This window comes from Silurus aristotelis (assembly GCF_946808225.1).
Source record: "Silurus aristotelis genome assembly, chromosome: 1".
Lineage (NCBI taxonomy): Eukaryota > Metazoa > Chordata > Actinopteri > Siluriformes > Siluridae > Silurus > Silurus aristotelis.
This window is the reverse complement of record NC_139574.1, coordinates 25,085,058-25,157,146: the sequence shown is the minus strand read 5'-3', so window position 1 is coordinate 25,157,146 and position 72,089 is coordinate 25,085,058. Positions and strand designations below refer to the sequence as shown.

At 37.4% G+C, this 72,089-nt stretch overlaps 3 protein-coding genes across 5 annotated transcripts; all 3 read left to right on the top strand.

Annotated features, from left to right (window-relative positions):
* The first annotated feature begins 28,803 nt into the window (after nt 1-28,803).
* Nucleotides 28,804-39,429, top strand: dgat1b (diacylglycerol O-acyltransferase 1b). Its single transcript, XM_083554869.1, has 17 exons — nt 28,804-29,422; nt 29,817-29,904; nt 31,588-31,628; nt 32,171-32,256; nt 33,484-33,536; nt 33,667-33,772; nt 34,553-34,681; nt 35,811-35,876; nt 36,124-36,227; nt 36,318-36,356; nt 36,454-36,495; nt 36,580-36,624; nt 36,783-36,895; nt 37,092-37,157; nt 37,495-37,582; nt 38,943-39,005; nt 39,181-39,429. The coding sequence occupies exons 1-17, from the start codon at nt 29,208-29,210 to the stop codon at nt 39,343-39,345; spliced, it is 1,509 nt and encodes a 502-aa protein (XP_083410995.1). The 5' UTR covers nt 28,804-29,207; the 3' UTR covers nt 39,346-39,429.
* Nucleotides 39,430-46,800: 7,371 nt separating this feature from the next.
* On the top strand, nt 46,801-47,902 carry gpr20 (G protein-coupled receptor 20). Its single transcript, XM_083536321.1, is given in 2 exon segments — nt 46,801-47,297; nt 47,300-47,902. Coding segments are annotated over 2 exon segments (1,074 nt in total). The 5' UTR covers nt 46,801-46,807; the 3' UTR covers nt 47,884-47,902.
* Nucleotides 47,903-55,219: 7,317 nt separating this feature from the next.
* On the top strand, nt 55,220-65,890 carry slc45a4b (solute carrier family 45 member 4b). 3 transcript variants are annotated; one of them, XM_083554835.1, is made up of 9 exons: nt 55,220-55,333; nt 56,216-56,264; nt 57,615-58,236; nt 61,341-61,529; nt 61,820-61,999; nt 62,273-63,345; nt 63,443-63,542; nt 64,331-64,542; nt 64,786-65,890. In XM_083554835.1, the coding sequence occupies exons 3-9, from the start codon at nt 57,990-57,992 to the stop codon at nt 65,047-65,049; spliced, it is 2,265 nt and encodes a 754-aa protein (XP_083410961.1). In that variant the 5' UTR covers nt 55,220-55,333; nt 56,216-56,264; nt 57,615-57,989; the 3' UTR covers nt 65,050-65,890. The 3 variants fall into 3 exon arrangements, with proteins under 3 accessions (XP_083410961.1, XP_083410962.1, XP_083410960.1); XM_083554834.1 differs by having other exon boundaries at nt 55,249-55,469; XM_083554836.1 differs by lacking the exon at nt 56,216-56,264.
* The last annotated feature ends 6,199 nt before the right edge of the window (nt 65,891-72,089 follow it).

Here is a 72,089-nt window from a genome sequence, read left to right as displayed (position 1 = left end):
AGGAACCACCCTTATGGCCCCTTTCCTTAGGAGGTTGCGCACTTCCTGTTCCAGGACCAGAGCCTGCTTGTGTCCCACCATCTCCGCATACAGGGTGAGCCACAGAAGCCCTTTTGTAGCTACTAGGGCTGACATTGACCAACCTACGGCCGTGCCGTACCTTGGCAGCCCTGATGGTTAGGTCGCAGCGTGGCATAACTCCTAAATCGTCAGCCCCAGAGCTGAATCCCTCGTCCATCTCTGATAGCAGGCCAGCCTGGTATGCCTGCAACACACTCATCGTGTGGAGGCAACCCCCAGCCTGACCTGCCGCATAGCCCTACCTACTAGAGACGAAGTGGCTTTTGTAGGCAATACCGGAGCCATCAGCAATGCCGGCGTCTCTTCAACCCTGGGACTCTCTCCATAGCCGCATTCCCTGTACCCTACTATATCCGCATACAGGGAATGCGGGGCAAAGGTACAGGCCACGTATGGCGTCTCACAGGACCTAGACACCTCAGTGTGTAGGTCAGGAAAGAGTCGTGGGCTCGCTAGCATATGACAATTCTACCCTCGCGAAGGAAATAGAAATACGGAGCACCGCGTTACACGGGAGCTCTCCCCAGCAAGAGAGGCTGAAGAGGACTCATATGTCTTCAAGCCATGTGCTAGGCCAGGCTGTGAGCCTTGCGACCGCCAAACGAGTGCTATCCCTGGGGAACAGGAGCTCGGTCAGCAGCCGGGAGCACATAGCCAGACAGCTAAAAATGCTAACAGTTGACTCCCTCGAGAGCCAACTAAGCATGTTCCTAAACTAAGCAAACAACACATCGGCTGCGTGTTTCCCCTTGATGTCAGAACAGCTGTCTCTAGCAGTCTTCAGATGACAAAGACGTACCTCTTTAAGAGGTACTTAAATTACCCTTTTAAAAAACTCACATCCTGATGATTTTTTTTGTCCTTATTAGTTTCATAGACTAATGGTATTCTTAGTTTGTTTCCTAATTAACCATCATTAGAATGTATTGATTAATGGAGACTTTAAACCACTTTGGATAAGGGCTAACGGCAAATGCCATAAATGGAAATGTACATGGGTAAGTGACAAAATCTAAATAAAGCAATGTGTTAAAATGTTACGCTGAATTATGAAAGTCATATACAAAAACAAGACTGGATAATCTTCAGATTTTCCTTAAGGGGGGTGGAGTATAGATCACATTGTTCAGAAAAAGATTGACATAAGGGAAACTGCGAGAAGAGATCAAAGACTCTGGTTGATGAGGCTGAGGCAGCCTTTGTGGGTGAAGACATCTGTAGTAGAAAAGTGTCTTTTGTCTAGACAGGCAAACTGTTGCCTAAGCACACTGTCACAAGGACATCATGATTAAAATAGAATAGGTGACTAATGCTATGGTGATCATGCAGCTAGCACCCACAGCATAATAGAAATGTACAATCTTCATGCATAATCAATACGTGAGCTTTATTTTCTGAAGGACCGTAAATCGATAAACACGGTGTAAATGACCATCTTATGGTTATGCTCTAACACATAGTCTTGCTCTGTCAGACCCTTGTGGTCTTGCTAGCTGTTGTTTCTGCAGAAGATGATGAACTATGCCTCAGTTAACTCTTACTCCTCCAGTATCCTGGCTTTAGCAAAATATTGTTTAATCATGCCAACCAAAGAAGATTAAAATTCTACATACTTAAAACAAAGAATCACTGTTTTTTAGTGCGAAGAGAAACAAGTCCAGCATAGCAACACTTTTGGTTTGATGCCTTGCCAAAAGCTACATGCCTTATCTCAGTCAAAGTGAAGAAGTGCAAGGATCTCTCCCTGACAAGAGTGTTGAAGATAATATTATCATATTTCACACTTGTGTCTCTCACAATCTGGAAAGCAGGGAGCAGGTGGTTTGCTCTCAGGGGAATCGATGCCTGACGCTCAACACTAGATCACGCGGCCTCATCTATCAAACTGCTCCTCGCCCGGAGATAAATGTTACAAGTGCACAATTGCAGTCGGGTTTTATGAGTCTTGCCTAAATCAACTTGTCATAATGTGTTGGCAGACTCTTAAGAAATCAACAACAATGAACCGTGGAAGAGTTTTCATTGAATTGACTACTGTCATTTGAATCAAGTAAAGGTCAGGTAAACAGTCTGTCATAAGTCTTGTGAGTATACTATGGTATTAAACTGTAAAGAACTACTAGCCAATTTATTTCATTATCCACTGGAATTGATGGATGTATATTTATCTGTTCATCTCCCAAAAACACGTCATGTGTTCTCAGATGCAGGACATTATCCCTTCTGGCAGCTGTCCAGAGTTTCACTGGGGTCTCAATCGTCCTGGATTTATCTTCCAGTTTTCTTACAAAATCCAATTTATAAAACATGAAATGGTTAATGAAAATGACACTATTGTTTTTTCTGTCCCTTTTAATCTTTGATTTACTTGTCTCTTTCCTTTCATAATGTGTGAATTAATTTTTTTTACTGTATTGTTGCAGTTTATTTATAACAAGTCTAGCCTGAGTCTGATCGAGATGATGGCTTTGGCGATTAGTGTAACTCAAGGCACGTTTTTATCTACAACTAAAAAGCTCCAGTGCTACATTAACACCCGCAATGCTGAATTGACTCTTACGGTAGTCATCTGTGTCCAGCTGGACTTACGTATACAAACACTAGAAGAGGTGTTAATTCAGCACTGGGAGAAAATTGACAGCTTGTTGAGTAAATGTAAATCCTTCCTATTTATAGATGGTCTTTGTTCAGCTGTTCATTTCATTTCTTTCTTTTTGTAGTGTGGATAAGAAAGTTTTTAGTATAGTAACACAGCCGTTTAAATGTAAATATTTGTTACACTACAATTTTTCTTCATATTTTGCATTAGCGTAAATGTGCAAAGCTGGACAAAGAGGTTATGGAGGGGTTTTTTTTGCAAGCTATTGTAATATGCTTTTGATTGAAAGGTAACGATAAGGAGATGGTAGCCCAGTGATTAAGTCATTGGATTGTAAGGTCATGAATTCAAATGCCACAAAGCTACCACTCCTGGGTCCTTGAGCAAGGCCCTTAACCATTACTACTCAGTTGTAAGTCGCTCTGGATAAGGGTGTCTGCCAAATGCCATAAATGTTAATGCAACTATTATTTGACAAACATAAAAAGGTTACAGCAGAACCCGCTAAGGATTTTGTCAATACCACTAGTAAGACTGTAGGCTATAAGCCTCTGTCATTAGTGAAATTTGAAATATTGAGAGGTGATTTTGTGTGTCATCAGCACAGTCCCGTAATTTGACTACGGCTTAGAAGTTTGACAGGCAGAACGGAATCTTATCTAAATAGACACAGGCAACACAAAGAGATTGCCTTGTGAGGAAATAGAATTTTTCACAGAATTTTTCACCTACTCTTCAGCTCTGCTTGACAACTGACATCCATCACTTGTGCATCAGTGCAGCGTAGACCAAAACCGCTGCAATTACTGCTCAGACCAATGCACAAAATAATTATGGAGAAATGTGTTATTCCCTGACATCATTTTACTTCATTCCCTTATTAAGCATCATCCATCACTAGAAGTCAGGTCTGGCTGCTCTTCACCCAACACCCACAAAGGTCTTGCACACACACTCTCTCACACACACACACACACACACACACACACACACACACACACACACACACACACACACACACACACACACACCAGGAACGGCAGCCAGCATTGTTCCAGAGGAAATAGTCCAGCACAATGAATCAAAAGTGAATGTTTCAGCAACAGGCTAGTAGCAACTATGAGTGTGCAGTCGGAGAGAATTAATTAGTTGCATTTGAATGACAATGGGCCTGTGACATCTGGTCTAGTTATGGCTGTAAGTGTTAATAAGGTGTGGTTCATCAGGCACAAAGTGTGGAATTTATCTGTGACAGTAGAGACAAAAGCAGCTCATAGTCCTGATTATGTGTCTTAGGAAAGTGTGTGAGATCTGGCATAATGCTTTCCGTATGATGTATGGCAGTGTGCGCTACACAATGAGAAGGCTGTTTGGCAATTTTCATGAGGTGGTTTACACATATAGAAGACACTGCAGATGTTCACTGCCAATTAAAAACTCTTAAAACTGTACAACTTTATTTATTTACTCTCTGGCAAAATAATGTATTAGTACAAGGTGTTGTTTACTTCAATGCGCCACATAACTGTAGCATAATCGATAGATCCAAGTCTAGCTCTCAGAGGAAGGGGGGACACAAAGACTGATTGTTTATTTTCAAGAGAAGATGGCCTTGGCTTGGAGGAAAACGCTTTCAGGAAGTAACACTAATCATCAAAGTTTTCCTGACGAGCACACACACACCTATAAATAATACACTTGCAGCTAAGTGCTTTAAATTTACCAGACGTCAAACTGAATTATTATCTTGCGAACCTTTGCAGTAAAGAAATGCATAATGTACATAAAGGGCTGTTTTCTAAGTTGAGTTATCCAGGACTTAGGACCCAATTGTGCACATCTGTATACAGTCCTCAAACATAACTACAGATTTAACCGTTGTTCAAACATTACATAAGAATTAAGCAAACAGGATGGAAAGATGTGTTTCAGGTACATAAGACTTAAACAAATAATTCTACATGATTACATATTTCTGGATAAAGTTGTGAATAAGACATACTAAATGTGAGCTGGAAGCATAGCACATGAGTGCTTATCTCTCAAATCAGTCTCAAGGGTTTTTTTTTTTTATAAGGGCACATCAAATGTACAAAAAAAGCTCCAATTTGCAAATTAAATGCATGATAAAATAGCCTTTGCCCTGCTTGCATATTACGATTTCATGACCACAATTTAGCATGTTGTAGCTTCATTAAATTATGCACACTCTGCACAGTAAAAAAAATGCAACACACCGTGTGCTGGATCAAGTGTTAGAGTATTTCAAAGGCTTCTAAATAATGGGGGTTGATGCCAGGTCGTAAATCAAACCAAAATTTGTGCATTTTGCAATTAGATTGCTTAATGCAGCAAAATACTGGTGACACACTATAGGCTCCAATTTAATGTTTACCTTAATGTCATCTTCTTATTAATAAATAATTGAATAAATTGTTTTATTTGTTTATTTGTAAGTATATTTTTGGAATAGTCTTTATTCTTATTGCATTGTGTTGTTTTTGACAGCAAAGATAAGTATAGTTCCTTCTTTGGCCAACCCAGTATTAATTGATAGAGGATTAATCTAAATAGAGCATTCAATACATAATCTGTAACAATCAGATTTCTGAATGTTAATATACAGAAAAGATCAAGCCAGCCACCAAATAAAAAAACCCCAGCTGTTTCTTTGTTCAAACTGATCATTAAAAATATAATAAAGGATCTTGCATTAGATATTTAATAACAGTAAAGATCTATCTAACCTCATCTTCCAGATAGGTTTATTACATGTGCAAATAACAGCGCTGCAGCAGAGTCTAGGGAAACGAGCTGCTTTATATACAAATCAGTCATTTCATCCTAATGAAGCAAATATTTGCAGGAATGTAACAAGGTGGTATTTATTGCCTTCTCATGTGGTTCTTGTAAGAAATCCAACTCACTCCACTCAATTTCACACTGAAATTACATCATATCCAGATATTATTGTGAAACTCAAGATAACTGCACAAGCAGAAATAAAAATAAAAAAAAAGCTAACTTATAATGAAAATTGTAAAATTAAACATGGCTCCAGAAAAGAAATTTAAAATACCAATTAAAAACTTTTCTTTGACAATATTTTCACAATTATAAGTGTCTAATTATGTGAGTAGAGTACATTTCAAAAAATCGACTAAGGAGATGTACAATTAGTGTCATGGTGTGAAAACAAATGAACGCAAAAAAATAAAAACTTTTACAGAAACGAGAGACAACGCTGATTGGTCTGTTTGTCTCGGTGAATGCTTACCAGACAGTAAATCCTAAGGATTTGCTATAATTTTATCTATTTTAGTTTATAGACAATTATATGAAACCTAAACACATGGGCAATTTTTATACACGCAAGAATCGGTGAAGGTATAAACACTGAGTGTCTGTGGTTGTTGGATATAAATCAGTCTACAGTAACAGTAGAGCTATAATTGTAATTAGCCGGTCTGATCTGTAGTGCAATGTGTACCTTTGATTTCTGTCTAGTTTTTGCTTTTTTTTTTACTTGTGTATGTTTTTATGTTCCACCATCAAAGCTGGTTATTGGGATGTTTCCCGCTGTCTCCTGTCTGAGAGCGTAATTAGTGCAAGTTGCTTTTACATACTGTTTTGCTTCTGTAGCTTTTGCACATTTTCCCGAAGACATTATGGGTCGTTGTTATGATCCTTGCAATTGTTCTCCAAGGTCTCCTTGGTCTGGAAAACATGTCATTTTCCTGTCCTTTAACAAACAAAACAGTGAAAATCACCACAAATCAAGTCAAAACCATACTAAGAGGGCAAAGAGGAGATGTGCATTCTTGATTACAATTCATGGTGATTATTGCTTGTTTTTGTGGAGCTGTAGCAGTTTGTTACAACATTCAGGTAGTATATTCAAAGGGTGACATTGTAAAGACTGAAAAGTTGATTCACTCAAATAGCCCTGGTGCCAGTTTTTGTCAGAAACAACAGGCTGAAAGTGACCCCAGGGTGGACTTTGGAGCAACACTGGGATATTGCAAACAAGACACAACTGCCCTGCTCTGAATATGCCAGTCTGTGCCAGTATGATGCGCCCACAGCATGGCAACAATACCAAGGTGAGGCTGCATTGGCGTGGCGCTGGTGCCAATGTGCAGGAGAAGCAGAGAAGTGAGTCAACAGCTCCCGGCTGCCTGGCAGAGGCATGCGGGGCAGTGAGGCTGAGGTCAGCCAGCATGGATGAATCTGACAGCAGGCTTTGCCAGCTTGGCATCTCAGGGGCTCTGCACTCACTGCCAACAGTCCCCACAGAGGTATAGTGAGACTTCTCTTCTCTGGGGGTGAGAGAGAATGAATGAGTCAGGGGGAGAAGGAGAGAGAGAGAATAAGAGGAATGAAGAGGTGTAGCATGCAATAGAAAAAGTGAGAGATCGAGCGGGGGAGGACAGGAAGAGAATTGAGGCCAACTCTGTTGCCCCAGAGTTTACTACCACAGGCACCGGAATACAAGAAAAGCAAAGAACAAACAAGAGCAGAACGCTGACATTTAACTGGACTCGATCTGCCGTGTTTTCAGACTGATAATGCGCTGACTCGCTATCCGAATGCTCAGCTCCATAACACCAGTACACTGGAGTACAAGCCTGAGAGAACAGAGTCGGCATGACACTTTTCAGCATGAACTTTCTCTTTATAATAACTAATTTACTAAAAATGGTCCAGATTGTTATGTTGAAATGGCATAGTCCAATTATGGTGCTGGTGTGATATAGGGAAACTGTTAGTAAAAGAATTTAAAAAGCATATAATATTGTACATCTGCAGTCTCTGTTACCACAAGCCTATTCAAATAACAGAATATGGAAAGTTGCCCATGCTTAAAGATGGTCATGTTTACAGATAAAGATATAGATATTTGAAAAACAGGTAAGCTATAATAAGACCTTATTATGAAACACCTAGTCATTCATATAAACCCCTGGTCTTTTTTCAATCTTAAACTTGAAATCCATTTCCAATGAGTCTGAGCCTGCTGTAGTCCTAAATTCCTGTTGTTGGATGGCTGAAGTGGAATACAATGTGATTTTATTATCTGCTGCTGTAGATGTATCTGCTTCAAGGTGAGCGAGTCATGAATCCTGAAATGCTTTTCTGCTCACCACAGTTATGAAATGTGGGTATTAAAAGTTAGCATAGCTCTTTTGTCAGCTTGACAAAGCCTGCACATTGTCCTTTCCCCTGTCTTATCAGCAAGAAGTTTCCACCCGCATAACTGGAGTCTGTGTGAATTTCAGAGACTGCTGTGTATGAAAATCTACGGATTTTCTGAAATACTTCAACCTGCCCATCTGGCACCAACAACAATGCCAAATTTACTGAGTTTGCATTCTAATGTTTAATTGTGAACCTCGAGCTATATTGTAATCTGTAGATTAGAATCTGTAGGCACTGTCTAATTAGAGAGCAATTTTCAATTTACCAAACAACTGTGCAGTCTGCATCATGATTTGCTCCACTGTGCACACTTTCTCCTATAGCATAGGCAAGCCATCCTAAAGTTTTACTTTGCATCTTGCATCAGTACAGTTGCAGCAGAAGTACAGTGCATTGAAAGCCCAGGGGAGAGTGAGGGAGGTACGAGACAGTGATTACCTGACAAAAAAAAACCCTTTAAGGAAGTTCAGTGCGGAGCCAGAAAATCTGGAGCTCAGCCAACTAAACTGTACTTTCATTCATCTAGTTGGGCCACTGTACCACTCCTGTTGTCTATCTACCTTTGTGTCCTCTCTTCTCCTGCCCCCCATCAACATCCTCCCTCACTCTATCCTACTTCCTCTGCAAGCCTATTCAGCAGACCTTTTTTTTGTTCAGCAGAGCTATTTTGTGTCTTGTACACTGCTTTATTAAACTCAGAGGAGTACAGGCTCTATACTCAGCTCTCTGTCAGGTTCTTCCCTGCCCTGGCACTTTCTGTAAAACATGGCGAGAGAGGCTGGGTTCACTCCTAATTAGTTTCACAGCCAGAAATGGTGACTCTCACTTCTCCTCAAAAACTGACCTTAATAACAAAATGAGCCACTATGTGTGCTCTCTCTCTTGCCCACTTTTTTCTTTGTCTTTCACAAGAGAAAAAAGTTGCCTCAGCATTTTTATTTTTATTTTTTATTTTTTTGCGTAATTGCGATGATTAGCTTAGCTGAGGTATGGATGAGAGGAAAAGAAAAATGTTGCAAGATCCTTTGGAAAATTCTATACACTTAGTGTCTTAAAGTTGGCATATAGCCATGATGTTCAGAAGTTCCTGAATCATCATTCTTTAGACCATCACACGCGAACGCAAAATCAGCCTTTCAGAGAACTTAGCACTCCTCGAAAGGAGAAAAATGGAAGTCAGCCACATGTTCTCCTACACTAGTGATAATGAGAGCTTAATGATGCAGTGGAAAGGAAATTGGCCACCAGTTAAAGGCAAACGATAAAGGTTTAGTTTGATGTTAAGTTTCAACATTGCTTTTGCTGATTAACTGGTGTCTGGTTTTGCACTCCATTTGTTAAAAGTGCATGTCATTTGTAACTTGTTCTCTATAATCAGTCTCCCAATCGAAAGTATCCTATAGGCAGAGATTTTCAGTGCTTCAACTGTAAATTTGCATCTCAAACATTATGTACAGTACAAAATACTATATCAGGTTATAACACCACCCTGCCATTATTATTTTGACCTCTCTAATTAGTATGTTAATGTGCAGACTGAGACACAGTCTGCGATCAGGCATATAGGTAATGTTAGGCTTTGTTACTCTACAATAAATAGGTACGTGAATCACTTATTTCTAATACACAGACTTAAAAAAAAAAAAAAGCAACTACATATACATATGCACATTCATCTGTTTAATGCATCGCTTTGGCAGAAGGCAGAGGGAATAAATAGGTTGTTGCTTTATATGTGTTAAACAATGAACAGCAGGCTTGAAAAAAAACGTGCATTAAAGAAAATATAAAGAAAAATGCAAAAGCAAATAATATACTTAGTAACAAAGATCAAACTGTTTTGAAGCAAACACACAAAATAGATAATGGAGCTGTGTATCAACATGATAAAGAGGGCATGTTTTTACTATCTACCATATAGCCAGGCATAAATGAAAGATTGGATGCTTACTTAACACCTCTCTAACACCCCATCCCCCTCCCCTTGTTGTTCTTAATTGTAATCCATTTCAGTTTCAGTCCCTTTCTAACCTCTATTCTGTTTTCTGTCTGTCAAAGCTTCCTTTTAAGTGGCAGCACAGAAGACATGATGCTTTTATAAGCAGTTAATTTGTAAATATTTTTAATTAAAAAAAAGAAAAAGAAAAAAGAAAAATATTTATATATACAGTATATGATTATTACTAATTCCAGTCACTTTAGAACTTTTTCCAGCCTTACGTGAAATAAATATTACTACTCATTTTTCAGGTGATGTTTTTATTATATTGCTGAATCAATCTATTTTGGTTCTTGTAATTCATTAAACCTGTCTCATGAAATGCAGCTTCTGCAAGTGGTCTTTCTGATGTTTGGATGATATATATTTTTATGTTGGTATATTGGTAATTATTAATCTTTCCCTTGAAAAGCTGTCCCAGCTGAAAGCAGGTTGGAAATGGCAGTGTGTGCATTAATTTTTTGTGTCACATACCGAGCCTGGCACAGCAGACGGCAGTTTGCCCGGTGCTCGGCTGCCCAGATCTGTGCCCTGGCTCTGCTCAGTGCTCACTGACATTTCAGTTAGGGACTATAGAGGACAGAAATCCTCCATTCTGTTTATACTTGTCTGAAATTGTCCTATTAGATTTTCTTCTATATTTCTCTCTATAGCCTGGTCAGCAAAGTTTCTCATCTTTGTTGTCTTTTTTTCAATCTTTAAGGTTGTTCCACAAGTGGCCCCAGGCTTCCACATATGCTGCCTTCTCTTCAGCTGTTGTAACAAATTAATGCACTTGTCACCAAAGATTACTCCGTCAAACTGCTGTTTCTTCCACAGCAGGAGTGTGAGGTGCAGCAAGGAGAGAAAATGCAGAAATGCCGACTCTTTTGGCAATCAATAGCGTGCGTGAGCTCTGAAGCAGACAACAGCAATAAGCTTGTGAGTAAATACTTATGCCAGGAAAGAGACATGCAGGCTTCTAAAAGACCGGAACTGCTATTAGTATAAATGCATTGTGCAAGACTTTTTGAAAACATTTTTTCTTTGAATTGGTTAAGCGTTCTGAGCTGTTCTTTGAGGCACAACCTATGTGTAGAGTTCAACATAGACTTTAAAGGTTCTCCTTTTTGACTATGGGAATTAAGTTATACCTGTCACATTTTAAAGAATCCCTGTGTTATTTTAGTATAATGTATTTTCATTCTCTCAAGAATGTCTTAATAAACAATATCTTCCAAGCTGACACCATTTACCGTGGCATACATTATGTTACTTCTTTACTCTGTATTCTATGATTGTTACTCATCAGTAAAAAATAAAGTAATCTCTGTATTATCTGAGCTTGGCCTTGTTTGTGTAATTGCTTCCACCAAGACATCTTTAGTGTTATTGATGCTAAGACCTGCTCCCAGGCACAAGAGCTAAACACTCAGGCTCACCACACACACAACCCCGTGAGCTACTGTGACATTGGTCCAAATCTCTCTTTGAAAAACCCTGACCAATATCACATGATTCAATTTCACACTCATGTGGACTGCTGACGTCCATAATTGCCATGCTGAGGATAAGCCATGCGTTTGCACTTGAACAGAGTGTTAACCTGCACTCGCTCTTTTTCTCACACACGCAAACACACACACACACACACACACACACACACACACACACACACACACACACACACAGGCACACACATACTGTGTCATTCTATAGATTTATAAGAGTGTGAACAAGGATTTAAGAGGCAAAAATAGAATTTTAAAGATACTCTTGACTTGTGAAACTGATTATGAAAACTGTGTGTGTGTGTGTGTGTGTGTGTGTGTGTGTGTGTGTGTGTGTGTGTGTGTGTGTGTGTGTGTATGTGTGTGTGTGTGTGTGTGTGTGTGTAGAAGGTTGGAATAACAGGCTTTATCCACAAGTGTATACTTTTACTTGCTTCCTCTAAGTCAGTGTAATTAACACTGCCCTATAAATGCCTTAAGTCTGATACTGTTTGCCTGTACATTATCAAGGGAAAGAGCCTATAACCTTCACTTGATGATCTTTAAACTATGACATTTATTTTATTTTTTAAAAAGTGTTAGTTTTGTTTTAACTTGTGTTCATGCATTCAGTCTTACTAACTCAATTCTACTGTATTTTACCATCGCTGATTTACCTGGAGAACTGGGCCATTTCTGGCACATCAATCATCACACTCATCTGGTTCAAAGATGAAAGGATCTCTGAAAGCTTAAGTGACCTCTGATTGATTTTTTTTATATCATTGGTATGTCACTCATTGTGTTTCTGTGCTTTTCAGACCCATAATGTCTGTCTTTATCTGTGAAGGGGAGGCACCACAGTAAAAACCTCACATCAACATATATGTGGACCTTCTCTTAAAAGTTGGAAGCACAGCATTGTACAGAGTGGTTTTGTATGATGTAGTTTTTTCACTGTGACCAAGGGGTTTAGCTTAAACATGACAATACCCCAGTGCCCCGTCCATAAAATTGTGGATTTTTATGAAGACAGGAAGACATATTCGTCATCATTGTTATAACTTTCATTAGTATTCTTTTTGGCAATCCTAAAAATCCCTCTTGAAAAGTTAAGCTTATAATGACTGAAAAGAGGGATTTGTTCTGCAATGGGATGTTCAAAAGACACAAATGATTGTGATGGTCAGGGCTCCAAAAACTTTTGGCTATGTAGTGTATATACATTCATATACAGAACAAATATTCACTCTCAGCTATAACGTACCAGCATCAACGTTGACCTTTCAGAGACACAATTTTAGAATACGGCAATTGCTTCTTTAAAAGGCCAAGATGTCCAAAAATATGCTGTGCAGTTGGCTTATAGATTCACTTTAACAGTACATTCACTTATTCTTAATTTTCCCATCATTTAAGAAATAGTGAAAAAAAAAACAGTTGTAAAAGAAAAGGCGCCTTTTTTTGTAATAAGAAAGCTATAATTGTAGTTAGAGAGTCACAGCAAAACACAGGACAGGTTGCATTGTTGCCAAACAAGATCTAATCAGGTCAGCTTTAAAAAGCCCTGAATTCAAAACTGAGGTCATGCTTAAAAAGGCCACATGTATTCAGTTCCCTGTGCATTTCTAGCCTCGGGAAGCTATGCACAGGGCTTTGGCACATGCACCTGAACAGCCAGCTAAGCATTCAGTCTAGTGTGTCCCATTTGTAGACAAGGCTTCAGAAAACTTAGAAAAAAACATTGCAAAAAAAGCTTGAACAATCTGGTCTGTTTCTGATCTTTAACACTATAGAATAAGTACTTGTGATATGCTCTGGATCTTAGCTTTTGACAAAGTATGCTCTTCAGCTAAGTGATTTAATAAGCTGTTTTTGCAGTAAAGATTACAAAAATAATGCTCATATAGGGTCATTTTGGTAATTTTGAAGCTAAAATTTATTTTAGGGTCAAAGGCTTTAAGGTGTATTTCATATCATCGCAATTATTTTAAATCAGTTATAAATTCTTTATATGTATATCATCTCTGATTGCTTCAAAATAATCAACCTAAAACAATCCTGATGCAGGTCAAATAAGGAGATGAAATTATAAAACTGACATGACTTAAATTTATGCTGAACTATTGTGAAGCAGTAAATATGATAACACAGTAGAAGCATTGACCATTGGGGCATTGCAAGATGAGCCTAATACAGTTTTATATAAACTGACACTATGATTTGCTCCACTACTATTGCACTACAGCATCAGCACTCCCGGAATTCTGTCAGACTAATCATTAATGTGTGTGTATGTGTGTGTGTGTGTGTGTGTGTGTGTGTGTGTGTGTGTGTGTGTGTGTGTGTGTGTGTGGCTGTGTTATTGATTGCATGGTTTTCTGTATGCAAATTAACCTAAACCTAAAGTCATATATGTTAAGTTCTTTGTTTTATTATTACAATAAACAATATGATATATTCTCATGCATTTGTTCCCACCTCGATGTATTTTACAAAATAACTTTCTCCTAATTTTTTTATAATAATATTCCTCAGTTTCTTTACTGAAATGTAGCCCACTATGCACCATATTACCAATATACACCAAATGCTTTGAGCATATGTACTCTTCTGCACAGCAACCGAAAATATGACAATTCCCAAGATGGTAATTCATAATTCAGCATTATATTCTAATATTAAGGAAAGCCATTTGACAAGTTGTCATGTCAGTTTATCCATTCAGTCAAGCAGGATGTGGATTGCTGCTTTCTGAAGGATTGTTTGTGTCGCATTCAACAGTGAAGCAGAAAATGCCTGCTTTTCAGCACTGATTCATCTGTTTAAGGGCTAAATATTATTGCAGAGTTTTTATGAGAGCGCTCCTCATCTTTAGCCTGCTCTGCTGATTCCGGATGGCAGGGCGAGAATGAGTGGTTTTGTTTTTCATGGATTAGGCTGTCAGGCCTGATAAAGGAAGATATGCGTCCAGCACAGCCTTATGGGAGCGAGACCTCAAATGTGCTTTTGATGAAGACGAATCAAGAAAAGGGCTCAGAAACTTTCATTTAACAGTCTGTGCATGCTGTAAAGTCAAATTCCTTTCACAAAAAAATGCAGCCCAGGGGCATTGCAGCGAATATGAGATGATTATTCAGCAATGACCTCGATGTGCGCTAGGAATAAGGAACACATATTATGCATATATGAACTAAAAATTGATGTTCAATATACAAGTATACTGTATAACACAGCTTGTTGGATTCATTTTGTAGCACAGCTTTAGTCTTTATTGAAGGACTCAGAAGCTAATACTTTAAAATCAGTACAAAATATGACCCTAGGCACTGATGGTGGAGTGTGTGTTGCATTATTACCTGGAGGTTTTTTCCTGGTCTATAAGACACCTGAAATAATTTAAACAACATTATAAATTGAGGTGCATTCTAGAGGCAATGAACTGATAGACTTGTTCTAGTTTGCTTTATTAGTTATGAGTGCTACATTATTTATTTGAACAGGTACCTGCCTGGTAGAAAGATGGTGTGCAGTCCATAGCAGTAACATAGCATGTTTCGTATCCTGGCAGCCTGCTTTTAGACAAAAAAAAAAAGCCAACGTACAGTGGGCCAGATGGCAACACATGTTTGCACAACACTGAGATTATCCCACTTGGTCATAGTGGCCATGGCCACATGCAGATTGCCAACTGCTAATAAACCAGATGCCTGGTACAATATCATAATGAAGTTGAGTGGATCTTCTCCAGCACTTGATATGGTTCATTGTTCATTGCTAAAGATTGTCTAAAATATATGCTCTTATGCTCACATCAAGCTTTTTAAAAGAAATAATAATTAATGAACACCTCACAATTCCTGGCACTTATACATAGTTACATTTTGTATAATTTTTTATTCATTTCCAGAAGTCATCCTTGTTATCACGGTCAAATGAATTTAAAATCCTAGATACCATCTCTCAATCTTTTCCACACCTGCTCATTTTTCTCATCTTAGCTTTAATTAATCTCTCCATCTCACAGCCTCTCTGCAGTCTATTCCCTCATTCGCGTGCTCTTGCTCTCGCTGAGTTGAGGCTGACAGATCTGAGTGTGTGGTTGTTAGACGATGCCCTTTTCTGAGCAGCAGGGTTTTGGCCCATCTGTCTGGCCCTGCTCACTTCTGAGACAGAGGTGAACTCCAGATGCAACTGTTTTGACTGCACAGCCCTCCAAAGCAGCAGTGCAGACAAAAGCCTTGACATTGGTGCTATTTTTGATGTTACTATTTGTTCAGTGTTCTGTCTGGGACTGTTCAAGGATGAACTCTTTCTCTCTGAAAGTCTTCAAATAAAAGAAACAACAAAACAGCATCGGCACTGGAGAGATTGTGTGTTTCCAGATGCTCATTATGAAGCATTTTTTAAAATGCAGAAAAGCGAAGCTATTTATATTTGCATGCTTGTTTTACCTGTATTATTGGTCACAAGGTAATGATTCATTATTTTATAACAACAGCTTCTATATTAATTCCTGGTGCAAGGTTTATATTAATGCTTTTGTAAAAGTCTATAGTATTTACTCACACAGTGAGGTGTACAATAAACACTCCACATAAAACCATGAACAAATTTGTGATATGGAGCACTTTTCTGTGAGCCGCCTTGTCTTTATTCTTAAAAGCAGTGTCCAGTGTCAGTCGTACTGCTGTTCCATGAATCTTCTGACACTGAAAGTCTAGCCTTCGAGCTAATGAGAAGATGTGACTGATCATCCTTGAATTAAGTGTAAAAAGCAGGATATTAAACACTTTGCAGTGTGCTCTAATGGAGAAAATAATTAACCTCAGGGTAGTGTACCAACCAAATTAGGAGCTGATCATTTTCCTAAACTGTATTCCTTTATTCCTTTCCTTGTAGAATATATGCTACTGTTTTAAATATGTTGCCATGTATCATTTGCTATCTCAGTACAGCTTTTGTAAAAAATAAAAAATAAAAATAAAAAAAATTCTATAAGTTGTATCTCTTTTTGTGTATGTATGTGTGTGGAGGGGTGTGGGGGTGTGCACTGAGAAAGTCATTGAGATGATGAAAGATTCCCTTTCTGCCACCCTGCTCCAGGCATAACGCTAAGCACAGTTTTGTCCAGAAAAGCAGGCCGAATCTCTTCTTTACCTGCTTGAGTACAGTACACATGGGATGGCACACACCCCATGTTAAAAAAGCTGATTAAAAGATAAAGAATTGAAAAAAGACATCCAGATTTAAAAACCAGGTTTTAAGGTGCCAACTGGCTCTTCTTCATCCAGCACCTTCCATATGTGAATGTGTTCCCTTTTTCAGAAAGTGCTTGTGGTTCACATAACAACAATGAACTCTCTTTGTAATCTTGCCATCCGAAGACAAGACAGCTCCAAATTACTGCAGCGCACACAGCCTGATGGCATATGCTCACTGACAGCCTCTCAAATGTCTAAAGTCCAGCAAGATCTCAAAGAGTAACATTTCCCTCCCTGCATACTCACACACTGCGTTGTCATATCAAAAATAAATCCACTTCAGCAGTAGCTTGCACTAATGGCTCTGTTCACTTGCTCTTTCCTCACTGACAGTTATTAATTGTACGTGTCCTATAAAGTTTAACTTGAACTTCACCTGCTCTTTTCAGAACGTCTTTAAATTCCATATATACTGACAAAAAGTACGTTAACAGCAAATTCCTTTTTTTCATAAACCGTGTCCTTTTATGTACATTACGCACACATTAAGCAAACAGTCTCCTCATCTCCTCACTCCTCCTATTTTTATATCACTTGTCTCTTTGCTCTTCCCATTTTCTTGACTTTTTCCCCCTTTCTCATTTTGCTGCCTACATTTTGCCACGATACCAGAAAGCACTGGCCACAGTTCCCTACCAATAATCAGTATTTGTAATTCCTGTAAAGAGCTTAGAGCCTGCGAGACAGGTTTTTTAATAATGTGTTGAATTTCCCTGGCGGTGAACCAGGTTTGTTAGTTTATTTTCATCCGTCCTGACAGTCATTTCAGATTAAAGAGCATAAATCTCTGCTTACAAGACTCACAGTGATTGTTTTTTTTTAACTGGCAAAACTGTTATATTTATAAACCAGATCAGCCTGTGTACGGAGTGTGTAATGCTAGTTTGTCCCATGAGTGAAAAAACAATCAGTAGGTTCACAGCACCTTCCTAGGTTACATGAATCAGCATTAGTTTGACTAAAAACCATTGCTTAGAGCTGGTTGAGAGAAAAAAGAGAGTGAGTTAATGAGATTACAGGCAAGGCTGAATATAACAGAGATATTTGTGGGTGACAAAGTAAATAAGAAATAATAATGCAAACGTGATTGAAACAAGATGCTGTCAGAAACAAAGACAGAAACAGAAACAGACCGGCAACACTAGAAGCAATAAACATCGGGTTGGATTTCATGATTTCCTTTCTAATGCAGCTTTATTCCAAACTGCATCTCAAGCTCTCGCTGCTCACTAGTGTGTACTCAAACCCAACCATAACATAGTGAAAATTGAGTTACCATAGAGTTGCGCAGAACCTGCAGCCGACACCGAATCAGGAAAGTAACAGGAACCTTTCATATTTATTTCATTTTTGTCCCAGCTATAAAGGAGCACTATCTAAAAGCTCCGAGGATCTCTGAGGACAACTCTGAATCGCGCGGCGTCTCATTTCGGCTGCATATTAACACAAGGGTCGTCATTTTAACACAAGCCTCGTCTGCACACAGACAAGTTTTCTGCTTCTTATGTTTTCCTCTTCGCCTCATCTTGCACACCTCTTTCCTTCACTCTTTCTCTCTGTGTGTGTAACTTCTCTCTGTGTTTCTGTCAGACTTGCAGAGAGGCAGAGAGAGTCTGATGCTGGCACTCCTCTCTGCTTGATCACGCTCTTCATGCCAACAGGCCCACAGCGTGCTGGGGGCTCACTGTCAGCAGACAAACAGCTCAAGCACTAGACACACTCTTTCAGCGTTGCACAGAAGGCAAAAACCGAGCCGGGGAGACTGTTGCATAGTGTACTTGTCACTATGAGGATGTTTTATTACTGTAAAGAGATTACATTTTAATTTGTGTGCATAGAAGTGCGTGACATTTGGCTAAGGAATTATGTTGATGGTTGATTTAAAATAATTGCTGCTCAGAGTGACAATGATTTCTGAATAAAAAAATGTTCTGAATTTGAGAATGGGATTTCTGTCAGTTTGTTTGCACCAAAGAGGTGTTCATTATTTTAAAAAAATGATAGTTGATTTTAGGGTAATTATTATAACTTTAACGTTGAGGCATCTTCTCTCACTTTTCAGTTTGATCAAAATTACTAGCCTGTTTACTGCACCAAAAGTCGTTTCACCCTTACAGTATTTCCTGCATCTTAATTTTGCTGTCTGCCTGCTGTCTTCTCAGATGGCACTTTTAATAAAAGACGACTCCACCTGACTCAGCAGCAATATTATATGTGTGAGTGTGTGTGTAATTGTGGATGTATAGACCAGCAGGACAGTATTCTCTAAACTGCAGTGCTTTGGGGAACAAAAAAGAGCCTACAGACAAAGCTGATTAAAGGCTGGTACTAAAGAGTGACAGCAGTGATGCCCCCTCTTATATCTATCATCTGTACAATACATTAAATAGGCCATGTCCTTCTGTCTAGAAATGGGCTCTCCTTACATAATGTTTAAATGATGTCATGTGCTCTCAACTACAAGCTGGTGTTCAAATTTATGGCTTTGTACATGGTAGTTGTAATTGATGGATTTTTTTTTTTTTTTTTTGCTGGTGCTGCTCCACATCCTGCTGCAATCTGGAGGGCTCACAACAGACCGCAATCTCCGATAATACTGTAGCTGAAGTTTTATCAGACATTATTATTTGTATGAAAATGCTACAGAATATAGGAAACAATAAAGAATCATTTCAATTCAAATAAAATAACATGTCCAAAGTAAACTTCTGATTTCTACTGCTTTTATTTGGCATGTCTAATATCAGTGTAATGACAGTTAAAACAACAACATTGTTTCGATTCACCAGTGGAGTCAGTTTGAGAATCTGTTTGGCTTCTGTAACTGAAGGTAAACTGTGAATGATGGGAAGCCGTTTTATCAACTCATTCATATATCTGCACCAAATACCTGCTGTTAAATTAGTCCACTTCAGGTGACTGTTTTAAGATTAAATGTCATTCAAACATTTAATTAAAATATGGAAAGGATATGTTTCTATATTACCTGGGGAAATGTGTCTATATTAATGTGCAATCTTGGCCAAATTCAGTATATTAGCAAATCAGAATATGAAACATCTCATTGCAAAGTCACACTGTTTGCTCATTTAACACAATCTATTTCAGTGTGTGCAGCTCTCCACTGAAATCCCTGACACACTTCCTGTAGAACTCCAGGGAAGTATGGCTTCTATTAGCTCTTATAGCAGCTCTTATTTTGGGCCACAGGACTTAACTGGGAGTCAATGAATGAATAGGCAGGTGGGTTTGCATAGAAAACAAGTTCAGTGTTTATTGAACAGCACACTCTTGGCTTGTCCTGTCTGGACACTCAACTTCTTCTTATGGTAATTCTGTGATCTGTCAAAAAGGCTGAACTTTGAAACCGTCTGCCAATCACTAAAACATTAATGAACGTGAACATATCATCCCCAGTCGGACTTGCTGCGTGCTCCGAGCTGCAGCAGTCATCCATCAACATCACTTAAATCTATGACAGTTTCACACAACTAGTATAACTTGTATAAATTTATTATTGCTTCTGTTTGATACTTTGTTTAGTTTGATGTTAGTGTTTGATTTGTTTTTGTTTGTTTTGTTGTTGTCAGTTGAGTTGTCAGTGAGTTCCATTTTATTCGCTTGATTATGGGAAAAAATACCGATGCTCTGACTTTTGAGAAGAGACTGACAATTAAACAAGAGGCCAGACCAACAGATAAAACAAAGCACACACAGATAGAAGCCCAGGTGTGTGTTACTAAAATATATATATATGTGTGTGTGTGTGTGTGTGTGTGTGTATGTGTGTATGTATGTATATATATATATATATATATATATATATATATAACACACACCTGGGCTTTCACTATTTAAAAAAACAACACCAGCTGCCACAGTGTCTACAGTGTAAAAGTTCTAAGAAGAAAGTCCAGGTATAGTCCTGAAGAGTTGCTGCTGTGCTATTCTTTCTGTCCCCACACACCTGATTTAAGATGTTTGCAGGGAACAGTTAGAAACACACCAGAGTTTGGATGGCAAAAAAAATATAGGAATTGTAAACTAATTAGCTGGCATCAGTGGCTTGTAGTAAATTGGCTGTCATTCGCTCTATGTTCTGAAAATAAAATGGGAATGTGAGTCGCCTCTAGATAATCAGCATTTGCAGAACCAGAGAAAGTAAACATTGAATATTTTCAGTGTATGATAATCTCTATAAATGTACACTGAAATAACCACCCAATGATGCTCATGGTTTGTTTGGCCTTGATGCGGTGGCAAAATAAAAAAAAAAGGATAATTCAGGGTTGTTTAAGTACTCATTTATACATAGACAATATCATGTGACTGTATGAACTGTAAATGAACACTTCACAATGGAAATCTCTATATAAGTTTTTGAGAGCCTATTAAATATACTGAAAATGACTTAACTGTACAAACTGAGAATATTGAAAAGAGCACTAAGCTCTTCACCAGGCATTTGATTGTGTCAGTTCTGAATGCTAATGACTGTGAGGGCAGTGTAATCATATCTATGAATATTACTGTAGTTCTTCTTCTACTTTTATATATATATATATATATATATATATATATATATATATATATATATATATATATATATATATATATATATATATTGTTTTGCAGCACTAAAGAGTGTTTGTCTTTAATAAAATTCTCCCCCAGAGTATACACTGTTTACATTCAGATTTGCCGTTCTGGAAATCATTACATAAAATCACACTTGAAATTGAAGCAACAGTTTAAGCAGCCCATCTTCAGTGCTGCAAAGAAACTTGTTTGGTCAGCGTTGCAATTAAATGCATTTCTACCCGTTAATGAGAAATATGACCAGGCTCTATGCAAAAATTTATGTGTACAATATAGCCTAGTGTGGCTGAACAAAGAAAGTGGGAGGAGGGTAAGGGAGGGCTTGTTCATGCTCATTTTATCAAAACACACACCCACCCACACATACACATACACATACACATACACACAAACACAAACACGCTCACAAATACACACAATACATTTTCCATAAAAAAAACACAGAAGACTAATATGCGAGTTTCTTTCTCTCTTTCTCTCTCTGCATAATTTATTCATAATGAGATATGCACGTAATATCCAGGGGACACGACTTATTTATCACAGAAGGCCCTATGGTCCCCTGTCTCGGCCTCCCTAAACAATGGTGTACAATGGTGTAGTCATATTCAAGATTGTTTGATGCACACATGGTGGTGGTGGCGGGAGGTCGGGAGGAAGGTGTACTGTAGCAACCACAGCCACATAGGATGAAAAAATATATATTGATTACCTATAGGAGTGCAGCTTCTCTCTTTCTCTTTCTTCTTTTTTCATCCACCGTCCATTTTTTTGCCTTCTCCCTCCTGTAGTTGACCTTGTAAAACCTAGTTATTTTACTAAACTAGAAACAATATGTCTGGATTCTTACATACCTTATGTATAGGTATAAAGGAGTGGGATGGAAGCAATGAGGATAAAGCATTGTTGCATTGCATTGGCGTTATGAGCTTTGGCATGCAGAAGAGAGATGTGGGATGTGGTGCCTCTCAACACCGCCACCTGCTGCACAACACCAAACACTGGAAGGTGACTGACACAAACTAGTCAATTGACTGGAGTCAACAGAAAACAAGATGTGCTTAGGTATGGCACTAAAGAAATACATTTTTCTTCAACTTGTGGCCAAAACTGATATCATGATGGATATGAGATATAAATATAATGACATCTAACCATCCTACTAAGGTCCATGAAGACATAGTTTGCCAGCATTGGCACAGAAGAACTCACATGGCCTGTGCAGAACCCTGACCACAACCCCGCTTAACACCTTTGGAATAAACTAAAACACCAGCATCAAAAAAGCAAATATGGGTTTAATTAGGCAAAACTATAAACTGCTATGTACTGTAAATTATCACAATGCATGTGTATGTCATAGTGTGATATATCTTCTAACTCACAGGCACAATATTTATTAATCTATTCATCTTCAGTAGCAGCTTTATCCTGGTCAGGGTTGCTGTGGACCTGTGAGAACCGTACATAAGGCAAAATAATTTACTCCAGATTAACTGTCATTCCAAAAACAATTTAGTGTAGCCAACCCACATGGTGTTGGTTAGTGGGAGAAAACTTTAGAAACTAGAGAAAGCCTACGTTTATACAAGGAGAACATGCAAAACCTAGAGCTCTGAGGTGGCAATGCTAAGTGCCACACCACCGTGTAGTAATTTTTATTGAGACAAACAATAAAAAAATTTTTTAAAGGGTCCCTGGTGGTCTAGTGTTTAGGATGCAGCGCTCTCACTGCTGCGGCCCGGGTTCGATCCCCGGTCAGGGAACCCACCCCAGCCACTCTTAGTGCGGGTCCCAAGCCCGGATAAATCGGGAGGGTTGCATTAAGAAGGGCATCCAGCATAAAAACATGTCACAATCAAACACGCGGAGGATCCGCTGTAGTGACCCCTAACGGAAAAAGCTGAAAGAAAGTAATACATTTTTTTTTAATAAAGCCCTTATAAGAGAACAGATAGACTAAAAATAAAAACAATTCATACAAACATGTTTCACGGATGACAAATCATGGAAGCAAAATATATACTGTATGTAATGTGAAAAATATCCACAGATATGTCTAAAACACCAAACCACACAAATCATTCACACATTCCTTTGTCGTAAACACTCTCCACTGCTCTAGGGGGGAAAAAACTTAGTAAAAAAAGAACACAATCATTTTCATATTAAGTGTTTTCAGCTCTATAGATACACGTTATAAGGAAACAGCTTAACACGGCTTAATGTGATAAAACAGTGACCTAGAAAACACAAATTTTATATATTGTTATCCCACCCACTAGTACTCTCTTCTACCACTTTCTCTGTATCTGCTAGTTGGTAGGGGGTCTATGTAATGATTTGAACAGTTCTGTCTTTTTCCGTTCTCAGCTGCACACCTCTACAGTAGCCTGAGTGATGTAGGCTTATATCGTCATCCCACGCCTATAGTTTGTGTGCGTGTGTGTATATGTGTATGTGTGTGCCTCCCTGCAGTTTCTGCAGCATCACCATCAGCATGCAAGGGCTTTTCCGCTGAACAGAGCATTTCTGGCTGCCGTTGTAAGACAATATGTAGTTATGGCTAGGACATATGCATTATAGATTACCTTCTTACAAAGAACAAGAATAGAAATGTGTATGCCTATTTGTACAGGCTGTGCAAAAACTGTATGCTTTAAGTGTTACAAGATAATAAATAAATAAAAACCTAGTGCTTATTGCTAATTACTGATGATTAGTGTGATGAACTTGCCTTGCATGCAGTATTACCGACATCCACCATGGCCCTGACTAGGATAAAGCACTTACTTAAGATAAACAATTGACTAATTATTGCTTATGATTTCAGAGCACTACATTAGGGTACCAGCTTTCTAGAGTAATAATCTTGATTTGCAGCTCTGGGTTTTTTGAGAAACGTTGTTGAACATATGCGCAATTAGCATGCTCAAAAGTTAATTTGTTAAAATACTTGTTTGTTTGTAATTGCCTTAGACAAGTTTTATAGTATAGTTTTATAAGTTTAATAAAGCCCCACCGGATGGATGAACAGATGGACAGACAGACACATAGATAGACACACAGACAGACACACAGACACACACACACACAGACAGACAGACAGACAGACAGACAGACAGACAGACAGACAGACAGACAGACAGACAGACAGACAGAAAGGAATTCACAATAGATAAACAGAAGATCATCTCCAGCTATGAACTAGTGTACAGTGTTTATTCCCACCTAATGATCCACTGCAACCCTGACCAGTATAAAACTGGTACAGAAGATGAATGAATGAATATATATACAGTACTTGCAGTTCATTCAACATGTAATCTGTCAGTACACCATGTGGCTTGTGGACAACTCATGAAACACACACATGTACTTGTTAAACAACTAATTGTATTAGTTATGATAACCTACACTCTAATGGAAAGGCTCAATAAATTTTAGAGCATGGCTCTGGGGATTTGCATTAGTAAAATTAGGCAGTGATGTCTGGTTAGGAAGCTAGGCACGCAGTTGGTGTTCTGGCCCCAAAGGTTTTCTTTTCGTCTTTTGAAAGAAATCCTTCACACCTTACACAACTGTGTAAGATTAAAAACCCAGATATTTATTTAACTTAAAAGGCATGACATGTAAACAAGTGCCTATTCATGTACCCTAAGCCATAGAGTCATTTGTTTCAAACATATTGTATATTTATTCAAGCTTAGAGCCAGCAATCTCTAAACAAAGCCAAGGGGCTTATGCCTGTGCCAAAACAGATAAAACTCTTGTCACCCACAGTGCACAGGGTCTTTGTTCTTGGCTAAAAGCACCTTCATTTTATTGCCTCAGAGGTTGTTTCAATCATTATCAACTTAATTATACTCATGCTGGGCATTAGCGGTCAAGTACGTCTTTAGCAAGATAACACATCAATAGTAACTAAATTATAAGGTTTTGATAAGAAGAAAATATTTAATACAACTCAAACATGTTGACTCTAAAGTAGTGATGAGAGAAAGTGTGACTTGTGTTTTACAGGGTATTAGAACAATGAAATCCTTATGCGGCCAAAACACACTGTGTGACTAAAAACACTTGATAAAGGCATCCACCAGGAGCTGTAAATATTTACAGAAATTCAATGGGCCTTATTTATCATCTTAGTCCCACTCTGAGTACAGATCACAGTAAAAAAAAAAACATTTTCTAAAACCAGATATAATTTGGCTTGAATATTTCCTCTCATGTTAAAATACATTCTAAATTGTCACGTACATCTTCTTGTTGCCAGGAAAACTATGTCAATATTAGTTAATATAGCAGGTAATGCTAGAATACAAGCTGTGGTGGAGAGTCCTCTGTTGATCATGTTTGAGATATCTAGAATCCTCAGCTAATCATACTAAAGACTTTTCTAGATTCCTCAGCCATTATTGATGTCTTCTGGATTCCTTAGCTGTTTGTGGTTTATGAATTCAAGTAAGATCAGCTGATCACATCAAAGAGTTATACAATCCTCAGCTGATCATGGTGGAGAATTGTTAAATCCTCAGCTGATCAAGGATTGAAAATTCCAGAGTTCTAAGTTAATTATGCTGGAGGGCTGTTATTCTTAGCCTAATGAACCTGTATTAAAACATTTTTTATTTGCAGAGACTTCAAAGCAGTGTTTGTAATTCTCTCTGGATAAGGATGTTTGCCAAATGCGTAAATGTAGATATTCTAGAATTTGCAACTGATCATGGAAGAAAGTTCTACGAATCTTGATTACAATGCAGAGTTGAACATGGTGGAGTGTTCTAGCTGATCATGGCAGAGAATCCTCAGATGATTCAGCGCAGCTGATGCCTCTAGCTGGGAAGGACTGCTAGGAAAGCACATCCTTAGCTAGCAAGAACTTGGATTTATCTGCGTATCCCAGTCTCACAAGAGCTAACACTTAAATGAACTGCACTGCAGGGTGTTGTACTTTGATAAACACAATTATCATTGCTATTCATGAGACAAACTACAACCATGTACAAACATGTTTTCTCAGCCTGCAGTGCTGCCAGTCATGAACAGCCCTCCAAATGCAAAGTATGACAACAGAATTATCAGCCTTCAGTGAAGTTCAAATACTCATCCCACACATTGTGTTTAAGTGTTTTTCTGAACGCACACAGAGCTACACAGCTTCTGATACGACAAGAAGACATATTGGCTGATTTCCTGGCTTGACTACAAATGAATTTAAAAACCTACAGTATACTGTATAAGCATATGGCCTCCTTTTTTTTTCACGGAAACAATGACAAGCTAACTTCATAGGGTCAATCTTTAATATGGTGAAACAGACACTCACTGCAACAGATATTTGAGATAAGTATTAATATTAAATTTTATTTTACCCCTGGAAAGAGTATTATCAGTAGCACTGTAATATGGGAAATTAATTATCTTAAAGTGACCTCAAATTAATTCACAATTGGAGTTTACCATTAAAGATTGTCTATGGTGCATTTATGTCATGTTAAAAATTTTATTAGATGTTATGTTCTATATGACCAATATAAAATTCTATTTCATGGTCATAAAATGGTGTAAAAACTTTATACGTGATTGAGCACAAAGGCTTTGTTTATGCGGTATTTAATAGGGGACCTTTTGGTAGACACTATAGAGATGATGTAAAAATTGTGGCCTCAGCGTTTTATTTCATTGCCACTCTTTAAACCAACATGTCACCTCACTATCTCTCTATTTTTCCAGACATGATGTATGGAACATGAATTAAAGTGGTGTAGCCTGCTATCACTTTTATGGCAACAGAGCAACAGAAAAAAGTGAAAGCAGAAACAAGAAAATTAGGAGCCGAGTCCTTGGCTCAACTGCAAAAAGTGCTGACACTGGATGCCACCAGTGAACTGTCTATCAGTCTGCTTGGATTGCAACTGAGATAGACTAGCTTTCGCTCTGTAATGATTCTGAGTAAAAGTGGCACACTTGCAAGATAAAGCTCTGAGGTTCTTTCCACTGTGCTGGAGTGACTGATTTCAGATTCCAGACTTCATTACAGCTCCAAGGACACTCTCACAGCCAGGTCCATACCTTACAAACCAACAGATCCGTCTCCACCCCACAGAGCCCAACTCCTCTATTTGACAGTCCAGGCAGAAAGGCAAACAGAGGGCATGAGAACTGCATAGAATTAATGTCTTATTGTCTATTTTAATGTGTGGCATATGTGTGCAGAAAAAGCATGTGAGTGGTTGGTTTGTTAATCATCATTGCTGGTTGTAGTGATGGTTGTGCACGACTGTAGGTGTACAGATTGTACAGTCATATACACTTTTTTGTTCGTACTACCCTACCCTAAAATTTGTATAAAACTATGGTTTGGGGTAGTGGCTATGGGTTACTGATCAGGAGGTCAGAATTCTAGTGTCAGTACCCACTGTTTTGGCCCTTGGGCAAAGCACTTAACCCTATCTATTCCAAGGGTGCTGGTTCCTGGCTGACCCCAAATTCCTAACAAGCTGGGATATTTCACTGAGCTGTGCTGTGAAGTATGTGTGACAAATAAAGGCTGTCTAAGTTTCAGATGCCCTGACATTAAAAAGGCTATCAGTGCTTGATAAGAAAACATATACACTCTTACATCTCAAGCTAGATTTCTGACAGATATAAAAAAAGGGGAAAAAAAGTGTATATATATACACACACACACACACACACACACACACACACACACGCACACACACTGTAGTACTTGTGCACAATTTTAGGCAGGTGTGGGAAAAAATGCTGTAAATTACAAATCTTTTCAAAAATAGAAGTGTCAATAGTTTATTTTTATCAGTCAACAAATTGGAAAGTAGAAGAGAAATCCAATTAAATCTATAGTTGGTGTGACCAGCTTTTGTCTGCGAAACAGCATAAATTCTAAAACCAGGGGTCACCAACACCAGGTAGCCTGCAAGGACCACGAGTCGCCCGTCAGTTTTTTTTTTTTCAAAAAAAAAAAAAAAAAAGCTGTTTCCTACTTTGTTAAATCACTGTTGATAATTGTTATGAGAAATCATTAACATGACCAGTGTCTTCACATGATGAATATCATTAATTATTAATAATAACATAAGTAAAGGTAAATTGAGCAAATTTGTTATTTCAGATCAAACTGAAAACTGTGTGTATCAAACTAGTAGCCCTTCACATTAATCGGTACCCGAGAAGTAGCTCTCGGTTTCAAAAAGGTTGGTGACCCCTGATCTAGGCAAACCTACACACTTTTTGTAGTTTTTGTAACTCTGCAGGTAGGTTGTTCCAAACATCTTGAAAAAACTAACCACAGATCTACTATGAAGGTAAACTGCCTAAAATCCTCCTGTCTCTTCATGTAATCTGTGTGTGTGTGTGTGTGTGTTAATTATTTTACTTATTTAAAAACACAACTCAGTCTGAAAGGTATGGATCTTGTTCAACATGTCTGCCATTTGTAATAAAATGGCAGGTGTGTATAAAATCCCATACAAAGAACACAAGACTTACGGCCAGGCAAATAAACGCATGGCCACGCCCACTACACTCACTCTCACTACGTAATAAATACTATGTAAGAATAAATGAACAAACATCACGTCACCAGATAATATCCAAAACACTGCTCAATATTATTTTACAGCGTCAATCGGCTAGTATTTCTTTATGGTTTTTTTTCCCCCCTTTTATCGGTTCGAGACAGGAAGTAGCTCTTGACTGCGCTTCAAGGTTTCTAATGTGCGGAAATACGTCCAGGGAAAAGTTCAGCTCGAGCACGGGAAGTTGTGACGTGGTGAAATAAACTCATACAACCTGTTGAAACTGGAGCACGCGCTGTAATTGGTAGAAACTATCCCCCGTTCTTTTAGGAAAAGAGGTTTGTTTGAAGCATGATGGATAGGAGTGGACGTGACTTTTTGCATGCGCTTGATTTCTTCTAGCGAGTGAAATATCGCAAGGGCTTTCCCTGTCCTGTCATTTTCACCGTGCACATGGGGGACGAGAACGACTTCCGTCCGGTTGCTCGCAACAGAAGGCGCGCGACCATCACCAGCGCCAAGGGTGAGCTCCTGAAACGTACGAATGGCGCGAGCTCAACTGATCCCAGCAGTTTGGCATGGATTAAAACCAAACACAAGTGCCAGGAGACACACACCCGGGTTTCAGCTGAGGAGAAGCAGAAGGATAGTCGCAATGATAACCTGAGGTGAGGGAGGTGTATTGGGAATGTTTCTTTTCCCTACAGTACATGTAACGTCTGCATCATGTGTGGTGGTGATATGCACAATTTAAACCCCATGCTTAAGATCAGTTGGGTGTGACGATAATAAAGCACTTGTCAGCCCACTTATATCTCTTGAAGAGGCAATAATAAAAAGTTAATTTGTCACCAATGCCCTGTCTCAGAGCAATGGTTTTTGTGTCTTTGCACCATGCTGTTTCAGATCAAACACACCACAATACATGACATTGATTACTGCTGCCTGTAATTCTACTTATCAAGAGAAATGGCAGTGTGCCCCATAGATAATATTTGTCCACATTTTCAAAACAGGTTTAACTGCATGATTAAATCGATTGCTTCATTTCTTTCGTCACAGTTGCCACAGGTTGCAAGAGTCAATGTTGAGCTCTGCAAGCAGTTTCAAAAATTACAGAGGCATTCTCAACTGGTGTGTTGTCATGCTGGTGAGTCTGATCCGTTGTTTCCCCTCTCCCATGCACACACAAAATCATTGTAGATTGGAGCAGGCTCAAATGAAAAAAAAGACTGTCTCCTTTTTTCCCTTTTATAAGTGCGTCAAGTCACGTACAGTCATCAGCGTTGCTTAATTCTTACACATGAGTTAAGGCGTACCTTGCTGGAGTCGGGTATCAAACTTTGAACACAGTCCATTGGGCATTAGGAGGTCATACTGTAAAAGAAACAGGTCTCTTATCACATAAATTGTGCAGAGTTTGCTTTAGGTCAGTGTTGTTGAACATCACCGTGCACAGTCTTGAGATGCTGACAATAACTTTGACATTGAGAAATGGAAGGTTTTGACATTGAGATACTAAAAATGTTGACAGTGAGATACCAAGCCTTCAAAGGAAGGAATAATGAACATAGAAGCTGTTTGAGAAATCTCTTTCTGACAGTGCAAGACTGTAAACTATATGACTAAAGGTATGTAGACACCTGACCATCATATGTGGTGCTTCTCCAAACCTTTTTCCACAAAGTTTGAAGCACTCAGTTGTCTTAAATGTCTTTGAATCCTGCAGCATTACAGGGTTTTTTCCCCTTCACTGAAACTATAAGGCCCAAATTTGTTGTAGTATAAAAAAGAATGCCCCAGTGAGTGTGTGTCTGAATTTGCAACTCCCCACATTCATGCCCCAGAATTTAGTGGTAAGCTTTCCCAGAAGAGTGGAGATGAATATAAAAGGAAAAGTAGACTAAATCTGGAATGGGATGTTCAGCTAGAACATATAAATCTGACGGTCACAAATCATTGGCCATATAGTGTATATGCATATAGAGCTATGTATATAAATAGAGGACTATTTCTCCCAAAGGGAATTATTTACATTTTACAGCAGCACAGAGAGGTATAGTAAATATAAATTAACGTATACATTTATTATAGTAATGATGATAAACTTGCAGTCTACCACTTACGTTGCCGAGGGAACTCAGAACTATGTTCCACACATAAAAAAGTATTGTGTTCGGTGCACGTTAAACCCCTAATGGACATTAATGTAACGTGCTGCTTGTGACGGTGTGTAATATAAAGACGTTGATCATGACGGGAGAAATCCTGAAAGATTCTTCTCTAACATTGTGATCGTTAAAACCCATCGCATTGGTAATTCTTGTGCATTTTCATTCCTGAATGCATTTAAAGTAGCTTAGAAACAAGTGATCTTGCTGAAGTATGTGGCATGACACTTACTTGGCACTCGATGAATCATTGTTCTGCAGTGTGTTTGGGGGACACAGTTAGTGCCAAGTGGCACCTAAGAATAGATTTCCTAAAACAGCTCCTCTTCATGAACCCAGACTGAGGTTAGCTTCTTCATTCTCATTTTTTTCAAAATGAGATGGATACATTTACACCTTTCATTCTGCCTTTATGGGTTTAAAAGGTTGCTCCAGAGACATGGATGGCTTTATGTATTGTTCAGGCTGTACGGTATCACTGCTCCATAGATTGCTCCTTTTGTTAAAAAAACAAATATAGATTGACTTCAAAATGAATGACTGGTAACGATTAATATTTCAATAATCAATAATATTTCAACAATATTAGCTATTAATGCTAGGATTAATTATAGCACACAATTCTCGTAGCTTCTGTATCACTCTGTTTTCTTGTGTTACAGACCTTGAGCAATGCACGTCTGTTCTTGGAAAACCTTCTCAGGTTTGTAGACGTTTCATCCTGGCCTAGATTGCATAAAAAATAGTCTTTGCTATCTGGCTTGGTGCTAGAGGCCGGTTTGAAATAAAGAACACTTGTTGTAGGTACCATATGTCTAAGACCCCAACTAACTATTAACTATAATGAGTGGAATAGTCGAGATGTTTAGGTTGCTGGGTGCATGCACAGGACCAGCTCTGACTCAGTGGGACTGCTGAGCCCCATGCTGAGGGCACCATATGTTACAATCATGTTGTACTCTACTGTAGGCAAGCAGTTACGTTCCAGCTGCCAGCTCTAGTCACAGCCATGCAAACACTTTCACATGCAAAACAAACATTTATGAGGCACAGTTAGAGCAGATGTGCAGTTGAGACAGGTAGACAGGACATGTATTAGTTTCTATGTTTAGAGAGAGAAGTGGAGAAACTGTATTGTATCAGAAGGTTGTTTGAGACGGAGAATGTATCAATATAAATTAGTCTGAGTTAATACATGCATTCCAATCATTTTTTACCTTTGTAATGACTTTATATTGTTTTAAGGTATGGTGTACTAGTGGACCCCATTCAAATCGTGTCATTGTTCCTGAAGAACCCGTATAGCTGGCCTGCTGCATGCCTGGTCATTGGTATGTTTATTCTGCACTTCAGTAAAGCATGCTTATTTTTGGTTTTATTCAAAGGTTAACCGATTTAAAAATAGGAGCCAATTAATCCAAAAAACAGTTGATGCACATATTTATTTGCTAAAAAGTTTACAGAAATGGACACAAATCACTTTAGTGTTATAGAGAGCCATAATTAATGCAAGCTGCAGTTTTAATGAACATGCTCACCAAAAATATCTACAAGGCAGTGATTGCACGCTGGCTTCACAGAGAGCGAACCCGACCCCCCCCCCCCCCCTTTTTTTTTTTTTTTTTTTTTTTTTTTTTTTTTTAAATCTTTGTTCAAGAACATGCCAACAGCATTGTATTGTGCTATCAGTATTTTGAATTTTTTTTCCCCTTCCAAAATAAATTATTCTGTTTCAGTAATCTGTTTCTAAAGAAGTAGTTCTGTTACTGGATGAAAGGTGTGTTTTTTCTGGCTTATCTTAATCACACTTTTATCTCCATCACTGTGATGCTTTACTGTGCTTGAGGTGTGTGTGTGTGTGTGTGTGTGTGTGTGTGTGTGTGTATCATGCCTGTCACAGGGTTAATTCAGAGGGCAAAAGGTTGACCCTGTTTTGATTGGTGACATACTAAAAAGCTCATTTGCCGCTGAGCGCCGCTGTATGTCAGATGCATATTAAATCACTTTGTGCATTTATAATTAATTAACGGTTGTCTGCTGCTTCATTTTCTTTTCTTTTTTTGGAAAGTACTGTAAATGTTATGCATTTTTGTTAGGGAAGTCTTAGCTTCTTAGAGTCTAAAACCCCTCTGTGCTTATCTGTGCGTGTATATGGATCAGCTCACGCAGTTGCAGAAATGACAAGAATGTTTTTTTTTTTTTTTATTATTATTATTTTTTATAAGATTAATCCAAGATTGCAGATTGTTAATGGGTGAAAAATGCATTATTTACTCTTAAGGATTAAATGACTGAATTGGGCCATCACAAAGCTGGCAGAGCTTCTGAAGAAATTTGTGAATTATTGTATTATATAAATACATTTCCTTATATCATATCAATTCTTTAGATGTCCAGCGTATTATTAAGTTATTAATATTAAACTGATAGGATAGCTATGCATTTACAGAGCATGGAATAGATGCCTGTGAGTTTATAAGAGAAACCTGTAATAATTGGGATTGTAACATCTTTTGTATGTGTGTGATTGCAGTGATTAATAATGTGTCTTCTTTCAGCTTCAAATTTGTTCATACTTGTGGCGCTGTACACAGAGAGGAAATTAGCCACCGTAAGTTTCCTATTTTCAATCCAAGACCATTACAGAAGTAAGGCTTTACAGATTACACAGTTCTCAAAATACTAAGTGAATGAATTAACTTCCATTTGGGTTTTTTTGTTTGTTTTGTTTTTTCATTCAGGCAGCTTTCACTGAGCTGATTGGATTGGTTATTCACATCATCAATCTGACAGTAATCTTGTGCTTTCCAGTGGCCACTGTACTCTCACTGCCCTCTGTAACCCCAGGTGAGAAATCCAAAAGGACTTTTCTCTCCAATACATCCTCAAAAATGTGACATTGTTTGATAAGTGATCAGCATCAGTAAAATCTAACCACTGCTACTTATCCAGCTGCCTGGGAAACTCCAAATTGTAATTAAAAGATTAAAGCACCATCATACAGACTAATCAGCTTTAAACATCTATATCCTGTATAGCATTGATTTATGTTAGGTTTATAGTGCTCTCATAAAGCTATCAAGACTTCTCATAGCTTGTCTAGTATCTTTTGGGAAACATATTGCCTTATTTCCCCTGGTGTAAACCTTTTTTCTGGCACCACTATTCTACCTCATCTGTTAGCACAATGGGAGGTGCCAAAGGCACTCCATCTGTTGGGTTTGGGCCACACTCCACCCTCAAGTATGAGACAGTAAGGTCAGCGGTGAGGCCACTGGGGCTGCTACTGGCATTAGAGCAGAACCCGAGAGTCCCTACATGGGCCATTTCCACCCGGCATATGGCTGCTATTGATAAAGCTGTGGTGGCCTACACACTCGTCTTCAGTGCCAGGACTGTGTCATCAGGTTGCTTATTGGCTTGTGCTTCTTATTGAGTTATGCATTGTCTACATGCAATGCATTTGGAATTGAGGATCCTAGCCTAGTGGCGCCATTAAAAAAAATGTTGCATTTGATTTGCATTTGGTTACCATAGTAACAGTTGGCCTTAAATTTTTGACATTTTTGTTGTATGTATTTTCTCGAAATTTTCCTCATTCGCCCTTCTACTCTTGGCTTTGTTCAGTTGGCGGTGCCTTCGCGCTGGCCGTCTACACTATCCTGTTTCTAAAGCTCTACTCGTATAAGGACGTGAACAGGTGGTGCAGGGAAAGGATGCAGGCGAAGGCTCGCAGCCTGTCCAGATCACTGTCATGTGAGTACACTCACTATCCTCTAGGCAAGGAGAATCAACCTGCCGTTCTTCCATACTGATCACGTTTACTGAATAGTTTCCTCCATTCAAATCAGTTCATTTGCATTTTTTGTTTTACTTTTCATATCACACAGACACTCAGGAAATCCAAATGTATTGGGAAGAACATTTCACACAAGGCTGCTACTGTTTTAGTGATGAAAGTAATACACAACAGGGACCTGTGAGATCACAAGTTTTAGTCTTGGCCATTATGAATGTTTATTAAATACTTATCTGACTGTAGCAAAGTGTGGTACCTGCATTTGAATTACTGATTTACTGGGATGTCTTTAGTGCAATTAAGAGCTGTTGTATAAATAATGAGCCACTATGTCGTTTCTTTTGCCGATAGCAACTCGGCCAACTTGTGGGTGAAAATGGGTCTTGATAGATGTTCTCTATGCATACAGTGTCACTGTAGCAAGAGAGCATGTGCAGCCATGACTCACCATATTCACCCATTTCATATTTTTAATTGCTCAGTATTTAGTCAATAATGTTAAACATTTGGACTTGCTGTTTCAGGAGAATGCATGAGGTCATGTGATATAGCAGCTATGGATATTTGTCACAAAAATATATTGAGTCTTTTTTATGTAATAGTTAACTGGGTAAAAAAAATAGCAATAGTTTGTGGGTTTCTGGACAGTTGTGTTCAACTTTTTCATATTTATTGTGTGCACACATCTTTGTCCCACTATCATGTATTGAATGAGCTTTTGATTCTTGTCAGAATATACCTGTGAACCAGATTTTCCAGGACTTGTTTTTTGGTTCTGCAAAGAAAATATATTTTGAAGGAAAATTCAAAATGCGATTTATACTATTCAATAAACCTCATGAAACATAACACTCAGAATTACAAGTTGAAACATGGGTTTATAGATATTCCAATGAACTTGTTTGTTTGTTTGTTTGTTTGTTTTCTTGAATTATTCCCTAAAATTCCTACAGCAGTATCAGGTACTAACGACGGTATTATTAATAGCAGTAGCGTATTACCATTAAATCAGTGCTGCCCGCATTACTTAAAGCTGGTTAGAGTGAAAAATTTACTTCTATCCCTCCATTCATTCTTTGATTATAGGTCCATCACAACCATCTACCAGTAGAGAAATGTACGTGTCTTACCCTGGAAACCTCTCTGTGAAAGGTGAGTGATGCAGCTTTGTTGGTTTTTTTATGTAAATTTTATTAGAAGGAGACTGTGGATATGAACGAATGAACTCTCGGGACATCACAGTCTTATAAATTCATAGCTTGCCTGTTTAAATACAGCATAACTTACAGCAGTAGGTGCATCATATGCTTCGAGACAAATAGGATAATGAGGTTAATGATGCTACAGTATTCTGATTAAAGTAAAAGTAACATTGTACCAATTTTTCTTCATCTACCAGATTTGTATTATTTCTTATTTGCTCCCACACTGTGCTACGAGCTAAATTTTCCTCGTTGCAAATCTGTACGTATGGGATTTCTGCTCAGGAGGTTGTTCGAGATGGTAAGTGTCGTCAGTTTTACTTCTCTGCTATCTGTAAAATGTACAAGAAATATATAACTTATATCGCAAATGTAACCATCTGTTTTACAGTTGCTGCTCACTCAGCTGTTAGTTGGCTTAACACAGCAGGTATGCCATATTATTTTGCCATCATTAGGGGAAACATTTTTGATCATAATTTCTCCTGGGAATTTATAACTTTGTGCTCTTTTTTGTTGTTCTTCAGTGGATGGTACCAATCATACAAAGTTCAATGAAGCCATTGCAGGTATTATATTGATTCCAATGTTCCCTGTTCTCTGTTTAGCAACACCGTATAGGGATGTGGATTAAAACTGTCTTTTCTTCACAGGAAATGGATTTCTCTAGGATGATTGAGCGCCTGCTCAGGCTAGCTGTTAGTAGCATGTGGAGCTGTTAAATATACTTTTGAAGCTGTTTCTTTTCAGCTAAAAAAAATAAAAAATACATTTGACAAAATAAATCTTAATGTGGCTTAACAAACAGAATGCAAAACTATTTTGCTATTTTTTTTTTTTTTCCTTTGAATATCAGGTCCCCAACCACTTTCTGTGGTTGATATTCTTTTATTCGTTTTTCCACTCATCCATGAACTTCGTGGCTGAGCTTCTGAGGTTTGGCGATCGAGAATTTTACAGAGACTGGTGGTATGTCAATTGATAAGTCAATACAAAAGATGTACAATTAAGTAGATCATTTTCTGTTCTTGTTTGATGGACTTGTTTTACTGATTTGAAAATTACTGATTTGATTCCAAGCAGATAATAAGTTCACATAGTCATGATGGCATACAGATTTGCACTTTGACGTAATTTCTTTAGATGTTGCTCATTTACGTTTCAGGAACGCAGAAAGTATAACTTACTTCTGGCAAAACTGGAACATCCCTGTCCATAAGTGGTGCCTTCGGTAAGCTTTTCAAAGAAGCAAAGACAGCTGAAGAGTTAGCTGGATAAAATACAGCGCAGTGAAGCGTATCAAGACTGTAATGAAGAGACACTATAATGTGATCCGTCTGGCACATTATGCATGCTTATTTACTGTGTTGAGTGACTGTTTATTCTCTCTCTCTCTCTCTCTCTCTCTCTCTCTCTGTCTCTCTCTCTCTCTCTCTCTCTGTCTCTCTCTCTCTCTCTCTCTCTGTCTCTCTCTCTCTCTCTCTCTCTCTCTCTCTCTCTCTCTCTCTCTCTCTCTCTCTCATATATATATATATATATAATTACTCTGTTTTTCTTTCTTTCCAAAGACATTTTTACAAGCCCTTGCTGAGAAAAGGGGCCAGCAAGTTAGTGAGCCAATCAGCGGTATTCTTCGCCTCAGCCTTTTTTCATGAGGTGAGGTGTACATGAATCAAGCATTCTTTTGAATACTGAAAAAAGTCAATTTCTTTTCAAATGAAAAACACGAACAAGACAACATGCATGCAAACATCTTAATGAATGTCCTTAAGCAGTAAAATCTAAGCTGAAACTAATTGATCTGGCATTCAGACCACAGAAATGACAAAAAGTTATTGGGTGACTAAAAACAAAAATTATACAGTAAGTAGGTTGTTGGAATTTAAAACTAATGAAAAATTTTATACTTCTCAAATTAAACGTCAGTAATTTTTAGTTTTATTTATATCCATAGCTTAAGTTTAACAGCCATTGTCAATCTAAGAAACGGTAACGCAAAAATAGACTATGGATTAGTCCATAGTCTAAGTGAGTTTGTAATCGTTCTTCGGATCGTATCAGATCTTTGCTCCGTGAAAGGTGTATTGTAGGGCTATCTGCTCTCTAAAGTATTGTGGAGTCTGAGGTGTAATGATCAGGCGATATGGATCACTGCATCGATTTGAAAAGCTGTCAGTGCAACAATAGTTAAATGATTATCAGTTATAATTGGTAAATCAATGTATTATCCATTAGGATTTATTATAAATTTATAATTATCAAGGACTGGCAACTGGTGAGAAAAAAAATCATTTATCTTTTTAAACTGATGTGTAAACATGCTAGCAGGTGATTTGGCCCAAAACATTGATACGTAAAATAGGATCTTTTCATCGTCATCATTATTCAAAGGTTGACTGTAGACTTTCCTCTACAGATTCTGAACAAAATTGGTGACCTCTCTATTTAAAGCTACTTAATGAAATAGTGACAGTATGGTGTCATTTGAGATTCAGTTGTACTATTTAATATTGAGTCTTTGCCTTGTGAATCGAAACCTACACATTTAAATTGTATAGTTCCATCACAGATTCAGTAGAATTGTCAGATATTTGATTACAATTGTATCATATTATGAGGAAGCCTGAGGATTAGTGTTGAGTCTGCTTTGAAACATTTTTCAGTACAAGTAAAGGTGAGAGCATAGTTTTGTAGACAAGGAGCAATGTAAAGCAACACCATATCACCCAGGTGCTCTCTGCGATAAGTGCTCGGCCTGAAAGAAACAGACAGAACAAAGGGCTACAGGTGCATCCAGATACCACAGAGAACGCCCAGGCCTTTTTAGAAAGTCACCTTCTGTGGCGTGTTTGAGAACTTCCAGAGAACTTGTAGGGTAACAGATCAGCTGTAATCTGGATTGGTTTGATTTAGCACTGGAACATGTATTGCCATGTTTGTGTGATTCTGGCTAAATACACAATTGTGTGTGTGTGTGTGTGTGTGTGTGTGTGTGTGTGTGTGTGTGTGTGTGTAGTATCTGGTCAGTGTTCCTCTGAGGATGTTCAGACTGTGGGCATTCATGGGCATGATGGCTCAGGTAAAAGATTATATGAATTTATTAACTTTTAATGCTTATAATATAACTGTTACTTGTAGAATTTTTTTTTTTTTTTTTTTTTTTTCTTTCTCTCGGTGAAGTGACTTGCAAAGACTATACTTTTTCCATAGCATATGTGCTCTATTTTTAAACTGTAGAAATGTCTCTATTGCAGCTGCCATTGGCATGGTTTGTGGGCAGGTTTCTCAGGGGTAACTACGGAAATGCTGCAGTGTGGCTTGCTCTCATAATTGGCCAGCCAATAGCTGTTCTTATGTACGTCCATGACTACTACGTCATCCACCACCTGGAGGAAGCAGCAGAACCAGCACTACTTTAAGTAGCAGTTTGTGTACTGCCACCAGAACCGTCCAGCTCATATCTCCACTTATGCTTTTATTAAAGTCCTTTTTTTTTTTTTTTTTTTTTTTTTTTTTAAACAAGAAGGAGGAGAACCGTCCAGCTCACATCTCCACTCATGCTTTTATTAAAGTTCTTTTTTTTTTTTTTTTTTTTTTTTTTTTTTTTTTTTTTTTTTTAAACAAGAAGGAGGACCTTCTTAGGCAGCAACTAGTTATGTAGTGCCTTACTGGGATTATTTTAAATGGTGCAACACAAGCCAAGGATTTCAAATTGTATGGCATTACAGAACATAAGGTTTTTACGTTTACGTTTACCAATATTATATTTACTGTTTAGATACTGCAGGTGGATGTATTTTGACATTTTATAGCATTATAGGTATAGAATTGAGACTTTTTAATGACTTTTTGGATCATTTTCTTGAAAAGTGTGGTTGCAAATGCAATGTATTTAGCATAAAAAAATAAACATTTGTAGACTATTATTGGTTAATTTTAATAGAATATTTTTGTTTCTCAGTGTGTTCTGATGTACTCGGAGCGCATGAGAATTCAGGGACTTAATTGTGTAAAATCAGGGAGTGCCACCTACTGGTGCTTTGTATATCCTAAAGAGTAAATGAAACTCTTAGGCCATGTAATTATACCTTCATGTGGAGACATTCATCAAACATAATTATATTCCATAGAATAGCAAATACAGTGTAATCTCTGACACCGACATTTTCTGCAGATTTGGTCCTTTTAGAGCCATTTGTTTTCAGGATGATGAGGGTGCCAAGTTTCTCCAATCAGTACAAGTTGGTGATAAATGGCTTCAGAGATAAGTTGTATAATAGCTTGTGGTTGTACTGTATAAACATCCTATCTCCAACACTGAGATGCAGGCATGATTTCACACAGCGCTATCTTAAAGGTTGATTGCACGTTACAACACTTTGGCCTGTTTAAAACACTGCCTGACTCACGGTACTGGAAGAATGATTACAGTGCAGAGAATCAATGCCATTGATGCAGAGATGTAGTTTATCTATTTTTACCAGTAGCACTGTGCTCCAACCTGCATCAAGTTTGTTGTAAGTTATTTAGTTTTGTACCTTTCTGCATTGCCAGCTACATACAGTATATGCCTGTTTACAACATGACTTATGATTGAACATTGCTTGATTTTAAATATATTGTTCTGTGTTCTTAGTTCATTTTCAATGGCTTTTTGTAATTTTTGTCATTTTGAGATTGGTACAATGAATAAAGTCATGATGGAGGTTTTGGGATATGTGAAATATCGTCAGCATGTTTTATCAGTTAGAGGTTGCTACCAAAATTAGGATAAACAGGTGTTGCATGCCCAATGCCAACCCTAATTTTAACACTTTTATATATATATATATATATAGTGAGGAAAATAAGTATTTGAACACCCTGCTATTTTGCAAGTTCTCCCACTTAGAAATCATGGAGGGGTCTGAAATTGTCATCGTAGGTGCATCTCCACTGTGAGAGACATAATCTAAAAAAAATAAATAAATCCAGAAATCACAATATATGATTTTTAAACTATTTATTTGTATGATACAGCTGCAAATAAGTATTAGAACACCTATCTATAAGCTAGAATTCTGACTCTCAAAGACCTGTTAGTCTGCCTTTAAAATGTCCACCCCCACTACATTTATTATCCTAAATTAGATGCACCTGTTTGAGGTTGTTAGCTGCATAAAGACACCTGTCCACCCCATACAATCAGTAAGAATCCAACTACTAACATGGCCAAGACCAAAGAGCTGTCCAAAGACACTAGAGACAAAATTGTACACCTCCACAAGGCTGGAAAGGGCTACGGGGAAATTGCCAAGCAGCTTGGTGAAAAAAGGTCCACTGTTGGAGCAATCATTAGAAAATGGATTCTCAATGATCCTAAGGAAGGTGAGAAATCAGCCCAGAACTACACGGGAGGAGCTGGTCAATGACCTGAAAAAAGCTGGGACCACCGTTTCCAAGGTTACTGTTGGTAATACACTATGACGTCATGGTTTGAAATCATGCATGGCACGGAAGGTTCCCCTGCTTAAACCAGCAAATGTCCAGGCACGTCTTAAGTTTGCCAATGACCATTTGGATGATCCAGAGGAGTCATGGGAGAAAGTCATGTGGTCAGATGAGACCAAAATAGAACTTTTGGGTCATAATTCCACTAAACGTGTTTGGAGGAAGAAGAATGATGAGTACCATCCCAAGAACACCATCCCTACTGTGAAGCATGGGGGTGGTAGCATCATGCTTTGGGGGTGTTTTTCTGCACATGGGACAGGGCGACTGCACTGTATTAAGGAGAGGATGACCAGGCCATGTATTGCGAGATTTTGGGAAACAACCTCCTTCCCTCAGTTAGAGCATTGAAGATGGGTCGAAGCTGGGTCTTCCAACATTACAATGACCCGAAGAACACAGCCAGGATAACCATGGAGTGGCTCTGTAAGAAGCATATCAAGGTTCTGGCGTGGCCTAGGCAGTCTCCATACCTAAACCCAATAGAGAATCTTTGGAGGGAGCTCAAACTCTGTGTTTCTCAGCGAAAGGCCAGAAACCTGACTGATCTAGAGAAGATCTGTGTGGAGGAGTGGGATGTCTATGATTGCTGAATAAAAAAAAAAAAATTATATTTGCACTGGTTTGGGAAATATAACATGTAATCATGCATTATGCATTCACTGACAAACACTGAACTTATGTTCATAAAACGAGTTGGCGATGATCTTTGGTTTTGTGACGGTGCACTATGCTAGATGTAGCCATTAAAAGATGAGGGATGCACATGGTCAGCAACAATACTCAATAATCTGTGGCATTTAAGCCCAAAGTGTGCCAAAAAAGCATTCCCCACATCATTACACTACCTCCACCAGCCTGTATTGTTTACTTAAGTCCATGGATTCATTATGTCCTGGCAATTTCTGAATCGAGATTCATCAGACCAGGCTGCATTTTTTTTTCCAGTCTTTAGTTGTTTGGTTTTAGTGAGCTTGTTCAGTAGTTGAACTGGAAATTTTTGTTTTGTTTGATTTATGTACTGGTGATGGAAAACAGCCCTGCTTTATTAAATGCTGTTGAATAAAGATACATCCAAACCTGCTTCAAAAACATCCGGCTTATCTGTTTGCTGAGTAAAAGTGTTGTTGACTCCCAAGTGCCTATTACAGATTTCATCTGGAAACTCAAAAGATAGTAGCTTATAACATAAGTCAAGTGTACTAAAGTCTTTTTGTTATCCTGCCTCACCAAAATCTATGGCCATGAGCGTCCACTGTTCATGGTCAGAAAATCAATGTCTTGAGCTTTAACTTAACTTCAGGGTGCTACAATGAATTTTCCCCCTAAATGTGCATATAAAGCACATACAACTGTTCAAGGTTTGAGTAATGGTGTTTAAGTGAAAAGTCTATTACCATTCTAAAAGTGGATCTGTTCTGAAACAAATGTCACACAGTAATGAGCTCTATAGTCTTTTTCTAAAACACTCTTCTAAACATCCTGGGCCACTCTCGTAAGCTTTTATCCCTTTCCTGTACAAAACTGTTGCGGCCCCTGAATCCTGTGCTCAGATTGAACAAAATTCCCTGTGGCTGTAAAGTGAAATATAAATATTAATATTATAGCATATTACATGCTGGATGTTAAGAAATTTGAGATTGATTCAGTGTGCTGTGCTGCACCGTGGCACATACTAGTTGACTAAGTGGGTGTGAACAGAGGGCAGACATTTTGTTGCCATTTATGTTTAATGGGTTTATTCACAGCCAAGGCCTCAGAGCGCTCCTCGGGATACAGTGTCACCTGCCAGAGATGTGCCTTTAACCTCACACGCCTGATAAAAAGCAGGCAAGCAGTACATTGATTCTTATGCAAGTCAAGGAGATGGAGTCATTTTCCAGTCTTAAAGTGGAACCAGGAAATCATCTTGTGTCATTCTGTAGATTTCCATGCCTTGTTCAAATGACAGGTTGCATTTGTGTGGTGGGAAATTCCTTGAAATTCAGCATAAGGTTCTCAAAGTGAAGGGTCTGATTGACTGACTGATTGATTCTTATATTAATATATTTAGGTCTTATATTTCTTATATTTATTTTATATTTATTTATTGACTTTTATTTTATTTAATTTTTTAATTTTTTTATTTTTTTTATAATATAAAAAATAAAATAAAAAGCTTTTTTAAAAAGTAGTTCTTTAATTTGCAAATAGAAAGTTCAGGAATCAAAAGCTCTGAATGGCCAAAATAGGATTCTGCACATTTTCTTAAAATACTGAGACTAATATTTAAAAATTATTTCAAATGGTCCTCACTTATTAATCGATCATCACTGTCCTTTAATAAATTGGGTAGCTGTATTTAGCAGACAATATCGATCCTTGACTGGTCTGTGTATTTATCAGGTAATAAAATAATATTTGTGTGGCTCTAATCTAAGTGGTTTTATAAACATTCTAGGATTGCATAATAAATTAACTAATGTGCATTAAACACAGCTCGAGGAATCACATGTTTATATGTACAGTCTGTGCATATAAATTACAGTGTAGGCGCAATTGGACAGAAGTGGTAGCTCAATGATAAAGATGTTGTTTGTTTCTGATTAGAAGGTCATAAGTTCAAATCCCAGCAACACCAAAATGCCACTGCTGGGCTGTGAGAAAGGACTTTTACCCCTTTAACTTCTCAGTTGTATACACATGATAACTGTGAATCACTCTGAATATGGGTGTCTACCACATGGTGTGAATAAGCAATGGAAATTTTGTTATAATTATTATTTCCCAAGAATGAAGCTACTGTAAAACAAAAAAAAATGCAGCAGCGAATGGACAAGAATTAAGCATATTTTTGTTCTTCGTAAACATGAAAAACAAGGATTTCTACAATTTCATTGGTCACCCATTAGAAGCAATAGAGCCATAAAGAGTTGAATATTTGAAGCATTTATATATATATATATATATATATATATATATATATATATAACATTTCATAATGCATAACATTTATAGATGTCATATTGGCACCCTCAGCTCACCATAAATAGAAATAAGTGTTCAGGCTAAATCAGGCAATACAGAACAGTTACAGAGCCTAAAACATGTGCCAGGTTTTTAAACTGCAGTATTAGTCATTGTTTAATAACATTACAGAAAGAAAAGCTAATTACATTCACTTTTAGTAACCACTTGAATCCTGTAATCCTATCTCTAGAACCCGAGGCATCATAAATATGTTCACACATTTATTCACACAAACCAGTCTGCCCACCTGCATGTTTTGGGGCACTGGAGAAATCCTAGGTGGAGTTAGTGAGCACATGTGAAACTCTATAATGACAGTCGTCCAGTGGTATGTATTGAGTGAATAAAAGTGCAGATTATACAGTGCTCACTGAAATATGAAATAAATCCAAACAATACCAAAGTAACAAACCAAAGAAATGCTAATCATAACCTAAAAGGCAACAAAGAACAACACACAACCATGCAGGAAAAACTGTGACGTCTCAAATGCAAGTGCTAATTAAAAGAGAATATAATTCAAGGTAAAACAGTCATGTGACAAAAAAAAGAAAACAAACTAAAAAAAACAGCACAAGCTAATATACATTTTTGTACAGTAAATTTAACAGGAGTTTTTGGGCAGGTAGAAACAGATCCAGACAGTATATGAGGAAATCATTCATGTTTAATAAATCAGTGCAAATTACTCTCATTTAAACATCTGTCATCTCTGCATTGTTTTTTCATGTAGTTTGTAAATCAGTGGTGTGAAATGTAAGGTTTCCTTCCTGTTAACTGAGCTGTGTGGGTTTAAAGAGCCTCCCTCTGAACGAAGGAAGAGAAATGATAGAGAGACTGTCGTGTGTCTGTAGACTAAATAGTTGCCATTGAGGTGAGGGATGAGAAAGACATTTTAGAGCTAGAGTGATAAAGACATAGGCATTTTCTTTAATCAGTCACTTTCTGTGTTACTGTGTGCACGGTGAAGTCCTCATTCAGAGTGCTTTCTGACCACCAGAGTGTTGGAAATATACACTAGGTGAAGTTCAAGGTAGATGCATGGAAACAAAGTGCAGGCTTCTAAATGCACAGGTAGGTGTCATACTGTTTTGTGACTTTTCCTTTGCTTTCCAACTTTTTTGTTGATTTCAAGGATCCATGCAGTAGACATGCATGTTTTAGCCATTGAACAATGGAAGGAGTGTTTACATACTGTGTTGCTTTCAATAATTAAGTAATTATTCAGAATGTTGTAAGCAAAAAGAGTCATTGATTGCTATATAAACACTTATTGCCATTCTGTGTTGCTTGTAAATGTTCAAAGAGGAGCATACTGCTTTGTCTTGGTTTCATCAAAGGTAGATTTTCACATGATCAGTTTCTCAGTCTTATCAGAGACAGGAATGGGGATCTTTCTTTAGCTTTTGGAGAATGAGCTCCTTCATGAAGATCTAAGGAAAGCTGTTCGTAAGCTAGGGAAATTTGGCCATTTTATATATATATATATATATATATATATATATATATATATATATATATATATATATATATATATATATATATATATATATTATATATATATATATATATATATACACATACTTTTCAATAAGTAAGAATGTAAACATTTCATCATTATTATTCACATGCGTATACAATTTAAGTTGGTTTTTTTTGTTTTTTTTTTACTGTTATATTTCAGAAAATCTTTTAATGCAATGTTTTTTTTTTTCATTCAGGAAAGAATGGTCCATGCTTTAAAAGGAAGCATCACTAAGACAGAATTAGAATGCATTTACCATTTTTACTTTTCATTGCAAAGGTTATATTCAAAGGGACCTTGAGAAAAATGAATGTGTCTAGAATAAAACAAAAAGAAAATGGCTTTGGATGCAAACCAATGGTTACATTTTATTTATATTCCATTGAGGTTTTTATCTTTTCTCCCGAATCTTGTCCTAAAAATCTAACATTTTGTGTATCAACAAGCAGTCAACATCTTATCAATCATTTGACATACAGTTGAAGAAGTCAACAGATGACATCATAAACTGAATAGAATAGAATAGAATAGAATAGAATAGAATAGAATAGAAAAGTTGACACTAGTTTTGCAGTAATGTAGTATAAATGCAGCAGAGAAACAATATGATTTATTATATACACTATGTATTACTTTGCATGTTTGTGTATCTGCATCTAGCTGTTTGCCACTGTTGTCACGTTCTCTTTCCTTACAATAGCCTATATGTACTATATGTGAATTTTCTACTTACTATGAACATAATGAATAGAAGGACTGATACTCCAATTAGCCAATTGAAACAAAACTTTTCCCATTAGTTGATAAAGTTAATGACATTTATATCTTTTTTATGTTTCAGACACATGAATACAAAGATGAACAGAACTGAAGAGTTGTTCTATATGAATATTACACCAACAATGCCTCTAATACCAATCACCACCAATGGATCTCCATCATATCGTGAACCCTATCTGCACAGACTAGCCCACCTGGATGAGGGTCTCTATAATGACTTCTATAGCCTGTGGATTGCTCTGGTGGTGGTTAATACAATAATATTTATAGTGGGCATGGCTCTCAACAGCCTAGCTTTGTATATATTCTGTTTCCGTACAAATCCCAGGACCACATCAGTTATTTATACTATTAACCTTGCAATCACGGATCTTCTGGTGAACCTGTCACTTCCCACCCGCATCATACTGTATTACAGTGGAGGCAGGTGCTTGAACTGTTCTTACATTCATTTATTTAGCTATTTTGTCAACATGTACTGCAGCATCCTCTTCCTCACGAGCATCTGTGTGGACCGTTATCTCGCCATCGTACAGGTGGAGACCTCGCACAAGTGGCGCAATCGCAATGAGCTAAAGTGGTTTGCATCTGCATCTGGCTGTTTGCCACTGTTGTCACTTACTCTTTCCTCACAACGGCCTTCAAACATTCAGCCTGCTGCGTGTCCAAGCTTTTCGCATTGACAGTATTTGAGTTCTTCCTGCCTTTGTTGATCATTGTAGTGTTTACGATCAGGATTATGTGTGCACTGTCCAGCCCAGGCCTCATGCAACAAAGCAGGGAGAGACGCATAAAGGCTGTGCAGCTACTCATTACTGTACTGCTGATCTTCACCATCTGCTTCACACCTTTTCATGTTTGCCAAGTCCTAGTCTACTTCCACCCTGACCTGCCCCATCATGTGATTGTCTATCATGTAACGGTCACACTCAGCAGTCTTAATAGCTGCCTGGATCCTGTCGTTTACTGTTTCGTCACCACCAACTTCCAGTCTACTATGAAGAGATTATTACAGAAGACGAAGGAAGAGCAGACTAGTGGTGACATCATTAGCATGCACAAAAGCTCCAAATGCTCAGGCACTATTTTTGCTATCACTAACAGCATGATCATGATTAATATGAATTCCACTGCCAAGGAAGGTGACGGATGAGGCTGTATAGTTTGTCCCTCTATTTATACATACATACATATATATATATATATATACACACACATATATTTACATATACATATACATACATACATACATACATACATACATACATACATACATACATATATATATATATATATATATATATATATATATATATATATATATATATATATATATATATATATATATATATATATTCAACATACATACATACAGGAATGCATACATACCTGACCAAAAATATATATTATTATTAGCATTATTACAGTTTTTCTCAACTGCTTTCAGTCATTTCTCACAACAGATCTGCATTTCTCAAAACTACTCGTCCCACCGTCAGAACCTGTTGTCAGTTCTTCACATCATATCAGCAATGTCTTGTTGTTTTCATCAATTTGCAAATGCTTTTGGACAACATGCAAATGGTTCTGTACATCTGTCAGCTGCTTTTGACAATTCTTGTTGCTTTTGTCCTGCTGTGCAAAATAACTTGTCCTGGTTCTCAGCTGAAATGTCACAACCACCAAACCAATTAGTCTTTTTCTCAGGTTGGAAGTCTGTACTATCAAAATGAGTGAACATGTTCTCAGATTTGTATGTCTATACAGATTTCTACAAATTGTGAATACATGTTTGCTGAGAAATATGTCCAGAATTGACAAATTGCTCTCAGGTGAGTCTTCACCTTCGTTAACAAAGAGAAACATGTGCAACTCTAGACTAACCAATGATCAACCAGTTCTGTGAAATAGCTCAGAGGTGCAACTCATGAAGACTGATTTGGCAGGGTCACATATATGTACAGTGCACAACACAAGTGTTCCCCTTTCTGATAATGGAAGCTGAAGGAAGAAGAAGAGGATTAAGACTGCGTAGTGGAAGGTTAATGATCATCAGCCACATACACGGATGACACTGCTGGCTGCCATGGATGCAGCATGTGAGGACATCTCAGCAGATGCATGCAGAGGCTGGATTAGGCACTCAAGAAGATTCTTTCCACCATGCATAGCAAGGGAAAATATATGTTGTGATGTGGATGAGAATCTGTGGCCCAACAGAGAGGACCGACGCATAGAAAAACTGCCATATAATTTCCCATTTTACCTTCTGTACATGTATAGTTTTTTCCACTTTGTCTTTTTCAGGTTTTCATTTGTTGGTAAATAGCCTATGTGTAGTTTCCTTTGTTTTCTGTATGTAAGTACCACTATTGACAGTACAGTAAAAATGTGAATACAGTGTCATCTTTTGTTTCGATTCTTCCATATACTGTTACGTGGGTCGATGTTGATTGGTTAACTGAGGTTAGATGGAATCAATCAGAAAAATTATCCATTCATACCATGTAAATTACTGTAACACCTGGTTGATGCACAATGTTGATGCACAAAAGTAACTTGTTTTTTTTACCGGAGGGACACTGTATATTATGACTTAACTAAATTTAACTAAAACTGAGTATGATGTTCTACTGACAACATGACTAATAATTTTGATTGTCACGTTCACATTGTTGAAAAAATGACGGGATTCTGCTGCCTCTGACACAATGACTGATAAAAAAAACAGGCTTTTGCAGGATAGACAAAGCATTTCGAGCAGGTGACGCGTATTTTCCGGTTATCCACTATGTCAGGGGTCAGCAACCTCCACCACACAAAGAGCCATTTGGACCTGTTTCCCACAGAAAAGAAAACACTGGGAGCCACGAAAACCCTTTTGACATTTAAATTGAAATAACACTACATGTAACGTGTTTTTTTTTTTTTTGCCTTTATGCTATGTATAATCAAACCATAATGTGTTGCATTTATGAAATCAATGAACTGCGGAGAGAATGAAATTACATTTCTGCATGCAACAAAAATTTTTTGAACTCCTTAAAAAAAGACATTGGGTTGAAGGTTACTTTCAAGTAAAATACTCAATGTCTATTTGAGTCCTTCTTGTATTTATGAAAAGAACGCCGAACATATATTATCCACCGGCAGCAAACCAAAAATGCCGTCCTCTTCTGTGTGCCGTCAACCAAAGTTTAAGAAGTCGCGTGCCGGTGGGTGTCGCACATTAGCGGTTGTGACGCATATGAAGAGCGACAAAAACCTTAACACGTTTTATTTAGATTTTACAAGATTACCAAAATCTTCCAATTTAGAATTACATTTTAAAAACTAACAAACTAAAATAAAATACATTTTAATTAAATACTCATTATTTATTTTCCAAAGCCACAGGGAGCCGCAGAAGAGGGATGAAAGAGCCGCAGGTTGCCGACCCCTGCACTATGTTGTGCAGTTTGTACGTGTTGTTTTGAGAAATGCACTTGGAGATCTGCAAACTTCAATTCTGATCTGAGAAATGACTGAAAGCAGTTGAGAAAAACTGTAAAAGTTGGACAGATAATAGTGAACTGGCAGCGTTGTCAAAGAAATGTGGTCAGAAAAATGTGGTCTTGAATGATTGTGATTAAGATCTTTAAAACACTACACATCTAATCTATGTTAAATACTCAAAGTAAGAGCTTTTCCATACACACAACATGACAAGAACACAACAACAGAATTGGGACTCAACAGCCGTGTGCCCTCAAAAATACACTTGTTAGTCAAAGAAATATAAAAAAATCCACGTGACAAGAAATTGCAGTTTGCTAAGGATCGTAAAGATTGGATTGTGGAGCAATGAGAAAAGATCATTTGGTCTAATAAGTCCTATTTCAAAGTGCTGGCCATGTCAGAGTAAGAAAAAAAGTGCATGAAGCGATGCAGCCATCATTCATACTGTCTACTGTACAAGCCTCTCGAGGTAGTGCTGCAATCTTGGGTTGCTTCAATTGGTCAGATTTAGGCTTTTAGAAAGGCTTATTGAAGGTTTTTGGGATGTGCCAAGAGGATCTTACAGAGCAGTTTCACTCTACCATCCTCAATACAACATCTCTGCCAAAGATAAATGCAATACTGATTGGAAACAAATGTTGTGACATTGCAGAAGGTTAAAGATACCACAACAAATGTGTGCCATAGGATAGTGTGCAATTTATTTAGTCAAGGCAGTGTATTAATCCAGCTAATGTATATTAGATCTTGTTCTATGTCGTAAATAATTAGCTAAAATATTTGGTTTCATTTGTAATCATGAATAATCATGTGAAACTTGAAAGTGAAAGTGTACAAGAAAATGTTATGAATTTAAAAGACAATAAAGAATATTTGTTTAGTGAAAACGATGCCTGAATAGCTCACTGCAAAGAAAAAAAACATCTGACTAAAGACGTTTTAAATAAAAGGAAATTCAATATATAATATAGATTGTCCTTTATTATTTGAGATTTCTACACTTGGTAAGATTTTTGCACTACTATTTCAGGTTTACTTTTACATCTTGCGTCGTTTTGTAGTCCAAGCACAGTATATATACAGCAGAGATATTCAGGATCTTTATGCCTATTCAGATGGTTTTCTTTTTTCCTGCTGTTTCTATAATTTATAGCATGGTTTCCTTGTGTTTGCATTGTTGTTGTTTTTTAAGGTTTTTAGATTTAAAAATGTTTATATAATTACATTGTTAGAACTAAGTAATAAGAAACATCATAAATGGTTTTGTAAATGCCCTTTAAAAAAAACAGGTCCTCTTAAGTACTTTTGATAGTTAAGATTTCCTAACTTTAATTCTGAGATTTTCTTCTGAATGGGAAATCCTGTTTAGTAAGGCTTGACATAGAACCTTTGAGGATTTCCACAGAAGGATAACCAAAGAACCCTATTAAAATACTACTGGCACAAGTCCATGAAAAACATGTGATCTATTGTGTTAAAATTGGGATTTTCATTAATTGTACATTTGAAATGATCTCAGGACCTGTCAAAGCCTCATTTAGTTACTTGAGCTGTTTTCAACCTTAATAAATCTTTCATCCAAAAATGACTCTTGCCTATTTATCAACAGTTAAATGCTATGAAACATAACAGACATATGAACTCTTTAAACCCACATTTGAAATGTCATCATTAATGTGATAGGATTTTGCTACTTTTCTGAATGTTTTGATGGAACTGGATTGTAACTCACTTACTAACGCATCACCAGCTTCTGATTTTCCACAAGAGGGCGCTACTGCGACTCAATTACTCCAACGAATCTGGGAGTATTGCACAATATAGATTCTCACCAGATTCAATTGTCACTTTTACTCATTGCTCAGGTTTACAATGAGCTTATGCCTAGAGACTGGGAAAATGTTTGATTCTGTGATCACTAAAGCTTTTTATTTGGTTCTGTGTGTATTAAATGAGTCTTATGTTATAAGACAGTCAACAAGACATTCATCACCTTCTCACTATGGCATCATCTTCTCAGAAGCAGCCAGGTTTAACAACTACTTCATGACGTTAATGATTCCATATATCCTAATAGTTTTCTGCCCTTTGAAGGAAAAACATTCCCACCTCACATAACTTTTTTCTGTACAAGCTTGTGCAAATCTATATATTTGCCTGAAACTATTAATGTCTTCTCTATCAATAAAACTATTATACATCCAAAGGTTTAGTGATGTTGAGTCAACTCCAGGTTTTAACTTATTCCAGAAGGTTTGTTGGCATGGAGGTGATGTCTTAGAGAAATGTTCTCTCTCTAATCTTCTCTACACTGTGCATAGAGGAAAAATACCCTACCAGAGTTGTTTTTAGCCCTGCTTATTGACCTAACAATAAACAATGGGCATTTTCTGACTTTGAGCTATTTTTATACATAAAAATTTGCCCACTGTGCCACCTCATATTTATATCCCTGTGAGAATGGAAGTCAGGACTGCTTAAAATGTTCTAAATAATCTGACATAAATGGGGTGATCCTCCATTTCATTCTGTTTATAAGAATTTCAATAGTTATATTTGTCTCATATTTTCTAATCAATTCAATTTAATTTGTGTAGCACTTTTAACAGTGGACATTGTCCCCAATGCAGTTTTATATCAGTTATGATATGAATATATATTAAGAATATATTATGAATATAAATTCTATTTTCTAAATTAGTCTCTTTAAATTAATCCCTAATGAACAAACCAGGGGCAACAGCGGCAAGGAAAACCTCCCTGAGATAGATAGATAGATAGATAGATAGATAGATAGATAGATAGATAGATAGATAGATAGATAGATAGATAGATAGATAGATAGATAGATAGATAGATAGATAGATAGATAGATAGATAGATAGATAGATAGATAGATAGATAGATAGATAGATAGATAGATAGATAGATAGATCAAGTCAAGTCAAGTCAAGTCAAGAAGCTTTTATTGTCATTTCAACCATATATAGCTGATGCAGTACACAGTGAAATGAAACAACGTTCCTCCTGAACCCAGGTGCTACATAAAACAACATTACAACAACATGTAGATAGATAGATAGATAGATAGATAGATAGATAGATAGATAGATAGATAGATAGATAGATAGATAGATAGATAGATAGATAGATAGATAGATAGATAGATAGATAGATAGATAGATAGATAGATAGATAGACTGACAATTCTGGAGATGACTGTTTCCCATTCCTCTTTTCTAATCTCTATATGACAGATACATGTCCACATGCTAGATTGATCTGCTAATTTGTTCTATTCACTGATGTTAAATGCAATATAAAGCAATCAAAATCTGCCAGTGTTAAGCACATTGTTTTTGCTCAGGAAGCTGAATAGAAAGGCATTTAATTAGATTATGCTTTTGTCTACATGGACATAAGTTATGACAGCACCCAAGCATTAATCAAAAATATATTCACTTGATTTATTTTATTCTTCGAATATTTCATTATTGGAAACATATAGCTCTATTTTATGCTATTGTGTCTCACACAAACGAGTGTCATGTTCCTGGTTTGGGATTACTATTTAATAACTGATCATGCATCAATAATGCTTTATGCTTTGTAGCAAATCTTTAGGCTTTTTATATAATCCTAAACAGACATTGTAGAGAAAGTCTGTAAGAATATGAATGAAATTGCTCTACTAATGTCATAAGATTATCAGCAATGAGATCTATGATTCATCTACAGATCATCATTCTGTCTGAGGTAATATAGTTCATTATTAACCACAGTGAAATAATCCTGCATCATTACACAAGACTCCATTTAGACTCAGTGGCATGCATAGTAATTATCCAATAAAACTTTCTCTCGGCTTCTAGGGGGTCGCCACAGCGGATCAACCGTAACCGTTTTTACGCTGGATGCCCTTCCTAACGCAACCCTTCCCATTTATCCGGGCTTGGGACAGGCACTAAGAGTGCACTGGCTTGTGCGACCTGACTGGATCGAACCCGGGCCGTCGCGGTGAGAGCGCCGCATCCTAACCACTAGACCACCAGGGAACCTTAGTAATTATCCAATAATGGAACCATATCACAAGCAGTGATTAGGATTTGGAAATGTTGCAAAAAAATATTAAATAAATAAATGGTGTTTAAATAAATATTGACTAAAATGGTTTAAGTGAGAATTAAAAGAAAATTAAAAGATAAAAAAAAAGACATTAAATGATTAATAAAGGGTTAATATGGTGGCTTTTGCAGTGGTGGACTGTCAGTGCCAGCAAGGCCTTCTCTGCTGTTTTAACAGTATTACTAATTGTTTTATTTTTTTAGATTTTCTTTGACTGAAATATATTCGTGTGGATTTAATAGATGTTTTTTATTTTTCATTTCAGAATAACTGACAGAGGAGGGGGAAAAAACGTGTATACACCAGGACATTTAAAAGATAGATTTTTCACGGATTGTTGGACATCATGAGGATATATATATATATATATATATATATATATATATAGATAGATAGATAGATAGATAGATAGATAGATAGATAGATAGATAGATAGATAGATAGATAGATAGATAGATAGATAGATAGATAGATAGATAGATAGATAGATACATTCAGTTTTTTATTAATACATTGATATAATGTGAGGTTCAGTTACCAGCATGACACTAAAACAGGTAGTAGTAATGGCTACTTTTTACTTAAGTACATGTCAGAGCCCAAATTTCTTTACTTTAACTTGAGTAAAAAAGTGTAGTCAGTACTTTTACTGAAGTCTTTTAAAACACGAGTATCTGTACTTCTACTTAAGTAAACGACGTATATACTTTTGCCACCTCTACAGAAGGTCTAGGTGTTAAATACACTGGCCGCCACTGGACTTTTTATGACATGTCGTTTCGGTGAATATTTCACCAAGTTCTTTTTTACTGTCCATCGAAATGAAAGATAGACGCACTTCCGGTAAAACCGTACTTTTGGCTGGAATCTGGATGTGAGGGAGGAGACGGGATTTTGTGAGTGCATGGCAACCAGCTGAACACAATAGACGAGCGGCCGTTCTGCAGCAGATGTGAGAGGAGACGGTGTTTGATTGGACGGTAAGATTGAAGATTTATTGGACTGTAATCGCGTGCACGCGGCTTCCAGAAAGGGACGGGGTTTTTTTTTATTCGAAAGGAATCGGGGTTTTATGTGTCAAAACTGTTGGCCAGACACCTGTCTGAAGACCACCAGGTTAGCCCTCTAGCTAAGAATCGGGTGGAGAATAACAAATAACAGACTTATCCATTACTGTGGAGTTTGAACAGAGAGCTGAATGATGGTTAACCGGGCAGCAATGATACAGACTAACTAACAAACACAATTGTAAAGCTCATTAAGTGTCTAACACTCTATAATACCTAGTTATTGACTAACGAGTGAATAACTAGTCTAACTAGATAATCTTAGTGTTACTGGCTAACCTTGCTAGCTCAGCGTTGTAATATATGCACAGACATCTCGCGCTGTTTACAGTTTTATCAACGTTTTCTCTTCGGTTTAAACATTTCGATAGGATTGTCTGGTTTAAAAAAAATAAAGTCTTAAAATAATTAGCATCCTTTTTTTTATTGGAAAGGAAAGCTTTTCCAGAGCTCCGGTTGAGCTCTAAGGTAAAAATGAGTAGAGAAATCCGTTGAGCAAGACAAGTTACCTTAGTGACTGAGGCTGTATCCCAAATAACTGCCCATTCCCTACCGAAGCTCCCTTCTTAGCGTATTAAATGACAGGACACGCGGCCTCTAATCGCACACTTTTTATCCAATAGGGAGGCGTTTGTAGTGCGGAATAAACTGCTATCTGCTGCTGTTGAGTGTGTGGAGTTCAGGCTTCTGTACTGTCACCGTTTTTGCCTGAGGATTATAGACATGCCACTTGTTGTCCTGAACAACAGCCTTCAGAGAAGAACAATGTTTGTGTTTTACAATTGTCTTTAACAGGATTGGGGGTTTTGGCGTCTGGTGTATAAAAAGCTGCTGATTAATCCAGGTATGCTCCTGTCTGTGACTATTCATGATCTTATTCTTGTTGATACGATGAGCAGAACATGTGGGTCAAAACATTGTTGTTGTTTTTTTATTATATACAATGCAGTATAAATGTGGATTCATATTTACTGTGTGGAATAATTCTGTGTACCGTATTTTCCGGACTATTAAGGGCACCCAAATATAAGCCGCACCCACTGAATTTGACAATTTTTTTTTTTTTTTACATAAATAAGCCGCACCTGTCTATAAGCCGCAGGTGTCTACACTGAAACTAATGAACTTTACACAGGCTTTAACGAAAGACAGTGTCTGTTACACGGCTTGTATCTTGTACCTAAGAAAGTCATTGCTCACTTCCTCCTTCCTTTCACAAACATTTCTCTCGGGAGTTTATCTTTTGGCATCGTCATGCGTTTAAAAATCACCATTGGTGCATCTTTTCTCCCGAAGCCGTGCAGCTCAGAACACAGGTGAAGTGTTTTTTCATGCCCGGTTGTTTTCAGCGTGACGAATGATTCGCATTTCCTGCAGACAGTCCGAGTGAGCGGCAGGTCAAACGTCAGAGGAACCTCATTCATATTTCTAATGTGGTGCGGCCCGATTCAGTGGGAGCGCATCTGATTTAATATAAAGAGTTTCATTGGTTCACCTGAACCCGTTCGGCAATTTCATTGGTCCAATGTTATGGGGCTCAGTTTTTTGTCTTGAAGTTTGTGAAACCGGGAAAAACCCAGGAAAAATCCATAAATTAGCCGCTTCATTGTTTAAGACGCAGGGTTCAAAGAGTGGGGAAAAAGTAGCAGCATATAGTCTGGAAAATACGGTAATTCCGAGTTCCTTGTGTAAATTTGTCTTGTGTAGCACCTGGGTCCTGGGGAAACGCTTCACTGTGTACAGCACTCTATAGTAAAGTTGTAATGACATTACTTCAACAAAAGCATTAGATTATAGATTTTTCTAGAATGCAATTTCAATAGGACATGGTCAAATTATTGCAATTGTTTTTTTAAAAAAGCACTCGCAAATGAACATTCGGTGTCACCCAGATGATGATGATGTTCTATTTTGAGTCTGGTTCTTCTCAAGGTTTCTTTTTCCCTCACCACTGGCTGCTCATTCGGGAAAGACTCGAAGGGAACAAACCGATAGGCACTAAACTTATCCATTCCAACTTTATCATGTCTTTATCTCTGTATAGCTGCTTTGGGACAATATCCATTGTTAAATGCACAGTGGTGAATATATAGATGACTCTGTGATGGACTGGTATGCTGTTAATCAGACCACACATCTGCAAGTCTTCTAAATAAAAAAAAGTGTGCTGTTTTTTTTGTTTTCTCACATGTAGATATCACCTGATCACTCCATGGGGCTATTCAGGGAAGCGTGTGCCTGTGCTGATCTTCTTCTCCTCGTCGTCCTCCTTCTCCCCTTTTCCTTTTTCAGACTCCAGAAAATGATGACTCATTACTTAGCCAGAAATGGCTGTCTATGGATTTGTATTAGCCAAAGCAAGTGGTAACTCTTTCGCTAATAGCATATGGAGCGGCCTGAGGTTCATCTGGTGATCAGAAACCTTGGTGGATACGTGTCGATTCTGACAAATCCTCGTGGTTTTTCAAACCTAGCCAAGAAGCTGGAGTTTCTCTGTTTGGGATCCAAGTAAAAAAAAAAAGCTCTGTTCCTGATTCAAGTTAGTTCTGCATTCAGCTCACTGATCAACATGGTGCCCAAGAATGTAGATTCTGGAGTCGTGCAAATGCCGCACGTGGACGTAAAGCCTGTCAAGTCTTCAGAAAGTAGAATAAATGGCGTGAAGAAAATGGAAGTTTCTGAAAAATCATCCAGCGAGGACACGGTGGATCATGTCTCCAAACGCCTGTGGGTTATGCACGGAGCGGTCATGTTCGGCCGGGAGTTCTGCTATGCCATGGAAACAGCTCTGGTCACACCTGTGCTACTGCAGATAGGTAGGTGACTATTATACATGAAACCAGTACATTCCCGATAAGGTCTAATGGCCAGTAGGACAAGGAATTTCTTTACACTTCATTCTTCCTCATTCACTGATAAAAGCCATCGTATGAGTGATGAAACATTGAGCTTTCATCATGCCTTAATATACTTTTATAGATGAGCAATAAATGGTGCTTGGCATTTCCTCTGTGACAATGCTCATGTGAAGTGTTTCAGTATACACCATGAATGTAAAGGAGTAAACATTCACACACACAAAGCAAACACACTGCACTTTTGTTTGCATTTATAACAGAAGACTTTTCTATTGATGCGTGTGTTTAGGGACACGGTAACAAAGAACTCCAGTGAGCTTGAACGTAGAGAATGTGTGTGCACATTTTTCTCATTCTGGGGTTTTTTTTTCTCTCCTACAAAAAAAATGATGTTTGCTACAAGGTAATACAATCTAGAGAAAAAAAAGCATGCAAAGAACTGCTATGCTTACCCTCATTATTGCAGCAATATACAGGGTGTTTAATAGTAAAAAAAAAAAAAAAAAGTGTAACATTGAAAAAATCTAATTTTTAGGCCTTAAAAAGTCTTAAATTCACTGTTCTAGGTCTTAATTAATTTGAAACAGGTCTTAATTTTTTTTATTTCCATGTAAAGTTACGCTCATCGAAATGCTCCCGTATCACTTTAGAATGTTTTTGTTTGTTAGTTTCTGTGGTGTAGTTCTTTCTTTCGCTACTCCAAATATGATTCGCTGTATTATAATTACAAATGAGACCAGCATGCAACAGCCAATCAGCTTTCTGTTATTGGAGCGAATCTCTCTTGGATGGTACCACAGAGATAAACAGATTTTCTTTTTCAGCTATGGGTAAGTGCAAGTTTAGCGATACTTGGATTAAAAAACTGAATTTGCGGCTTTGTTATGGCCAGTTGCTAACAACGTGTTTGTATGTGTTTTTGATGTTGTGATGTTTCATTCTTTATGGTCATAAAAAGTCTTACAGTGCCTTGCGAAAGTATTCGGCCCCCTTGCACCTTGCGAACTTTTGCCACATTTCAGGCTTCAAACATAAAGATATGAAACTGTAATTTGTGAAGAATCAACAACAAGTGGGACACAATCATGAAGTGGAACGAAATTTATTAGATATTTCAAACTTTTTTAACAAATAAAAAACTGAAATATTGGGCGTGCAAAATTATTCAGCCCCCTTAAGTTAATACTTTGTAGCGCCACCTTTTGCTGTGATTACAGCTGTAAGTCGCTTGGGGTATGTCTCTATCAGTTTTGCACATCGAGAGACTGAAATCTTTGCCCATTCCTCCTTGCAAAACAGCTCGAGCTCAGTGAGGTTGGATGGAGAGCATTTGTGAACAGCAGTTTTCAGTTCTTTACACAGATTCTCGATTGGATTCAGGTCTGGACTTTGACTTGGACATTCTAACACCTGGATATGTTTATTTGTGAACCATTCCATTGTAGATTTTGCTTTATATTTTGGATCATTGTCTTGTTGGAAGACAAATCTCCGTCCCAGTCTCAGGTCTTTTGCAGACTCCATCAGGTTTTCTTCCAGAATGGTCCTGTATTTGGCTCCATCCATCTTCCCATCAATTTTAACCATCTTCCCTGTCCCTGCTAAAGAAAAGCAGGCCCAAACCATGATGCTGCCACCACCATGTTTGACAGTGGGGATGGTGTGTTCAGGGTGATGAGCTGTGTTGCTTTTACGCCAAACATAACGTTTTGCATTGTTGCCAAAAAGTTCGATTTTGGTTTCATCTGACCAGAGCACCTTCTTCCACATGTTTGGTGTGTCTCCCAGGTGGCTTGTGGCAAACTTTAAATGACACTTTTTATGGATATCTTTAAGAAATGGCTTTCTTCTTGCCACTCTTCCATAAAGGTCAGATTTGTGCAGTATACGACTGATTGTTGTCCTATGGACAGAGTCTCCCACCTCAGCTGTAGATCTCTGCAGTTCATCCAGAGTGATCATGGGCCTCTTGGCTGCATCTCTGATCAGTCTCCTCCTTGTATGAGCTGAAAGTTTAGAGGGACGGCCAGGTCTTGGTAGATTTGCAGTGGTCTGATACTCCTTCCATTTCAATATTATCGCTTGCACAGTGCTCCTTGGGATGTTTAAAGCTTGGGAAATCTTTTTGTATCCAAATCCGGCTTTAAACTTCTCCACAACAGTATCTCGGACCTGCCTGGTGTGTTCCTTGTTCTTCATGATGCTCTCTGCGCTTTAAACGGACCTCTGAGACTATCACAGTGCAGGTGCATTTATACGGAGACTTGATTACACACAGGTGGATTCTATTTATCATCATTAGTCATTTAGGTCAACATTGGATCATTCAGAGATTCTCACTGAACTTCTGGAGAGAGTTCGCTGCACTGAAAGTAAAGGGGCTGAATAATTTGCACGCCCAATTTTTCAGTTTTTTATTTGTTTGAAATATCCAATAAATTTCGTTCCACTTCATGATTGTGTCCCACTTGTTGTTGATTCTTCACAAAAAATTACAGTTTCATATCTTTATGTTTGAAGCCTGAAATGTGGCAAAAGGTCGCAAAGTTCAAGGGGGCCGAATACTTCCGCAAGGCACTGCAAGTTTGACTTTGTGAAACCTGCAGAAACCCTGGATGTAGTGAACAGAGAAGCCGAATTGAAAATTTCGAAGCCTATAATCTGCTATTGCAAGCAGAACTTTGTCACGTCATAGATATTGAAATTCCACTTTGATCATTTACGAAGGTTTTTATTGCAGTAGTAAAATTCTTGATTTGAGGTATCTGATGAGTAGACGATACATGACGGTATTATAAAAGTCAAGTTAATGAATAGTGGACATGTTGAAACGGGCCAAGAGACATCTCACCTGTGGACACCATGTGCTTCTCCAGGGTTTGGCGATTTAGAAAAAAATGTTTCACAGTGAAAGTCACAAAACCTAAACACCAGACTTGAGATTTAAATGATCACATGACTGAATAATGGAATTAAAAGCAGGTTCCCAACCCTAAGCTCAAATCATTGTTGAAAAGTGAGATTTTTATTTATTTATTTATTTATTTATTTGTATTGTGCAGGTCTTCCCGAGCAGTACTACAGTCTGACATGGTTCCTCAGCCCCATTTTGGGTTTCATCTTCACACCTGTGATCGGCTCAGCGAGCGACCGCTGTACTCTCAGGTGGGGTCGGAGGAGGCCCTTCATTCTGGCTCTGTGTGTAGGATTACTGCTTGGTTTAGCTCTTTTTCTCAACGGCTCTCTGATGGGTGAGATCTTTACCTTTGACAGTTTGTGCTTTTAACCTTTAAATGATCTGGTTTGAGAGAGAAATCTTCACTTTATATTCTTTTGTTCATTTGCATAATGCAGGGCAGGATGGGATTTTTGAATGGGCTGAAGGTTGTTGTTAACGTTTACCTGCATTTAGTCATGTACCTAGGCTCTTCATTTTTCATGCCAGGTTTATGATGACTAGAAAAAAACATGTAGACTCTGGAATATCATGAAAGTGTTACTAATGCTGCAGTTTTACTAACACAAAGTGTGTATTTCTCAGGCCTGAGGGCAGGAGATGTTCCTGGTAACCAGCCCATTGGGATCATTCTGACAGTTCTAGGTGTAGTGGTGCTGGACTTCTGTGCTGATGCTTTAGACGGACCAATCAGAGCCTACCTGCTGGACATCGCTGAAGGAGAAGAGCAAGACATGGCCCTGAATATTCATGCCTTCTCTGCAGGTAACATGCACGAAGCATTAGTTTTTCTGCCTCTGCCACAAGGAGGGGAAGGAATTATGTTCTTCTCTGCCTGACATTCTAATTAATTAAATATCTCAAGAAGAAGAGCTTATTAATAACAAGAAGCTTTAGATTTGTTAGCAGCGGAATTTGGATTATACCTTAATATAAAAAAAAAAAACAGGTATATAGCATAAGTAAAGATTTTAACTGTAGATTAAACGTGAGCATATCCTGAGACTCTGATGTCCACTGTATTTATTGCTTTTACAGGTCTGGGTGGAGCTTTGGGTTACATGCTTGGAGGTTTGGACTGGACAGACACTTTCTTGGGACGTGCATTCAAAGCCCAAGAGCAAGTGCTGTTCTTCTTTGCTGCCATCATATTTATCATTTCTGTGACTCTTCACCTTTTTAGCATTCAGGAAAGACCGTCCAATGCTCGTCTGCAGGACTTATCTGAGACTGAGGAAGTGGAAAGCTCCTCATCCATTCACCTTAACGAGACTCTTCCCAGGACTCACCAAGTGCCGGAACTGGACCTCATAATCGAAGAGGATCCTTTTGAAGCTTATGAGGACAATCAGTCTGAGACCGAGGTCCAAAAGGACTTCTTGAATGTAATGAGAAGTAAAAGTGACTCCGTTCTTGCTGTACCCGACACTACCATTGCGCTCGATCCAGATTTGGACCTCGATCAGCACTTTCTCCACAACGCGGAGCCAGATTTATTCCAGGATTTCAGCGCTGAGATGTCGTTTGAATATTGCCCAAACAGCAGCTGTCTGGCAAATCACTGCAAATCACAGACAGATTCTACAATGAGCAACAGCCACCCCAATGGTTTCAAGGCTGTCAATGGCGACCTTGCTGAAGATGCCAAACCAAAATGCGATATGAATCATCAAAACAAAGCCGGTGTTCGTCATTCCAACGGAACAGTCCGCTGTCGGCATCCATCATTCTACCGACAACCTTCGTTTACCTTCTCTTACTACGGCCGAGTGCGCTTCCATCGGCCTCGTCGCCGCATCAATTTAGCTCGCCCAATCAAGTCATCGCAAAGCCTGAACGACATCGACAGGATAACAAGACTGCAGGAGCGTTGCAGGCTGCAGAACAGAGGTAGCACCTCATCCGGAACAGATGCGGAAGATGACAACGAGAGCGAAGAAGGAGAAGGAAGTGGCACTACTGTGAAACTGCTTTGGCTGTCCATGTTGAAAATGCCTCCACAGCTCTGGCGCCTGTGTGTTTGCCATCTCCTCACTTGGTTCTCCATTATTGCACAGGTTGTTTTCTATACTGACTTCATGGGACAGGTCATCTATGAAGGAGACCCAATGGTAAGATAAACTCTAGATCTTCTCCTTAGGCTTTTGAATGTCTTAACACTGAATTACAATCAATACACACAGCAGTAACACAATTTTTTTCACTTAGGCTGCTGCAAACACTACCGAGCTTCAAAACTACCATAAGGGAGTACAGATGGGCTGTTGGGGGCTAGTTATCTATGCTGCCACTGCTGCCATCTGCTCAGGTATGTTTTACATCCAGCATAAGTGGGTTTTTTTTTTTTGTTTTTTTTTGCGCAATTTAAGGAACAGCAAAGCGGTAAGTCTTGTGGCGAAGTTTCCAAAAGTATTGGCTTTTTCTACAGCTGATGTAAATGTTTGAATTGAAAATGTGTAAATGGTGGCATTTTAGAATATGCATGGAAAAGGACTAATGTAATGAAAATGTAATGCAAAAAAATCAAATAAAAGATTATTATTGTGTACAGTGAACACCAATGCAAATTGTGCATTCCTCATTGATGAGCTATGTTTCCTTTTTTTCTTTTTTCCTGGGCTGGCCAACATGTAAATTTGGTTGCTGCGTAATAACTCATTTCTTGTAGTAAATATGTAAAGTATAATTGAGAAATATGCACGCTGTTGGGTTTATCACTTAATCTTTGCACAGCTTGCACCATCTGCCTTTCTCTCAGAAGTGTTAGACTTTAAATGATTGCTGAGAAAGTGCACCATTTATGCTACAGGCAGCACACACACACACACACACACACCCACACACAGGGCGAACATTAGCCGACACAATAAACAACTGTATGCCAGTTCAGAAAACCCTGTTTGTGCTTGGAAAGTCTTGGGGTAATGCTTTTTTTTTTTTGTGTTCAAGTAATTGTTCAGACATGGTACAAAAACTAAAAATAGCATACTCTCAGTAATAATAGGCTAGTACATTGTTATTCTTCATATTTGCTTTCACGTTAGATAGAATGAATTTTTTATTTTTTTTATTTTTTTATTATTTTTTTTTACACAGCTGTGCTTCAGAAGTACCTTGACAACTATGACTTGAGCATCCGAATCATCTATATGCTGGGAACTCTAGGCTACGCTGTGGGCACGGCTGTTATGGCCATCTTCCCCAACGTTTACATCGCCATGATAATGATAAGCAGCATGGGATTTATTTCTATGAGTATATCCTACTGTCCTTATGCTCTGCTCGGGCAGTACCATGAGATCAAAGAGGTATGACATTTATTATAAATATATTTGATTTCTTTTATGATAAGATATACCCTTGTTTTTCCCACAGTGGAAATCTGTGTTGCAGCAGGAAAAGAAATGTGCAAATATAAACAAATATTTTATATGTATTTGATCTTTTAGCATTTCAATACATTAGTGCTTGATTTAAAATATTGTTCACCGTTGCTGTAATTGTGGCACAGTTACTGACTGTCTGATACATCACGTGTTTTCTCATTACAGTACATCCGGCACAGTCCAGGAAACTCTCGCCGAGGCTTCGGTATCGATTGTGCCATTCTGACGTGCCAGGTTTACATTTCTCAGATTTTGGTGGCGTCAGCGCTCGGTGCGGTCGTGGAAGCCGTAGGCTCGGTGAGGGTCATCCCGATGCTGGCCTCAGGAGGCTCCTTCGTTGGATTTCTAGCTGCTGCGTTCCTTGTCATTTACCCTGACACAGCTGAGGAGGACGATGACGAAAACGTACAAGCCCCAAGTACAACCTGAGCTTGTAGATGATTAACATACCAGATCGCCTGAGCAATAGAGTGTTGTAATGATCACATTTTCACTGTGATTCGTCAGGGGAAATTAAGTGTACTTCAAAATCAAACTTCAAATTCCACTGGTTTAAAAATTGCACCGCTCCAACATGGTCATTATGTGCCTAAGGAGCGTAACTTTAACAATCCTGGTGTAATCTAATTGTCATTATAGAATATACAAAAGCAGAATGCATGTTTTCGTAAGGTACAGAAAACCAGCTGTGTTGCTTCTGGCATTGTGCTAAAAGAAATGTATTTACTTTTTATCTGAATGGTACTAAATATTTCAGTTTTTCTCTTAAATAACAGTTTCACACCGAATTGAGCAGTTTTGCATCATTTCAGTCACAGCATTTTCTACTGCCTTGATGATGATGGCCATGCTTCTTGCAAGGAGTTCCCTTATTTCACACAGTCATCAATTAGTTGCTTTTGGAACAACAAATCGAGCAAGAGGGAATTTACTGATTAGGTACGTTTACACTGTATTTCACTAAAGTTTGTACCTTGCTTTTTTCCCCATCCAATATGCTGGATTACCATTAGTACTTGAATCAGAAGCTCTCAGGGGAATATTTCTCTCTCTCTCTCTCTCTTTCTTTCTTTCTCTCTTACATGCACACATTATACAATTATCCAAGATGGTGGTGGGTTTATGTCACAGCACATTCCCCATTCCCACAATTAGATTGTGCTGTGGCAATGATCACATTTCTTTATTATATTAACAGACTTGTTTATAAAAAGTTAAGAGAAAAGCATTAGAAAAAACTGGGTTTTTCCTATTCAATCCCACTCTTTACTATTACACACTCTCTCGCGCTCTCTCTCTCTCTCTCTCTCTCGCTCTCTCTCTCTCTCTCTCTTTTTTTATATATATATATATATATATATATATATATATATATATATATATATATATATATATATATATATATATATATATATACACACAGTACAGACCAAAAGTTTGGACACACCTTCTCATTCAAAAAGTTTTCTTTATTTTCATGACTATGAAAATTGTAGAGTCACACTGAAGGCATCAAAACTATGAATTAACACATGTGGAATTATATACATAACAAAAAAGTGAACTGAAAATATGTCATATTGTAGGTTCTTCAAAGTAGGCATCAAGAGAATGCCAAGAGTGTGCAAAGCAGTAATCTAAGCAAAAGGTGGCTACTTTGAAGAACCTACAATATGACATATTTTCAGTTCACTTTTTTGTTATGTATATAATTCCATATATAATTCCACATGTGTTAATTCATAGTTTTGATGCCTTCAGTGTGAATCTACAATTTTCATAGTCATGAAAATAAAGAAAACTCTTTGAATGAGAAGGTGTGTCTAAACTTTTGGTCTGTACTAAGATATATATATATATATATATATATCAGTGCTTATTGCATTGTTTTATACAGATTTAACTATACACAATTAAATAAAAAATTGTTCTTCTTTGATTAGTAGACATCACATGTTTAATTTTCATCACAATTCATGTTCATTTTCTTCTGTTATGAGTTAATATTATGGGTTAAAATTAACATTAATGAATGGTATTTAAACATACATTGTCTGCAAGTCACTGCTTTAAATTCTGCTTCTGATAATTTTACATAATCCTGCTGTTTACCTCACCTGGTCTAAAAATCAGTTGGTTTTTCCTTTTATTTATTTTTATTTTTCAAATAATGACTATGTTGCTGGAGCATTTTTTTCCTGCTCAGTCAGGTATTCAGTTCCACCAGAAGAACTTGAATTTTTATCATTTCAGTTCAATATTATTTTAAGAGATGCTAATGAAGAGCGGGTTATGCTGATTATGAAACTTTATTATCCTGTTTTAGGTTACTGAGATTCAGCATTTATTATTATTATTTTGGAAAAATCAACGTTTTGTACTGCTGTGAAAGTGAATTAGCTGTTTTTCAGTTTCTGGTATTTTGAACATTTGTACAATGATTTCAATACATAAAAATGTATACAACCTTGAGCAGTATTGTTTTTCTTTACAATTCCTAACACTGTCTTATTGATTATTGAGAAACACATGATCTCTCTCTCTCTCTCTCTCTCTCTCTCTCTCTCTCTCTCTCTCTCTCTCTCTCTCTCTAACCCCACTACAGAGTTACAATAGTTAATTACTTCTGTATTTACACAGAAAAATAAGGATTTTTGTATATAAAAGTGCAGTTTATACCTGGTAGATTTCATATTTGTGTCACATTTGATTTAAGAAAACACAGGAAGTGTAAAATGTGTAGAGCATTATTAATGATAAACGAATGAACGAACATGTGCCACTGTGGGAATTTTTTCCACGTGTATTCATAAGGGTGTTCCAGCTGGTTGGTAAGTTCATATGAATGTGTTTCGGGTCAGATCTTATTTGTATAGTAGCAGCTCATTTACCAGGACTTGTGTGATGGATGCTTTACACAAGTTTCAAACATTCTGTAAGAACTGGTAATATTTAAGGAAAAAGTTAGATGCATAATATTTTATTATCTCCAATAGATTTGAGGTTTTTTTTTTTTTTTTTTTTTATTTCAGAACTTCTATTTTGATACATGCACAAAAAAGTCCAGTGCACTAAATGAGCTGTATGTGAATTGCTTAAGCAAATATGAATGCACATCAACTGAACTTCTATAGTAATTACCCTTTCATTTAAAGTTATTATTTTGCCTTTCACAGTCTAATTTAATCAAGTTCTAATTTGTATATCTATCCATATTTATATCAGGTTTCTGGACAAAAGTTTCTGGACACCTGACCATAACATCCCATTCCACATTTTGTCCCCATTTGCTGAGCATAACCTTTGCTCTTCTGGGAAGATGTGCTTGAGGAGATATGTACTCATTCAGACACAAGAGTGAGGTCAGGTGCTGATGTAAGGTGAAGAGGCCTCGGTGTACAGTTGAGATGAGAGCTCTTTAGGCCACTCATGATCTACTTTAACCCATATAAAGCATATCTTTATTGCACTGACTTTGTGCACAGGGGTATGGTCATGTTAGAGCAGGTCTGGGTATCCTATTTCAAGTTAAGATTATTTAATGCTACTGCATCCAAAGACATATGGATGGAAAAAAGTCAGGTGTCTCAATGTTTTGTCTATATGCGTATAGTCCGTCTGTCTGTCTACAGTCAATCTTTTTTTGTTTTTTTGCCGTTGTGTGTAATGATTGTGACAGCCTATCCTGTGATTTGATTTGATTGTATTGTATTTATTTATTTTATTACAGAAAATTGTACTAATAATAGTTTATCAGTGTTTTAGTTACAGCATTAGTTTAGCTTTTAAAACTGCTGTGCATGGAAAAATCTGGAATATTAGTGACTTGGCCATATCTTACATGCCTAAACTTGTAAAGACAGGAAACAGTACATGGAATTTCATATGTTTCACAAACATACACCAAAACTAAGTTTCCTACTGTAGCTCAACTGAAGTATTTACAAAAGTAATGACAGAATTCTTCACATCATATACACTTCCACTCATCATGAGGATAACTAAAGAACTTTCAACATAACATAATTGATAACTGTCAGCCGCACAGGTTATATTTATATTTTTATTTTTATTAAAAGCATGAGCATACAGCTTCCCAACTATGTTAATAAAATGATGGGGGAGGCAAAGAAGATGCACAGGCATAGAATTAATTCCTACGGTTTCCATAGCAACCTACATATGAACAAACTGAATAAAATCAATACTTTTCTAGATCAAAAATACTACAATCAGAATCAAATTTGTGTTCAGATGCAATCAGATTGACCATCAAATGATAGTTTCAACTGCCTTTTTATGTCTATATTGTATCTACATTGAACTGTTTGACCAAACACGCATAGCTTTTGGGAAGGAGGTCACAAGTGAAGAAACTCCATGTGGTACTTATGATGGGAAAATAAAAAAAATCATATTCATAACTTAGAGTCCCTTTAACAGCCTGTGGCCTTTTCTCTGACATTCCATTGCCAGCTGGCCAGAGTTATGATTTAATATCAATATTTCCACTGCCCTTTTCTCTATGCTATGCTTTAATATAGGATATCAGTCAACACTCTCTTCATTTGCTAACTTTACTTGTTAATTGACTTAAGTGAACGAATACAGTGTATTTTCTTAAATTAATTCCTAAAATCTTACTGTCACATGAGATGCATATGATCGTCGATTGAGGTTTTTACTTGTATGCACTCTGAACTCATTAGAGTCCAAAAAAGTCGAATTACATATGAAAACAGACAATAAAATAATGGGATTGTCACTGGTACTCATTTGATGTGGAGTATCAGTAATTCTAAATAAATGTGACTTGCATTAAAAAAGGAGGTCTTTCCTACACCACTATAGTCCCCTTTCTGATGATGAAGACTACAGGCTGACTACAGGCTGAAGTCTGAGCTGTGTGACCTTTGCAGTTTGACATTCAACGAAAGTGGGTAACAAGGTACAATACTTTCTTAGTTATTATGATGATTTTTTTTTTTTCTTACAGTAATGGGGCAAAATTACCTGCAACCAGACAGACAACTACTTTAATTAAGGCATTTCTGGTTTATCTTGTTACTTATCATCCCATAGCCTGTAACCAGAGTCACAATAAAATACACCCAAATGCAGTTCAAGCTGTAAAACATATCTGTTCATATGCTTTGTTTGTACAGTAGAAGTGTAGACATAGAAATTAATAAAGTTTCCATTATCCCTGAAGAGTCACACAGAATCTGGCATAGATATTCTCCCATGTCAAACCACCACTAAGATTTCACTCACCCCTGACCCTCCCAAAATTTTTATTCTCGATGTAAAATATATAAAATTCAGTTTGAATCAATAGTTTGCAGCTGATGCTTGAAAATGGAATATACTGAATATACTCTATTCTTCAGTATCCTCAGCATGCCAATTTTTTCACTAATTTGACTATGTTCCTGCAGACCTCAAACTGGCTGCATTCAAACTGACCCACGATGAAGGATGTTAGGTATGAGACTAATAACCCATAACTTTGTGATAGTATCCTAAATTCTAAGTAATGTTTGCTAGAAGTAAATGCACTATATTAGTGTGGTCATTACAGGTAGATTGTTAAATGCAAATTGAGGGTGTTCATTTATTAAACAATATTTATATGCAATATTTCCTTGTGTGTTGCTTACACTTTCTGAGATTAATAAGTACCCTACTGCCAGATGTATGTATATATATATATATAGCTAACTTCTAGCAAACATCACTTAGAATTTAGGATACTATCACAAAGTTATGGGTTATTAGTCTCATACCTAACATCCTTCATCGTGGGTCAGTTTGAATGCAGCCAGTTTGAGGTCTGCAGGAACATAGTCAAAAAAAAAATAAAAAAATAAATATATATATATATATATATATATATATATATATATATATATATATATATATATATATATATATATATATATATATATATATAAGCAAACAACAAATAAAATGCGTTTAGAAGCTCTTACAGTGCAGATACACAGCAAAGAAATGCAGATTAGCATCTACCACAAGTGGAAACAGTAGCAATATGCAATTTAACAAGTGCATATATGTATGTTAATGTGTACAACAAATAAATATAAAGGTTACATGCAGTGAAAACATGCAGATGCAATTGAGCAATGTCAAGATCTTTAAATGAAAATGATAATTTATGGATTTCTTTTTACAGTGAACAATGTATTTCTTGTCTAATTTGATCCCTCATAATGTACAATGCTGACCTTAAAGCTATTCGAATCAGAAAAAACTTCTGAACTGCTAATCTTGTGTCGCTTTGCCATTGGAGAATATGAACTACAATGGATCTGCTTTAACATCTGGGACAGTTAGACACTTAGAAATTAGAGACTTGGAAAGCAATTTAGCATTATCATTAGCATAAATAGTAGTATTGTTCTCTTTAAATAAAATTAAAAAAAGAATCAAACTAAACTAAAAACTAAATCTAGTAAGTTTCCTTGATTACAATAATAATTTGATTTTTTTTTCTGTATTTCTCTGATTTACAGTAAAATTACTTTACTTGTTTGTGTTTTGATCACAAGTTTAAACTAGTTTGTTATTTAGTTTCCTTGCATACCAAGTCTTTATTTGAATAATCAGATACCATCTTTTTATCTACAATGCCCTCGAGTGATTATGAATTTGGCAGTTTCTAATCCAACAGTTTTTCACAATTCACAGACTGAACTTCTCATTTGTATGAATGAAGTACTGGAGTACATGAGAGAATAGTTTCTATTAGTATTCCTGCTCTTGTCATATAATCTTTTTGGTCGATGCAATTTAAAGACCTACTGTAAACTAAACAGAATGAAATGTCGTAATATTATAGTCATTACATTTGTAAGCCCAGAAGTGACTGTTGGGAGTTGATCAGGAGCAGGTGTGGGGTATATATATTTATATCTATGTTGTTTTAGAAGCTGTTTGACCACAGGGCTGAGGTCTTGAAATTTGCCCTGGAGATAAGGAGCCATATGTTATGGTTAATGACAAAGCAGTTGCTTTTGTTTTTAATTATTTACATATTCAAGCTTGAATAATCTCATTAAAAATCCTTTCTATCAATTTACCAGCCTTTGCAATATTTGTACACAATTCGTAATGTATCTTTTGAACAAGAAATGTTACATATAGAGTCAAATCTTGTGTACAGTGTAGATTATTTTGTTTATTTTCTGTGCAACAACATGATGACCTACTAATTGAGAAACTGCACTGTTAAGGTTTGAATGTTTTATTGCTCTGAGACCTCTTGCAACCTCTGTCTGTCTTCAGCAGATGGCAGTATCTCATCCAGCATTTATAATTCTACATTCAGGATTCAGCCAATGTTGAGTTTAACCTACTGTAAATGTCTTCTGTAGCATTGAAGGCTTTCTGCTTATGTGGAATGTTCACATAGAATTTAAGATCGACCTTCACTATGTATTAAATAG

Bases quoted from the DNA above. Each gene is read 5' to 3' on its own strand.
- dgat1b (XM_083554869.1), top strand. From the start codon at position 29,208: ATGGGGGACGAGAACGACTTCCGTCCGGTTGCTCGCAACAGAAGGCGC. The intron at 32,257-33,483 runs GTATGTTTATTC...GTCTTCTTTCAG, and splicing joins TGCTGCATGCCTGGTCATTG to CTTCAAATTTGTTCATACTT. The intron at 36,357-36,453 runs GTATGCCATATT...GTTGTTCTTCAG, and splicing joins TAGTTGGCTTAACACAGCAG to TGGATGGTACCAATCATACA.
- slc45a4b (XM_083554836.1), top strand. From the start codon at position 57,990: ATGGTGCCCAAGAATGTAGATTCTGGAGTCGTGCAAATGCCGCACGTG. The intron at 58,237-61,340 runs GTAGGTGACTAT...TGTATTGTGCAG, and splicing joins ACCTGTGCTACTGCAGATAG to GTCTTCCCGAGCAGTACTAC. The intron at 62,000-62,272 runs GTAACATGCACG...TTGCTTTTACAG, and splicing joins TATTCATGCCTTCTCTGCAG to GTCTGGGTGGAGCTTTGGGT.